The sequence below is a fragment of the Thalassophryne amazonica genome, chromosome 3, assembly GCF_902500255.1.
Source record: "Thalassophryne amazonica chromosome 3, fThaAma1.1, whole genome shotgun sequence".
NCBI lineage: Eukaryota > Metazoa > Chordata > Actinopteri > Batrachoidiformes > Batrachoididae > Thalassophryne > Thalassophryne amazonica.
The window spans coordinates 132,088,683-132,156,554 of record NC_047105.1 but is presented as its reverse complement, the minus strand read 5'-3'; the positions used below and the strand labels follow the sequence as shown (position 1 = coordinate 132,156,554).

General features: G+C 41.8%; 1 protein-coding gene across 1 annotated transcript; it reads right to left on the bottom strand.

Annotated features, from left to right (window-relative positions):
• Positions 1–8,671: 8,671 nt before the first annotated feature.
• On the bottom strand, positions 8,672–53,046 carry lrrn1 (leucine rich repeat neuronal 1). Its single transcript, XM_034167444.1, has 2 exons — positions 52,685–53,046; positions 8,672–11,381 (listed from the first exon to the last, which is right to left on the bottom strand). The coding sequence occupies exon 2, from the start codon at positions 11,284–11,286 to the stop codon at positions 9,079–9,081; it is 2,208 nt and encodes a 735-aa protein (XP_034023335.1). The 5' UTR covers positions 11,287–11,381; positions 52,685–53,046; the 3' UTR covers positions 8,672–9,078.
• Positions 53,047–67,872: the final 14,826 nt, after the last annotated feature.

Here is a 67,872-nt window from a genome sequence, read left to right as displayed (position 1 = left end):
TTCTGAGTGCGCATGCGCAGCAGTGCGTATTGCACACACAGAGAGAAACTGACTCATTTGCTACTCACACATGGACAGAGACTGAAAGCATGCTCCCACCCCATCCCAGCCCCCGCTCACGCCACTCCCTTCCCCCTCCAGTCCGGGGTGCTGCGCAATTTTAGCTGCTGTAGCCCCCCAGCTGGCAGTGGCGCGACCACATGTTGCTGCCCCCCCCCACACACACACACACTCTCACATCGCCTCAATTTGGAAAACAGACTGTTTCAAAGTTTACTGCACATAAACAATATCAAATGTATATGTGTTGTCTTTAATTCTGATGTGTGCCATTATTACAGTAAACAAGTAATAACTGTGGATTCATTGCTGTATCTTGTCTGTGGTAATTGGAGTGTGGACGTAATCTCGTTGTTGTTGCACTTGTGTAATGACAATGACAATAAATCTCATCCATTCATCCATCCATATGTCACGGGACTAAGCATGAACTCCAAAATCTGTTGCTGATGTGCAGGGCAAAGCATTAATTACATATTCATCTAAAACATGTCCAAAGGATGGTTCTCTGTGGTGGCTTAGGACCACCTGATGCCATCTACAACATGGCTACTCAATGAGTCAGGCCAGGCCAGACTGATCACGTCAGCACAGTGCACAGCTACTTAAAAATCCTTTTGTGTGTGTGTGTCGGTATATCGTTAATGAGATTTATTTTTGTCATGAGCAGGAAGCTAAATGACAGATCGATGTGAAATCATTTAAATATATCAAATCAAATCAATCAATTTTATTTATATAGCGCCAAATCACAACAAACAGTTGCCCCAAGGCGCTTTATATTGTAAGGCAAGGCCATACAATAATTACGGAAAAACCCCAACGGTCAAAACGACCCCCTGTGAGCAAGCACTTGGCAACAGTGGGAAGGAAAAACTCCCTTTTAACAGGAAGAAACCTCCAGCAGAACCAGGCTCAGGGAGGGGCAGTCTTCTGCTGGGACTGGTTGGGGCTGAGGGAGAGAACCAGGAAAAAGACATGCTGTGGAGGGGAGCAGAGATCAATCACTAATGATTAAATGCAGAGTGGTGCATACAGAGCAAAAAGAGAAAGAAACACTCAGTGCATCATGGGAACCCCCCAGCAGTCTAAGTCTATAGCAGCATAACTAAGGATGGTTCAGGGTCACCTGATCCAGCCCTAACTATAAGCTTTAGCAAAAAGGAAAGTTTTAAGCCTAATCTTAAAAGTAGAGAGGGTGTCTGTCTCCCTGATCTGAATTGGGAGCTGGTTCCACAGGAGAGGAGCCTGAAAGCTGAAGGCTCTGCCTCCCATTCTACTCTTACAAACCCTAGGAACTACAAGTAAGCCTGCAGTCTGAGAGCGAAGCTCTCTATTGGGGTGATATGGTACTATGAGGTCTCTAAGATAAGATGGGACCTGATTATTCAAAACCTTATAAGTAAGAAGAAGAATTTTAAATTCTATTCTAGAATTAACAGGAAGCCAATGAAGAGAGGCCAATATGGGTGAGATATGCTCTCTCCTTCTAGTCCCCGTTAGCACTCTAGCTGCAGCATTTTGAATTAACTGAAGGCTTTTCAGGGAACTTTTAGGACAACCTGATAATAATGAATTACAATAGTCCAGCCTAGAGGAAATAAATGCATGAATTAGTTTTTCAGCATCACTCTGAGACAAGACCTTTCTAATTTTAGAGATATTGCGCAAATGCAAAAAAGCAGTCCTACATATTTGTTTAATATGTGCATTGAATGACATATCCTGATAAAAAATGACTCCAAGATTTCTCACAGTATTACTAGAGGTCAGGGTAATGCCATCCAGAGTAAGGATCTGGTTAGACACCATGTTTCTAAGATTTGTGGGGCCAAGTACAATAACTTCAGTTTTTATCTGAGTTTAAAAGCAGGAAATTCGAGGTCATCCATGTCTTTATGTCTGTAAGACAATCCTGCAGTTTAACTAATTGGTGTGTGTCCTCTGGCTTCATGGATAGATAAAGCTGGGTATCATCTGCGTAACAATGAAAATTTAAGCAATGCCGTCTAATAATACTGCCTAAGGGAAACATGTATAAAGTGAATAAAATTGGTCCGAGCACAGAACCTTGTGGAACTCCATAATTAACCTGAGTCTGTGAAGAAGATTCCCCATTTACATTAACAAATTGTAATCTATTAGATAAATATGATTCAAACCACCGCAGCGCAGTGCCTTTAATACCTATGGCATGCTCTAATCTCTGTAATAAAATTTTATGGTCAACAGTATCAAAAGCAGCACTGAGGTCTAACAGAACAAGCACAGAGATGAGTCCACTGTCTGAGGCCATAAGAAGATCATTTGTAACCTTCACTAATGCTTTTTCTGTACTATGATGAATTCTAAAACCTGACTGAAACTCTTCAAATAGACCATTCCTCTGCAGATGATCAGTTAGCTGTTTTACAACTACCCTTTCAAGAATTTTGAGAGAAAAGGAAGGTTGGAGATTGGCCTATAATTCGCTAAGCTAGCTGGGTCAAGTGATGGCTTTTTAAGTAATGGTTTAATTACTGCCACCTTAAAAGCCTGTGGTACATAGCCAACTAATAAAGATAGATTGATCATATTTAAGATCGAAGCATTAATTAATGGTAGGGCTTCCTTGAGCAGCCTGGCAGGAATGGGGTCTAACAGACATGTTGAGGGTTTGGAGGAAGTAACTAATGAAAATAACTCAGACAGAACAATTGGAGAGAAAGAGTCTAACTAAATACCGGCATCACTGAAAGCAGCCAAAGATAACGATACGTCTTTGGGATGGTTATGAGTAATTTTTTCTCTAATAGTTAAAATTTTATTAGCAAAGAAAGTCATGAAGTCATTACTAGTTAAAGTTAAAGGAATACTCAGCTCAATAGAGCTCTGACTCTTTGTCAGCCTGGCTACAGTGCTGAAAAGAAACCTGGGGTTGTTCTTATTTTCTTCAATTAGTGATGAGTAGTAAGATGTCCTAGTTTTACGGAGGGCTTTTTTTATAGAGCAACAGACTCTTTTTCCAGGCTAAGTGAAGATCTTCTAAATTAGTGACACGCCATTTCCTCTCCAACTTACGGGTTATCTGCTTTAAGCTGCGAGTTTCTGAGTTTTACCACGGAGTCAGGCACTTCTGATTTAAAGCTCTCTTTTTCAGAGGAGCTACAGCATCCAAAGTTGTCTTCAATGAGGATGTAAAACTATTGACGAGATACTCTATCTCACTTACAGAGTTTAGGTAGCTACTCTGCACTGTGTTGGTATATGGCATTAGAGAACATAAAGAAGGAATCATATCCTTAAACCTAGTTACAGCGTTTTCTGAAAGACTTCTAGTGTAATGAAACTTATTCCCCACTGCTGGGTAGTCCATCAGAGTAATGTAAATGTTATTAAGAAATGATCAGACAGAAGGGAGTTTTCAGGGAATACTGTTAAGTCTTCAATTTCCATACCGTAAGTCAGAACACGATCTAAGATATGATTAAAGTGGTGGGTAGACTAATTTACATTTTGAGCAAAGCCAGTTGAGTCTAATAATAGATTAAATGCAGTGTTGAGGCTGTCATTCTCAGCATCTGTGTGGATGTTAAAATTGCCCACTATAATTATCTTATCTGAGCTAAGCACTAAGTCAGACAAAGGTCTCAAAATTCACAGAGAAACGACCAGGTGGACGATAGATAATAACAAATAAAACTGGTTTTTGGGACTTCCAATTTGGATGGACAAGACTAACAGTCAAGCTTTCAAATGAATTAAAGCTCTGTCTGGGTTTTGTTAATTAATAAGCTGGAATGGAAGATTGCTGCTAATCCTCCGCCTCGGCCCGTGCTACGAGCATTCTGGCAGTTAGTGTGACTCGGGGATGTTGACTCATTTAAACTAACATATTCATCCTGCTGTAACCAGGTTTCTGTAAGGCAGAATAAATCAATATGTTGATCAATTATTATATCATTTACTAACAGGGACTTAGAAGAGAGAGACCTAATGTTTAATAGACCACATTTAACTGTTTTAGTCTGTGGTGCAGTTGAAGGTGCTATATTATTTTTTCTTTTTGAATTTTTATGCTTAAATAGATTTTTGCTGGTTATTGGTGGTCTGGGAGCAGGCACCGTCTCTACGGGGATGGGGTAATGAGGGGATGGCAGGGGGAGAGAAGCTGCAGAGAGGTGTGTAAGACTACAACTCTGCTTCCTGGTCCCAACCCTGGATAGTCACAGTTTGGAGGATTTAAGAAAATTGGCCAGATTTCTAGAAATGAGAGCTGCTCCATCCAAAGTGGGATGGATGCCGTCTCTCCTAACAAGACCAGGTTTTCCCCAGAAGCTTTGCCAATTATCTATGAAGCCCACCTCATTTTTTGGACACCACTCAGACAGCCAGCAATTCAAGGAGAACATGTGGCTAAACATGTCACTCTCGGTCCGATTGGGGAGGGGCCCAGAAAACTACAGAGTCCGACATTGTTTTTGCAAAGTTACACACCGATTCAATGTTAATTTTAGTGACCTCCGATTGGCGTAACCGGGTGTCATTACTGCCGACGTGAATTACAATCTTACCAAATTTACGCTTAGCCTTAGCCAGCAGTTTCAAATTTCCTTCAATGTCGCCTGCTCTGGCCCCCGGAAGACAATTGACTATGGTTGCTGGTGTCGCTAACTTCACATTTCTCAAAACAGAGTCACCAATAACCAGAGTTTGATCCTCGGCGGGTGTGTCGCTGAGTGGGGAAAAACGGTTAGAAATGTGAACGGGTTGGCGGTGTACACAGGGCTTCTGTTTAGGGCTACGCTTCCTCCTCACAGTCACCCAGTCGGCCTGCTTTCCCGGCTGCTCGGGATCTGCTGGAAGGGAACTAACGGCGGCTAAGCTACCTTGGTCCACACCGACTACAGGGGCCTGGCTAGCTGTAGAATTTTCCACGGTGCAGAGCCGAGTCTCCAATTCGCCCAGCCTGGCCTCCAAAGCTACGAATAAGCTACACTTATTACAAGTACCATTACTGCTAAAGGAGGCCAAGGAATAACTAAACATTTCACACCCAGAGCAGAAAAGTGCAGGAGAGACAGGAGAAGCCACCATGCTAAATCGGCTAAGAGCTAGTAGCTGCGCTAAGCTAGCGGATTCCTAAAAACACACAAAGTGAATAATGTGTAAATAATTTAGAGGTGATTCAGCAGAGGGAGTGCTTTAGTTAAGGCACGTGAAGATTACACTGTGAAACAAATCGTTATCTAGGTAACTAGATCAATCTAACTGCGCAGATTAAACAGATACAGCAAAACACCGCTGTGCTCCGGAACAGGAAGTGATACAATACCGCAGTGAGAGCCAACCACCAGATGTGAACACTGACCGTGAATAAATGGAGCACTGTGATGCTAATAAAGCTTTTTCAGCTTTAAAATGAATTATTTTTTTCGTTTTTGTCAGTCGCTGGACAAAGCACCAGCAGGACAAAAAACACACCCGGAGCACCATATTACACCAAGGGACTTCCTCAAAAATGTTACATTTATTTACAGTTAGGAATAATAAGCAACAACAATATGCTCTGATGCGATCTGACTGTTCACATTGTACGTTCAAAAACCACACGTCGGGGTTGCATTTCTTTAAAAAAAAAAAATAAATAAATTATTTCATGCTTATCAGCGCGCACAGTGAGTGAAATCAGGTGGGGGAAGACTGAACATACATGCACGAGCGCACACAGCAACATGATTCATGAGAGGACGTTAAAAAAAAGAAAAACATTCATAACAGGTGTTGGTACTTATACTGTTGTATAAATTATATTTCATACGGAGTGTTACAGCTGCGCAAGGTGTAGCAACTATTCCCTCATCTGTCGTAAATCCTGTTTTGTGTGTGTGTGCACATGCGCGCATGCATATACGTTCAGTCTGCCCCCCACCTGATTCCACTCACTGTGCGCGCTGATAGGCATGAACTTTAATATATTAGGTTATTCTGAGGGAACGCAATTAAAAAAAAGACTTTACATGAGATCACTGTTTGCTCTCTCCGGTGTTTGCACATGCACAGTGCGCGACGTAATCAGCGCATAGACCAGGGGTGGGCAACGAGGGCCGAGACACTGCAGGTTTTCCTTGCAACCAATCACCTCACCTGGTGGGTTGCTGATGAGCTTCTCCCCTGCATATAAACACCTGGTCATCAATGAAATCACCTGCTGAGACACCTGAACATTAATGAAATCACCTGCGAAGGTGAGTGGTAGCAAGGAAAACCTGCAATGTCTCAGCCCTTTATGGCACATGATTGCCCACCCCTGGCGTAGACGCTTCTACCGCTGCTTCAACAGCGCGGAACCCTCACGAGTCACGACGGCCGACCATAATATCAAACAGGTTTGATTTTTATCCGACCATATGATTCCCCATCGGGAGGTGGTCGTGAGATGTTAAACGCAGCTCGTTACTCCATGTAGACTGCACGATGCAGGACGCACTGAAACTCGGCGCGATCCCAGAAATTCTTGCACAAGTGAAAAATCGGCTGAAAAGGCCAAAAATCGCACAGTGTAAGCCCAGGTGGTGCACTGGTGAGTTAACAATACCGTTCTTGTTTTAACTAACTTTTTCTTTCTATTATAAGCCACCCAATTTTCACAGTCAGTCAGCACATAAATGCTGGATTTTAATGCCACAGCAGAACTCTTATTATCTCTGTGCGCAGGCGGTTTGTGGGTCGGTTGGATATGAAACTCCCGGGCTGAAAAATGTTCCCAGCACGCCCCTGGTTTGGAGTCTGTTTGAGGCTGTGGACAGGTGTCTTTTATACAGATAACGAGTTCTAACAGGTGCCATTAATGGGTGATTCTTTAACTACGGGCACTATTGGCCTTGTAAATGTAATTTCCACCACACCATTGCCTTACAATATAAAGCGCCTTGGGGCAACTGTTTGTTGTGATTTGGCGCTATATACATGTGCTCTGATGTCACTGTTTATCTCCATAGAAACTACCCAAACAATCTTTCATAGAAACTGGGGCAAAGGGACATTACAGTGTTGTGGTGGAAATTACGGCAATAGTGTGGGACAACTACATTTTGTTTAAAAAAAAATCACAACAGTTGTATGACATTGAATACCCCAATTGTTTTGATAATTTACTGATATTTTATTCAGAGATATCTTAAAACATTAGAAAAAACGTTTCTTTACCATTCATTTTTATCATTGAAGATCAAAAGTCTGGGTGTGGGACAAGCACAAAACGGCAATATTTGCATATAATGATGCTGAAAAAAGGTGAAAAAGTCGTCATAGACTACTAGAACAAATTTCTTAACACACTTTCATTGTAAAGATAACTATAAAAGTGTGAAATTCCCCCTTTTTTCTGTTGTTCATACAATATGACCAAAGGACATAAGTGCCCGTAGTCTAAGAATCACCCTAATACAGGTAACAGGTGGACAGAAGAGCTTCTTAAAGAAGTTAGAGGTCTGTGAGAGCCAGGAATCCTGCTTGTTTGTGGGCGACCAAATACTTATTTTCCACTATAATTTACAAATAAATTCTTTAAAAATCATACAATGTGATTTCCTGGATTTTTTTTCTCATTTTGTCTCTCATAATTTAAGTGTACCTATGATGAAAATTACAGACCTCTCTCATCTTTCTAAGTAGGAGAACTTGCACAATCAGGGACTGACTAAATACTTTTTACCCCACTGTATCTGTGGTACAAATTTCATAATCTGTGCAGTAGTTTTGATGTAATCCTTCAAAGCCTATATAAAGTGAAATCTTGATCCAGAATCCAGATCCAAATCTGGATCGCCTCCAAAATCCAGTAGTCTTCCATGCCCTATCTGCGGTGCACATTTGGTGAGAATCCATGAAGTAATTTTGATGTAATCCTTCAAAGCCTACAGAAAGTGAAATCTTGATCCAAAATCCAGATCCAGATCATCCCCAAAATGGAGTCTTCCGTGCCTTAATATTTATCTGTGGTGAAAATTGTCAAAATTTGTACAGTAGTTTTAACATAATCTTGCTAATACAAACAGAAATAAATACATAAACAAACGCTGATGATTTTATTACGTCATTAGCGGACGTAAAATAAGAATCAAAGCAACACTGTATCCATTCTGACATAATGACAACATGATGTCTCGCTTATCTTACTGCTTTATCTTAGTTTTTAGAAATATGTCTGTAGATTTCCCATGGAAGACGGTAGTTTTCCATATTGTCATGCAGATAAACGTCTGTACTTTCTTGCACAGACACAAGAGTCCCACACAGGTTGTATGAACCTCAAACAATGGTTTCTAGTCCCAATCCAGCCACCCTTTTACCAGTTTGACAACCCCAGTGTGTGGTCTGTTTAAAAATGAAGCTTGCATTTGAAAATTTGTATAAAAGATGAGTAAAGTAGTATTTATTTTACTTGATCCTCCATAAACATGTTTGTGTGTTTACACTACAACAAATCCAATAATTGTGGACACATTTTAGTTAAAAAATAAAAAAAATAAAAAATCAGAAATTTAAGAAGTCTCATCTATTTGCCTTGTTAATAACATTCATATTTCTATTGCTGGTTTACGGTGCCCGAGTTCTAAATTAAACAGTCTTTAATATACAGAAACAATCATTTGAATCACAGCTGATACAACATTACAGAAGAATTGCTACATTATTCAAGAGACAGTATGTCAAGTCTATATTAACTGTCAGCTTATAGTGTGGTGATAACAAATTCAGTGCACAATAGTCAACAGTGAAACTGTTTATACAAGAGGGGAAACAAAGCGTCTCAAACAGTTCTGCCAGAGGAACGAGTCCAAATGAGTTGGACTGCAGCATACTGGATCTATGACAACGCACATGCTGTGTTCATCAAACGAGTAGTAAAAATAATGCACGCTCTCTACTCTGTCCAGGAAAGGTTTGTGTAAGAAAAACACAGAAAATCACAAAAAGCAGTTTTACTTTAACATAAAGAAGCAAAACTGTATTTGTGCTCCAGAAACAAACGTCTCACCACATGTAATAGCTACGTGTTGTGTCCACCTGGCTGGGCTTGGTCTCAGAGGAACCTTCTTTGTCCTTCTCGCCGTCAGCCTCCCAAAGGTTTATAAGTGGAGGGTACAGCTCATTTAGTGGGATGGATGACGTCTTCTGCATGTACTTTTTCAGGGAATGATGGTAATTTTTCCTCTTCCACCTCTTACTGAGGTATACACCCAGAGAGGCCAGACTGATGAATGCACACATCGTTCCCATAACTGCTGCAAGAGCAGTGTTGGTACTTTGGTCAGACACTTCCACAGCAAATGTCACGTGCTTTGTTGTCACATTTACACATGACCTTTGTGTTTGTAGTTGAATGTTTGACACTGTGAGACACACCTCATACTCGGTTGCTGGTTGTAAATGTGTAAGATTGTACTCGTGGATGTCCACGGGTACCTTGGCAGTGTAGCTAATATGTGGGTTGTCAATTTTCATGGTTGCTGATGACCACTTGAGGTTAGAAGTCATTACATTCAAGTTTATTTTCCAGGAGACCAAGATGGAGTGAGATTCTATCTGTACAACAGAGATCTTCATCAGCTGAGTGCCATCTAAAAGTGTGCCATTCACTCTTATGACTGTCACTCGTGTGTCAGCTCCCTCTGAATTCTGGGCAACACAAGTGTATCTGCCAGAGTCTTCAACCTGAATATGAAAAATTCTCAAGGTTCCTTCACTGTTGAGGCTGTACTTGTCTGATACAATGTCTAACATTACCTTTGTACCCACTGGGGTAACCCAGTAGATTTCCGGTGCAGGCTTGGACATGGCTCTACAATCTAAGTCCACAGTCATGCCAATGTCCACGTTGAGGTGGCTATCGAAGGTATTATGGGAGATCATGGGCAAACACTGGTCTGCTAAGTTTTTTTGTAGAACTTCCCTGACACGCTCCCCCCTGAGCTCTGTTGGTGTGGCACAATACATCGACAGAGGTTCCATGAAACGGATGGTGGTTTTATTGGCACTCATCCACTGGATAACACAGTCACATCGAAGAGGGTTGCTGTGGATGCTGATCTCACGTAGGTTAGGCAGCGATTCCACTGTGGATTGATAGAGCGCATTCAGGGCGTTGTTATTCAACATTAGACTCTCCAAAGCTGGAACATCATGAAAAGCCCGGTGGTGGATGTAGGAGAACTTGGGGTTGTTTGTAGCCTCCAGCTTAGTGAGCTCAGGAAGGTTGACCAAAGCGTACTGATCAATGGAGACCAGTTCCGCCATGTTATTTATACCCAGCTCCTTCAGTCTCAGCATATTCTTGAAATCTCCTTTCAAAATCTTATGCACTGGGTTTTTGTTCAAATCTAAGAACTTGAGGTTAGGTAATTTCTGAAGTGCTCTCTGAGGAACTCTGATTAGCTTATTGTCATAAAACGAGAGGCTTTCAAGATTGTCAAGTCCTGCAAACGCATTTGCAGGGATACCTATTAAATCCATACCAGCCAAAACCAGGCTTCTTAGGTTACCCAGGGACTTGAAATTAAAATCCATTATTCCAAAAATAGGGTTCTCCCCAATCATCAGGATCTCCAGATTGGGTGTAGAGTCAAACCACTGGCTATTGATGACCTTGAGCTTATTGGAGTTGAGGTGAAGCCTGAGCAGGTTATGAAGACCACTAAAGGCATTTGCAGATATGGTGTTGATTTGATTGTGGTTTATGTAGAGCTCTTGCAAGTTGCTGAGGTCCTGTAGACAGAAATCTGGCATTTGTGTGATCTGGTTCTCTTCCAGATGAAGTGTGGTGAGCTGAGACATGTTATTCAGGCCTACATCCTGAATGGTGCTAAAGTTGTTCTGGGACAAGTCCAACTCTGTCAGGTTAAATAGCTGCTCCAGCTCTTCATTGGTCCTTGAAATGTAGTTACTCTGCAGGAGGAGAACCTGAGTGTCACTGGACAAGTTCCCTGGAATGTGTGTTAGACGCAAGTCGTTGCAGTCGACTGTAATGGCTTCTCGGTAGGTGGACTGTGGGGTAAACCAGGGTCTGATCTCGCACACACAGAGCTGGGGGCACTCATTGTTCTGGAATGAGGATAGTCCTGCTGATAACAAGATTTGGGCAACAAACATCTGGCCCAAGAAAGAGCTGTCTGACCTCTGTCTTGCCATCATGGGGAAGGTCAGGTGAAGCCAGATGAATTTGTGAGAGTTTGTTACAGTCATCAGCCAGACTATCCGGACTAACTAGTTCTTTCAGTCCAGGCGAGTGGTCAGGAGATGTTTGGTATTATGCAGCCGCATCTCAGAGTAGGTAGGATCTGCAAATGAAAGCAAAAACATACATAAGTGATCAAAAGAAAATATTACTTAAGTGTATTTATGAGTTCCTCCTCTCAATGTAAAGTCCTGATCATCTGTGAAATCACCTGCTGAGGTTATCAGTAATGACGACTAAGGATGAATTCCTGAATGGGCCTACTGGGCCAAGGCCCCAGGAGCCCAAGACTCTTGTGCAAGAAACAGGAAGTATTGTGTGGCAATGTGGCTAGCTTTGCCACAGTATTTGAACTTTTTTTCTCACCTGGTTTGAATAAAATATTTGAGGTGTACTTTCTTAATAATAACAGTAACAACAACGCCTGATTAGAAGGACATTTACATAGTGGTAGGCTTAGAAAAACAGTGAAATTCCTTACATGACAACTAAAATCTTTAGAGTAATTTACATGGGCTCAGCACTTGCAAAAATTTTAAGGGTGCTGTAATTATTGTAAATACAGGCCTAAATGGTAGCTGGCAGGTTAACTGGGTGCAGGCACGTGTGTACAAAAGGTAGCCTATGTTATATTCATCATGACTGTAGACTGGTCAATAGAGGGCACTGTTAAAGTTACAGAAAGCATTCATTCATGATTAAGTCAATGCAAGATGGAGCCACAGAGCCGTATATGAGTAGTAGAGTAAATAGTCGCACTGAGATGTGTGCCGGCCACACTGCCCCAGCTTCTGACTGTGGCAGGTCATCACTGCAATGTCAGCTTATGGGAAGGCTGCTGGACTACTTTTGAGGTTTCTCCGATGTAAACAAGAAGGCATCCAACATGATGCAAAGCCACACACATGCATCAGTGAGAGGGTAATTAATTATGATTTAGTTGAAATTTTTGCCATTCATGTGACATAAAACATTGTCAAATTAATACATGCACACATTAAGTCATGCGTTGTTTTGCATCACAGTTATTCATTTCTGTGGGACTACTTTAGGTGTAGTGATTGCTTCTTGGTGATGAGTCCAGAGCGCGGATGTGCACAGAATATTCAAAATCTTAATAGTGGTTCAGCCCAACAGAGCAGCAGAGGATGGTGTCTCGGCAAGGAGGCGCGGTGGCCATTTTATATCAGGGTAGCTCAGTGGGCAGCGTGCACATACACTCAAAGAATCTCAACAAGAAACAAGTGAAAATGCCAGAAACCTGCACGTTGGCAAAGCCACTGACGGAGGAAGAATAGAGACAACATTTCCTTCCATTAAGTAAGCAGTTTTGGTTATTCTTGTTACTTATTAATAAACTGGTGTAAAGCATCTGGCCTGTGTACCAAATCTGAGGATTTTGTAACCACCTAGAATTTTATTCAAAGCTGAATTTATTCAGTATGAAACAAAAATGGATTTAATTAATGTGGACCATGTGGAATTAATTAATGCACTCTGTGTGCCCATCTGGATTGTGTGATATTGTGCCTTCCTGTCTGCAAATTTAACTCCAAAAATAAGCATCTTTTCACTTTAAAAAAAAAAGGTAAAGATTTGCATGTACATGCTGTCTTTGAAGCAGACACACTGTCAATCGCTGCGGCAATGCATTATGGGAGTTCGGGTTTGGGTCTTATGTTAATTATTATTGTAGTACATGTTGGTTTAGCAGTGTTGTTAGTGTTAGATTTGTTGTGTTTTGATAGTTCAGGTTGTGTTGTTAGTGCCTTGTGTTTGATCTCTTCTGCCACATCTGTCTTGTGTGTAATTTTTCGTTTTTGCAGCAGCAGCAGCAGTCAGCAGCCACCCCGCCCCATTCTGCCGGGGGATGGCTGAGCTCATCACAGCAGCCTGACTGTTGCAAAACACACATCTGACAGGAGTTAATATGTATGATTTTATGGTTTACAGATGTTTTTGACCATTAAGCTTTACACACTATGCCAGCAAAAAAAAAAAAAAAAAAAAAAAAAAATGTTAGCGGACTGAAAGTTATCAGAACTACATTTAGTAGAATCTAATTGGACCGCTGATGATTTTCAAAGTTAGCTGAAAATGAAAAAGTTAGCTTCGCTAATTAGTGGTTAGGGGATTAGTGGAACTGTGCCCACCACTGACAGACCAGAGTGAATGAGGAGAATTTCCGGAATGTTTTGCCAGAAAATCCTGCGTCTTTGTCCCCTCTGAAATGTTAGAAGCCTGCCAGCTGCAGCACAGAGTCTGGAATCAAGCAACAGAGCCACATCTCCATGAAGCACAAAACAGCAGATGTGGTGAAATCTCTGCTTTTCCCCAACAGTAGCTGGAGTTCATCCCTTTTTATTTTGCAGAGAGCGCACATTGGAGAGGAATATTCCTGGTAGTGGTGTACAGTGACCGTGGAGCCATGCGAGCGCGTCGGCGTGTCCCCCCCTCCTCTGGCGTTTCACTGCATGGGCCAAGGTGAGAGGACCTTTGGCCAACATGCCCAATAAATCCTCTGAAGGCTCGAAAAAACTGGGAAACAAATCTGATGGCATTATTCCCCTGATCTTCAAGAGCTCTGTGCAGGTGAAAGAGATCCCGGAAACGTTGCATATCACAAGAGTAATGCACAATAACGAACAAAGAAATGCACACCAAAACACAGAGGCGACCGTAGGCGGCAGCATGTTTTTTGGGAGGGGTTGTAAGTTTTTTTTGTAGCTAGATTTTACTGCAATCATTTCCCGAATAAACCCATACAGCCAGTGCAGCAATATTTAAGAGACCACATTAACGAGTTAAGTATGTTTCCTGAGGGAGGCACCGAGCCCATGACAAAGCCTTACAGCACCGTGACCTTCATCCACCCAGATTTATGATCACTGCCAGCTTAGCAAAACAACTCTTAAGAGGATTTTAAAGAAGAGAGCTGACTATTTAATCTGAAAGCAAACTATCTGGCAAACGGTAGTGGTGATACAACAAGGCAGTGCCCCTCCTGTGCTGGGGGGGGGGGGGGGGGGGGATGCAGGACAGGGTGGAGTTTTGGTGAAACACTGACCACAGTGCATCTCCTTTTAAAATATAGCACTGTATAGCAGGTCTACATTGGATGGAGACAAACAGGAATTTTTGCATATTAATTAAAACAACAACATGCAAATCTGAAATGATACAGTCCACACTTAGGGAAGCAATATTATATTATTTTGCCTGAAATCTAAATGTATTATCACTGCATCAACAGTGTTGAAAAGGATACATCAGTGGTTCCCAAACTCAGCCCTTGCGTACATGTCCTGCACGTTTACAGTTTATAGTAGCAGTACACACCTGTACAAGACGGTGTGATTGGGTTGTCCCTAGCATGATCATGTGTTGGTAGAACAGGGACAAATAGAACTTTGACAAGGTACAGGAGTGAGTGCAAAGCCTAGTGCCTTCTTCAATCATCGTGGTGATGTTTCCATAATGGCAGCATCAGCTATGTGGGTGATTCTTTAACTAGGGGCACTATTGGCCTTGTAAATGTAATTTCCACCATACCATTGCCTTACAATATAAAGCGCCTTGGGGCAACTGTTTGTTGTGATTTGGCGCTATATACATGTGCTCTGATGTCACTGTTTATCTCCATAGAAACTACCCAAACAATCTTTCATACACACTGTTTAAAGGGACATTACAGTGTTGTGGTGGAAATTACGGCAAGTGTGGGACAACTACATTTTGTTTAAAAAAAATCACAACAGTTGTATGACATTGAATACCCCATTTATGTTTTGATTATTTTACTGATATTTTATTCAGAGATATTTTAAAACATTAGAAAAACGTTTACCATTCATTTTTATCATTGAAGATCAAAAGTCTGGGTGTGGGACAAGCACAAAACGGCAATATTTGCATATAATGATGCTGAAAAAAGGTGAAAAAGTCATCATAGACTACTAGAACAAATTTCTTAAAACACTTTCATTGTAAAGATAACTATAAAAGTGTGAAATTTCCCCTTTTTTCTGTTTTTCATACAATATGATCAAAGGACATAAGTGCCTGTAGTCTAAGAATCACCCATGTATAGGCCTTGCAAATACAAGCCATTTTAAGTGACATTTGAGTGACACTGATTTCAAACTTATTGAATGTTTGGTCACGTTATACTTAGGTTGTGTTTTGAGTGCTCCTTTAGTTTACACTTCAGTTTTATGTAGTAGTTATGCCACTGTTATCCTAACAACACACCATGGGTAATGTGGGAAGTCCAAGTTGTCCTCAACAGGAAGAAGGCCACCTTTAGAAGCAGAGACATGGAGGCAATGAAGGTAGCATAGCGGGAGGTAAAACACTGTGTGAGAGAAGCAAAGGACAGCTAGAGGAGAAAGGTGGAACAGACGCTTGAGAGAAAACATGAGTGAGGTCTGGGAAGGCATGAAATCCATAACAGGCCATAAAACAAAGACCAGAGTCATAGGAAGGACAATGGAGAAGGCAAACAAACTTAATGACTTCCTCAACTGGTTCAAACAGTCCACCACCCCCACCTCTCCCTCACTACAGCCATCTCTCCTTCTTCCCAGGAAAGCAGCAGGCCCAGACAAGGTGTGTCCCTGACTAATGAAAACCTGTGCAGCTGAACTGAGAGAACTGCTACAACATATCTTCTACCTTAGCCTGCAGCTAGGGAGAGTATCCACCCTCTGGAAGACATCATGCATCATTACAGCTGCTAAGAAAAACTGGCCCAGCGAGCTGAATGACTTCCAACCAGTGGCAATCACTTCACACCTGATGAAGACATTGGAGTGGCTCTTCCTTAGCCTCCTCCAACCCCAGCTGCAACATGCCTAGGATAGTCTGCAGTTTGCACATCAGGAAGGTGTTGGTGTGGAGATGCCATCCTCTACCTGCTACACCAAGCCCAATCACACCTGGATAACGGAAGTGGCACAGTGAGGATTCTCTTGCTGGACTTCTTGAGCACCTTCAACACCGTTCAGCCCTTTGTGCTTTAGGACAAATTAAATAGGATGCGAGTAGACTCCTGTCTGGTCACTTGGATCTCCAGCTACCTCACTGACAGGCTGCAGTATGTCAGGCTGAGGGACACCATGTCTGACACTGATCAGCAGCACTGGAGCGCCACAGATAACAGTGCTGGCCCCTCTTCACCCAGTATACCTCAGACTTCTGCTACAACTCTGAGCTGTGTCACACCCATAAGTTCTAAGAGGAACCCCAATAGGTTATAGCTGGCACTGTAACCTATTGGAGCAACTGTGGCACAAACTGCCGGTGTCACAGAGGGACTTTTCTTCAGCCAGGACAAGGAATTAAATTATTTTCAAACGTTGTTTTCCGAAATCAGGCTTTATGTGGATACGTTTTCGTCAGACTGTGAAGATGACCTTACTAAAATGAACAGGTAAGACTTTATATTTACTCCTTCTGTGAATGGTTTTAATATTTATTAATAGCATGTTTGTCACACTACTAACGTATAATACACTAACTGTATTCAAGGAGGAAACAAGATTTATTTTAAAAATAGCTGATATTTTCAGTCCCTGGCAGGTGCTGTATCATTTTTCAGATCTGAAATGTATGTACCTGTTTCTAAGAAGAAAAAAAAAACAACAAAAAAAACAAATTAAAAAATCTGCACGTCACTTTTTTCTGATGTCAAGGATGGTAAAACAAACTATTTTTTAAAATCAGTCGATTATGACCAAAGAGCTGGCAAAAACAACAACAACAAAAAAAAAACAAAACAGTTTATCATCTCCACCGCATGCCGAAATCGCCTGCATTAAATTTTTTTTTTTTTGAATAATCACCATTCTGTGTTCTGAACTCTGCCAATATCATCACTTAAACCTGAGAAAGACCTTAAACCTGTGTTGACTGCTTTATTCATTCACACACACCCACGTCGCTTACACTGGTGGCAGCGGTGGGATGATCTCGCTGTGGAAAATTGCCTATTAGGATTGTTCTCAACTTTGTGAGTCTCTGACACCAGAAGCTAACGTTAGCCGCGCTAGCCGCTATCTTTGATTAAGCTTCAGTACAGTGAGCTAGCGCGCCATATCGTCCACCTTTTATTGTTTTGTTAGCTTCAAAGAGTTTAGAAACAGTGTTCCAGTTGTCTATCTCTGCCAGAAAAGAAAAAAAGGAAAGAAAAGTCTGAGGAGGAACACCCTGCTGGAGAGCAGCAGCCAGCCAGCACAAGCTCACTTGGAGCTTCAGTGGCAGCTTTACCGCAGTCCAGCCGTGCACAGGGAGTGCCGCAGGGCATTCTTTTGCCGCCACCCTTTCTCAATGATGGTCGTGAGTCTTTTCAGCTGTGGGCTCGCCGCTACAAAGTACAAAAAACTTGGGTTAAAGTGATCTGGGTGAAACTTGGGTTTCATGACGTTGCATCAGAATTTTGGCTCTCTGTTGGAACTGTTTACACAGAGACTGCTACCTGCTGCTTTGGACTTTGAACTAACAGTCTTTTTCAAGACTTTTTTACTTTTTTACTTTTTCACCGTGCTCCAACGCCTAAAGAAGACCTCTAACGGTCGAAACGTCGCGACGGGGCACTTTTATCAGCTAACTTTCGTTAGCGTTTGCAAGCTAACTAGCTTGCTAACGCTTTCGTTTTTATTTTATTTTTTAGCACTGTTGTCGTGCGTTACCTGTGCTGCTCCACAGCGTGTCTGGTGGATTTTTATTTTATTTTAGCACCGTTGTCGTGTGTTACCTGTGCTGTTCCATGGCCTGTCTGGTGGATTTTTATTTTATTTTTTAGCACTGTTGCCGTGTGTTACCTGTGCTGTTCCATGGCCTGTCTGGTGGATTTTATTTTGTTTTTTAGCACTGTTGCCGTGCGTCACCTGTGCTGCTCCACAGCCTGTCTGGTGGATTTTTATTTTATTTTATTTTTTAGCACTCTTGCCCTGCGTTACCTGTGTTGCTTCATGGCCTGTCTGGTGGATTTTTATTTTATTTTCTAGCACTGCTGCCGTGCGTTGCCTGTGCTGCTCCACGGCCTGTCTGGTGGATTTTTATTTTATTTTATTTTTTAGCACTCTTGCCCTGCATTACCTGTGTTGCTTCATGGCCTGTCTGGTGGATTTTTATTTTATTTTGTTTTTTGGCGCTGTTGCCGTGCGTTACCTGTGCTGCTTTATGGTCTGTCTGGTGCCTTAACTAAAGCACTCCTTCTGCTGAATCACCTCTAAATTATTTACACATTATTCACTTTGCGTGTTTTAGGAATCCGCTAGGTTAGCATAGCTACTAGCTCTTAGCCGATTTAGCATGGCGGCTTCTCCCGTCTCTCCCGTACTTTTCTGCTCTGGGTGTGAAATGTTTAGTTATTCCTCGGCCTCCTTTAGTAGTAACGGTACTTGTAATAAGTGTAGCTTATTCGTAGCTTTGGAGGCCAGGCTGGGCGAATTGGAGACTCGGCTCCGCACCGTGGAAAATTCTACAATTAGCCAGGCCCCTGTAGTCGGTGCGGACCACGGTTGCTTAGCCGCCGTTAGTTCCCCCCTGGCAGATCCCGAGCAGTTGGGAAAGCAGGCTGACTGGGTGACTGTGAGGAGGAAGCGTAGCCCTAAACAGAAGCCCCGTGTACACCGTCAACCCGTTCACATCCGTAGCCCTAAACAGAAGCCCCGTGTACACCGTCAACCCGTTCACATCTCTAACCGTTTTTCCCCACTCGACGATACACTCGCCGAGGATCAAACTCTGGTTATTGGCGACTCTGTTTTGAGAAATGTGAAGTTAGCGACACCAGCAACCATTGTCAATTGTCTTCCGGGGGCCAGAGCAGGCGACATTGAAGGAAATTTGAAATTGCTGGCTAAGGCTAAGCGTAAATTTGGTAAGATTGTAATTCACGTCGGCAGTAATGACACTCGGTTACGCCAATCGGAGGTCACTAAAATTAACATTAAATCGGTGTGTAACTTTGCAAAAACAATGTCGGACTCTGTTGTTTTCTCTGGGCCCCTCCCCAATCGGACCGGGAGTGACATGTTTAGCCGCATGTTCTCCTTGAATTGCTGGCTGTCTGAGTGGTGTCCAAAAAATGAGGTGGGCATCATAGATAATTGGCAAAGCTTCTGGGGAAAACCTGGTCTTGTTAGGAGAGACGGCATCCATCCCACTTTGGATGGAGCAGCTCTCATTTCTAGAAATCTGGCCAATTTTCTTGGATCCTCCAAACTGTGACTGTCCAGCGTTGGGACCAGGAGGCAGAGCTGTGGTCTTATACACCTCTCTGCAGCTTCTCTCCCCCTGCCATCCCCTCATTACCCCATCCCTGTAGGATGGGGTAATGAGTGGGTTATTGGTGGTCTGGGTGGCCTGCTCCCAGACCACCAATAACCAGCAAAAATCTATTTAAGCATAAAAATTAAAAAGAAAAAATAATATAGCACCTTCAACTGTACCACAGACTAAACAGTTAAATGTGGTCTATTAAACATTAGGTCTCTCTCTTCTAAGTCCCTGTTGGTAAATGATATAATAATTGATCAACGTATTGATTTATTCTGCCTAACAGAAACCTGGTTACAGCAGGATGAATATGTTAGTTTAAATGAGTCAACACCCCCGAGTCACACTAACTGTCAGAATGCTCGTAGCACGGGCCGGGGCGGAGGATTAGCAGCAATCTTCCATTCCAGCTTATTAATTAATTAATCAAAAACCTAGACAGAGCTTTAATTCATTTGAAGGCTTGTCTCTTAGTCTTGTCCATCCAAATTGGAAGTCCCAAAAACCAGTTTTATTTATTATTATCTATCGTCCACCTGGTCGTTACTGTGAGTTTCTCTGTGAATTTTCAGACCTTTTGTCGACTTAGTGCTTAGCTCAGATAAGATAATTATAGTGGGCGATTTTAACATCCACACAGATGCTGAGAATGACAGCCTCAACACTGCATTTAATCTATTATTAGACTCTATTGGCTTTGCTCAAAAAGTAAATGAGTCCACCCACCACTTTAATCATATCTTAGATCTTGTTCTGACTTATGGTATGGAAATAGAAGACCTTAACAGTATTCCCTGAAAACTCCCTTCTGTCTGATCACTTCTTAATAACATTTACATTTACCCTGATGGACTACCCTGCAGTGGGGAATAAGTTTCATTACACTAGATGGTCTTTCAGAAGCGCTGTAACTAGGTTTAAGGATATGATTCCTTCTTTATGTTCTCTAATGTCATATACCAACACAGAGCGAGTAGCTACCTAAACTCTGTAAGGGAGTTAGAGTATCTTGTCAATAGTTTACATCCTCATTGAAGACAACTTTGGATGCTGTAGCTCCTCTGAAAAAGAGAGCTTTAAATCAGAAGTGTCTGACTCCATGGTATAACTCACAACTCGTAGCTTAAAGCAGTAACCCGTAAGTTGGAGAGGAAATGGCGTCTCACTAATTTAGAAGATCTTCACTTAGCCTGGAAAAAGAGTTTGTTGCTCTATAAAAAAGCCCTCCGTAAAGCTAGGACATCTTTTTACTCATCACTAATTGAAAGAAAATAAGAACAACCCCAGGTTTCTTTTCAGCACTGTAGCCAGGCTGACAAAGAGTCAGAGCTCTATTGAGCTGAGTATTCCATTATCTTTAACTAGTAATGACTTCATGACTTTCTTTGCTAACAAAATTTTGACTATTAGAGAAAAAAATTACTCATAACCATCCCAAAGATGTATCGTTATCTTTGGCTGCTCTCAGTGATGCCGGTATTTGGTTAGACTCTTTCTCTCCGATTGTTCTGTCTGAGTTATTTTCATTAGTTACTTCATCCAAACCATCAACATGTTTATTAGACCCCATTCCTGCCAGGCTGCTCAAGGAAGCCCTACCATTATTTAATGCTTCAATCTTAAATATGATCAATCTATCTTTGTTAGTTGGCTATGTACCACAGGCTTTTAAGGTGGCAGTAATTAAACCATTACTTAAAAAGCCATCACTTGACCCAGCTATCTTAGCCAATTACAGGCCAATCTCCAACCTTCCGTTTCTCTCAAAGATTCTTGAGAGGGTAGTTGTAAAACAGCTAACTGATCATCTGCAGAGGAATGGTCTATTTGAAGAGTTTCAGTCAGGTTTTAGAATTCATCATAGTACAGAAACAGCATTAGTGAAGGTTACAAATTATCTTCTTATGGCTTCGGACAGTGGACTCATCTCTGTGCTTGTTCTGTTGGACCTCAGTGCTGCTTTTGATACTGTTGACCATAAAATTTTATTACAGAGATTAGAGCATGTCATAGGTATTAAAGGCACTGCGCTGCGGTGGTTTGAATCATATTTGTCTAATAGATTACAGTTTGTTCATGTAAATGGGGAATCTTCTTCACAGACTAAAGTTAATTATGGAGTTCCACAAGGTTCTGTGCTAGGACCAATTTTATTCACTTTATACATGCTTCCCTTAGGCAGTATTATTAGCCGGTATTGCTTAAGTTTTCATTGTTACGCAGATGATACCCAGCTTTATCTATCCATGAAGCCAGAGGACACACACCAATTAGCTAAACTGCAGGATTGTCTTACAGACATAAAGACATGGATGACCTCTAATTTCCTGCTTTTAAACTCAGATAAAACTGAAGTTATTGTACTTGGCCCCACAAATCTTAGAAACATGGTGTCTAACCAGATCCTTACTCTGGATGGCATTACCCTGACCTCTAGTAATACTGTGAGAAATCTTGGAGTCATTTTTGATCAGGATATGTCATTCAAAGCGCATATTAAACAAATATGTAGGACTGCCTTTTTGCATTTACGCAATATCTCTAAAATCAGAAAGGTCTTGTCTCAGAGTGATGCTGAAAAAACTAATTCATGCATTTGTTTCCTCTAGGCTGGACTATTGTAATTCATTATTATCAGGTTGTCCTAAAAGTTCCCTAAAAAGCCTTCAGTTAATTCAAAATGCTGCAGCTAGAGTACTGACGGGGACTAGCAGGAGAGAGCATATCTCACCCGTGTTGGCCTCTCTTCATTGGCTTCCTGTTAATTCTAGAATAGAATTTAAAATTCTTCTTCTTACTTATAAGGTTTTGAATAATCAGGTCCCATCTTATCTTAGGGACCTCGTAGTACCATATTACCCCATTAGAGCGCTTCGCTCTTAGACTGCAGGCTTACTCGTAGTTCCTAGGGTTTGCAAGAGTAGAATGGGAGGCAGAGCCTTCAGCTTTCAGGCTCCTCTCCTGTGGAACCCAGCTCCAATTCAGATCAGGGAGACAGATACCCTCTCTACTTTAAGATTAGGCTTAAAACTTTCCTTTTTGCTAAGGCTTATAGTTAGGGCTGGATCAGGTGACCCTGGACCATCCCTTGGTTATGCTGCTTTAGACGTAGACTGTGGGGGGGTTCCCATGATGCACTGTTTCTTTCTCTTTTTGCTTTGTATGCATCACTCTGCATTTAATCATTAGTGATCGATCTCTGCCCCCCTCCACAGCATGTCTTTTTCCTGGTTCTCTCCCTCAGCCCCAACCAGTCTCAGCAGAAGACTGCCCCTCCCTGAGCCTGGTTCTGCTGGAGGTTTCTTCCTGTTAAAGGGGAGTTTTTCCTTCCCACTGTAGCCAAGTGCTTGCTCACAGGGGGTCGTTTTGACCGTTGGAGTTTTTCATAATTATTGTATGGCCTTGCCTTACAATATAGAGCGCCTTGGGGCAACTGTCTGTTGTGATCTGGCGCTATATAAAAAAAAGTTGATTGATTGATTGATCACTGTTGTCAGACTGAAGGTCTTCTTCCAAAGTTCCATTGTTACAACTAAATTTTGCGGTGGAGTGCGCTCTCGCAAGCAGCACGTCTGACAGTAGCTCCGGATGTTTTATAGTTTTGTTTTTTGTTCGTTGTCATGTGTGGAATTGTCTACAGCAAAGAAGCGCTTCTTTCATTGCGCCGATCCAGGCATGGAATTAAACATACTATTCCTCTGGATGTTAAGAAACCCTTCAGAGGCTGCCGTGCGGGTGCTAAGCTAAAGGCTAGGAATCGGAGGTTTAAGCCCACGGTGCCTTCGATCATGATGGGTAATGTTAACTCCTACCTGAACAAATATGATGAGCTGTTGGCGCTTGTCAAGCATGAACGAGCCTTCCGAGAAAGCTGCCTGATCGGACTTACAGAGACTTGGCTCACGGACAATATACTTGATAGTGCTGTGGAGCTTCCGGGCTTTACCCTGGTACGAGCGGACAGAGATGTGAAATCAAGCGGGAAAAGTAACGGCGGGGGTCTTGCACTTTATGTGAACAAGCAATGGTGTCATCCCAGTCATATTTCTGTTAAGCAGCAACTGTGTTGTAGAGACACTGAGCTCCTGGCAGTTGGATTGAGACCTTATGTCCCGAGAGAATTTAACAGCATCGTCGCCATGATTGTTTACATCCCCCCCGAGAGTCGAGGCGCAAGTTGCGTGTGACGTCATTCACAAAACTGTCGCGAGATTGCAGACATTACATCCAGAAGCTCTGTTTGTTATTTCTGGCGACTTTAATCATGTAAATATTGCCCCCCATCTGACTGGATTTTCGCAACATGTGGATTGCCCCACAAGGGAGCAGAAAAGTCTTGACTTGTGTTATGTTAATGTCAAAGAGGCTTATGCTGTTTCTGCACTCCCACCTTTAGGTAAATCTGATCACAACATGATTTATCTAAGACCTGTATATAAGCCTCGTGTACTCGCACAGCCAATAACAACACGGATTTTCAGGAAGTGGACTTCTGCGGCCACTGAATCCCTGCGAGAATGCTTTGAGCGCACAGACTGGAGGGTTGTGCAGAATTTAGAGGGTAACAACTGCAGTACTGAAACTGATATTAACATCGACAGAATGGTGGAAAGCACAACAGACTACATACATTTTTGCATGGATGTCGTCCTGCCTTTTACAACTGTCAGATGCTTTCCCAATAATAAACCTTGGATCACAGCTGACATGAAGCATCTTCTAAACAAAAAGAAGAGGGCATTTAAAGCTGGTGATTGGGATAAGCGGAAGGAGATACAGCGGAGGTGAAAAGGAGTCTGAGGAAGTCCAAGTTCAATCAATCAATCAACTTTTTTTTTATATAGCGCCAGATCACAACAGACAGTTGCCCCAAGGCACTCTATATTGTAAGGCAAGGCCATACAATAATTATGAAAAACCCCAACGGTCAAAACGACCCCCTGTGAGCAAGCACTTGGCTACAGTGGGAAGGAAAAACTCCCCTTTAACAGGAAGAAACCTCCAGCAGAACCAGGCTCAGGGAGGGGCAGTCTTCTGCTGGGACTGGTTGGGGCTGAGGGAGAGAACCAGGAAAAAGACATGCTGTGGAGGGGGGCAGAGATCGATCACTAATATTAAATGCAGAGTGATGCATACAAAGCAAAGAGGAAAGAAACAGTGCATCATGGAACCCCCCCCACAGTCTACGTCTAAAAGCAGCATAACCAAGGGATGGTCCAGGGTCACCTGATCCAGCCCTAACTATAAGACTTAGCAAAAAGGAAAGTTTTAAGCCGAATCTTAAAAGTAGAGAGGGTATCTGTCTCCCTGATCTGAATTGGAGCTGGTTCCACAGGAGAGGAGCCTGAAAGCTGAAGGCTCTGCCTCCCATTCTACTCTTGCAAACCCTAGGAATTACAAAACAGAAGCTGGAGAGTAGGTTGAAAGTAATAACATCAAGGAAGTGTGGAGAAGAATGCAAATCATCACAGGCATGAAGGAAGACAGTTTCTGCCAGCAGGGGATAGGGACCGTGCAAAATGAGTTTAATCTGTTTTATAACAGATTTAACACAACATTCTCTTCAGGCCCATCTCCTGCCCCTCCTCCACTCTCACCTTCGCCACCCTCATCTTCACTATCATCTGACTATCACATCCTCTTGACTCCTCCTCTGCCTCCATTACTTCCAATTTTACAACTGATGAAGTGAGAGCTGAACTGAGGAAATTACAGCCGTGTAAAGGTCCTGGCCCTGATGGTGTGAGCCCTCGTCTGTGAAAGATTGTGCGGAGCAGGCTTGCCATTCCCCTCAAGACACTTTACAACTTCAGTCTTCACACTGGTAGAGTTCCTGCTCTGTGGAAAACATCTTGTCTCGTCCCGGTGCCTAAAGAAGCACATGCTACTGAGATAAAAAAAAACTACAGACCAGTGGCTCTCACATCTTACATCATGAAGACTCTGGAGAGGCTAGTCCTGCACCTTCTCACACCGCAGGTACAGCATGCACAAGATCTACTGCAGTTTGCCTATCAGGATGCAATAGGTGTGGACGACGCCATTTTGTTCCTCTTACATCGCATCTACTCCTTTCTGAATGAACCCGGTGGATATGTGAGGATTATGTTCTTTGATTTCTCAAGTGCATTCGACTCCCTCCAACCGGTCCTTCTTAAACAAAAGCTGGAGGGATTAGGGGTGGATTCAATCTGTACAGCATGGATCCACAGCTTCCTGACGGATTGGCCTCAGTTCGTGAGGCTGGGCAGTACCATCTCGGACTCGCACCTTTCCTGTTCGCCATCTACACGTCTGACTTCCAATATCACTCTGACACTTGTCACATTCAGACGTATTCAGACAACACAGCCATTGTGGCTTGTGTTAAAAACAACCAGGAGGGTGAGTACAGAGACCTAATCACTGCTTTTCATGACTGGAGTGACAAAAATTCACTCATTCTGAACACAAAAAAGACTAAAGAAATGATTATCAACTTTGGCAAGAAAAAGACTTTTATGCAGCCAATAAACATCCATGGACAGGACATTGAGTGTGTGCACACATACAAATATCTTGGTGTCCATCTAGACAATAATCTGGATTGGAACTTTAACACTGACAGCCTCTATAAAAAGGGTCTCAACAGGCTCTTTTTTCTGAGGAGGCTTAAGTCATTTGATGTGTGTAACCAGTTGTTGTCTATGTTCTATCACTCTGTTGTCACTGCTGTCCTTTTCTTTGCTGTGGTGTGTTGGGGCGATAGTATCTCTGCCAGAAACTGCAAGAAGCTGGATAAGCTGGTTAAGAGGGCCCAGTCAGTGATCGGGGGATCACTGGACACTGTGGGGGCAGCTGCGGAGAGGTGTATGAGGCGGAAGGTGCAGGCAATCCTCAATAACAACAGATAACCTCTGCATGAGACTCTGTCCGTCCAGAGGAGTAATAGATCTGAGCGCTTCCTGTCCGTTCGCTTCAGGAGATCCTTCATTCCTGCTGCTAGTATTCGAGCCCACAATGACTATCACCGATTTAGCTGTGTGTGTGTGTGTGTGTGGGGGGGGGGGGGGGGGGGATGTTACTTTTTTTTTTAAACTACTTTTATATATTTATTGTCTTTTTGTCTTTTAAAACCAGATTTGCTACTGTACGACAACTGAATTTCTCCGTGAGGGGATTAATAAAGTATTTATCTATCTAACTGTAATTTTTTGATGCTTTTCATCATGTTAATAAGAGACTGCTGCATAACACCCTGAAAACTTGCTAAAACAAATATTCCAAATACTCCGTGTCTGCTACGTTTAATCTGCTTGGAATTTAATAAAGGCAAACCGAATTTCAGATATTTTATATATATTACTCTGGAACAAACTGGACAAACAATGCTGTAAAGGACAATAAGCAGGGTGTTAAAGAGCAAATGTCAGTTCCCCCCAGAATGAGATGAACAGGAAGTGATCGCGGCTCACACCTGTGCGTCTCACGTTTACATAAAACAAACAATAGCAACATCTAAAATCCCAGATCACATATTCACAACAGTTTTAGGCACAATATACAATTTCAATTTATTTTCAAGTTATTTTCCTTTATATAGCGCCAAATCAATCAATCAATCAATCAATCAATTTTTTTTATATAGCGCCAAATCACAACAAACAGTTGCCCCAAGGCGCTTTATATTGTAAGGCAAGGCCATACAATAATTATGTAAAATCACAACCGAGTTGCCTCAAGGCACTTCACACAGGTAAGGTTTAACCTTACCAACCCCCAGAGCAACAGTGGTAAGGAAAAACTCCCTCTGAGGAAGAAACCTCAAGCAGACCAGACTCAAAGGGATGACCCTCTGCTTGGGCCATGCTACAAACATAAATTACCGAAATAATTCACACAACAATTCACAGACAAAAATACAAGAATTGCTGTTGGTGCACAGGACAGGAGGGTCGCCAACACAAACAACTCCCATCTCTGGATGGAGCTGCACCTTAAACAGAGGAAAAAACAGAATCAGGCATCAGAAAGACAAAAAATACTGTATAATTTGCCAGCATTAATCAACAAGAAAAACAGAAGAAATACTAAGGTATTCCCACTGAAAATAACGGTGGAACAACCTGTGCTTCTCACATGTTTACATAGTATACGTTTACATCATATACGACGGCTAAGACCAAGCTTTAATAAATTATAAGTAACTTTTTAATGATATGAGATAGAAACGTTTTTTTTTTTTTGCTGAAAAGTTAACTTCGCGGACTTTCGAGCCAGCCATCGGCCATCTTTGTACTCTTCATAGAAGCTGTGTGATCAATCAATCAACCCTTTCTTTATATAGCGCCAAATCACAACAAACAGTTGCCCCAAGGCGCTTCACATTGTAAGGCAAGGCCATACAACAATCATGAAAAACCCCAACGGTCAAAACGACCCCCTGTGAGCAAGCACTTGGCAACAGTGGGAAGGAAAAACTCCCTCTTAACAGGAAGAAACCTCCAGCAGAACCAGGCTCAGGGAGGGGCAGTCTTCTGCTGAGACTGGTTGGGGCTGAGGGAAAGAACCAGGAAAAAGACATGCTGTGGAGGGGGGCAGAGATCGATCACTAATGATTAAATGCGGAGTGATGCATACAGAGCAAAAAGAGAAAGCAACAGTGCATCATGGGAACCCCCCCACAGTCTACGTCTAAAGCAGCATACAAAGGGATAGTCCAGGGTCACCCGATCCAGCCCTAACTATAGCCTTAGCGAAAAGGAAAGTTTTAAGCCTAATCTTAAAAGTAGAGAGGGTATCTGTCTCCCTGATCTGAATTGGGAGCTGGTTCCACAGGAGAGGAGCCTGAAAGCTGAAGGCTCTGCCTCCCATTCTACTCTTACAAACCCTAGGAACTACAAGTAAGCCTGCAGTCTGAGAGCGAAGCGCTCTATTAGGGTGATATGGTACTACGAGGTCCCTGAGATAAGATGGGACCTGATTATTCAAAACTTATAAGTAAGAAGAAGAATTTTAAATTCTATTCTAGAATTAACAGGAAGCCAATGAAGAGAGGCCAACACGGGTGAGATATGCTCTCTCCTGCTAGTCCCCGTCAGTACTCTAGCTGCAGCATTTTGAATTAACTGAAGGCTTTTTAGGGAACTTTTAGGACAACCTGATAATAAAGAATTACAATAGTCCAGCCTAGAGGAAATAAATGCATGAATAGTTTTTCAGCATCACTCTGAGACAAGACCTTTCTGATTTTAGAGATATGTGTGATGACGTACGCAATGTGAGTGTCCAATCGGAATTGGTTCACCGTCACATGGTTTTCCAAAATCCAATTGTAGGGCAGATTCACATCACGTGAAAAGCCAAAGATCATTTTCAGGAGTGATATGTTACTAGTTGGCCTGTTTGAATAGCCCCCTGGGTGCTCCAATGAATACATACTCCAAATGCGCCCTGCGCCATTACACACAGCGATCACTGAAAGCAGACGGAGAGCCTCTGATGACAATCTCACCTGCTCAAACAAAGAGTGTGTAACTACCAGGATTGCTCCACTAGTTTGCATGTGAATGTTACTGGATAACTCTGTTGCTTTTACCATGAAGACAAAAAAAAAAACAAAAAAAACAAAAAACAAACGCATAGACCATTTTGTATATATTGTTCAAAATGTGCATTTGTGTTTATTGTTTGAACCTTTTTGTTGTACATTCTTTCACACAAGACCTCAAATTACCTTTATAAAGTGTCAAAACAGTTGTTATAGTTTGTTGTGTGTTTTGAATAAATGTGTGTGGAAAATTATCCGCTTTACTTTTTCCTTCCTTATTTTTGATTGTAAACCTTTATTACATTTATAAAACACAACAAAAGCATATGTATTATGAAAGCACAGGTTGTCCTGAAAAAAAAAAAGACATAAACCTGATTATGGGATGCAGGGAGAGCTGTTAACAGCAACAATAAATCATTTATGCCAGGCGAGTGAACTGTCAAAAAAAATGCCCTCGGACCCCAGAGGGTTAAAGTAACTTCTTCAGTCACTAGTAGCCCAAAGCCACGTTCACAAGCATATCTGAACGAATCAGAACTTCCTGTTGTGGGAATATTGTAAGCAGTGGTGGGCACAGTTCCACTAATGCACTAACCGCTAATTAGTGAAGCTAATTTTTTTGTTAGCGGATTAGCTTTTCACCTAACTTTGAAAACCATCAACGGACCAATTAGCTTGCGCTAAATTTAGTTTTAGTCCGCTAATGTTTCTTTGCTGGCATAGTTAGTAAAGCCGATCGGTCAAAAATGTTTGTAAACCCTAAAATCATGCATGTTAGTTCATATCTGTCATGTGTTTTGCAGCAGTCAAGCAGCTGTGCGGAGCTGAGCTCAACCCCACCCCAGCAGAAGGGACCTGGCTGCCAAGCTGCTCAAAAAAAAAAAAAAAAAAGCAATTTGCATTCAATATACAGTGCCCCAGACGTGTGGCAGAAGGCATAAAAAGCAAAGTAGGTTTGATGAGGTTAAACAATGCCAACAAAAGTCCAGATATGTTGTTTTGTTTTGGGCTTTGTTAAGTGCCGTGTGACCGGGCCTTAAGCACCCCATTCATAGATGATCTCATAAATACAGCAACACAACAATATTTGTTTTAGAATACATACATATAGCGAAAAAACCATCAGTCAGTCTGTGTGATCTTTTTGTTTCCTCATGCTGAAGCTGATCAGTGTCTCAATTTTTTTCCTTCCCTCTCACAAAAATCTCTAACTTCGCACACAAAGCCTTTAAAGGTGACACATCACGTCTGAACCAGAAGTAAGCTCTACACTGGCCCTGAAGTGTGTTGGTGCTGGTGTTTATTTTCATATTCCTTAGCATCAAGCGGATGAGAGTGTACAACATCCCCTGGATGAGACGTCAGTCCAACACAAGTTACTTCCCCAGCCGATGAGATACCCATTTACAGCTGGGTGGCCTGAGACAATGTAGATTAAGTGTCTTGTCCAAAAACCCAGACAGGTAGCATAAAGCAGGATTCAAGCCAAGTTCCATATGTTGGCAAGTCAGCTCCTTATCCACCTGCTCTATGTGTCTGAATCAGACTTACTTTGAATTCTTCTAATGTCTCATCAACCTTGCCATCTGACAGTTTTTTCTATTTTCAGCAGCGAAACAGCGGACATGCAGCAATGAACAGTCAAGTATTGCAGGTTTTTTTATGAAAAATTTTCCATTTCACAGAAAAAAAAATTATGATGGATGCACTTTGAATCACAACCAATTCTATTTATATCATGTCTTTATGTCTATTATTAACTTCTTAATTTCTATTTATATTGTTCTTTCTTATGTTCCACTGAGTTGTTCCTGTTCAGGAACAGGTACTCAGAGTGTACATGTGAATGGGGCTGAATTTGCACAAAGGAACAGGCATCAATTTAACTGGATCAGAGGCGGTCCTGGTCATGCTGGTCATGGGGTTCCACAGGTCAAATGTCTTCATCACGATTGTTGCACACAAAAACTACACTTCAGTTCAAACACTATCAGGTTGATTCAGGTCACACAGCATGCCCTGAAGTTGCACAACCATGGGGAACAATCTCCCCAAAGTAACGGTCTTTCTGGTCTCTCCAGGTAATATGGGGCGTTCACCACTTGCTGTGTTCCTCAGTACTGAATCTTGGTCAGAGAAACATGCCACATGGCAGCAGTGTTATAGCTGCTCCCAAAGAATACATGTACACCTCATCTGAGTCTGGCTAAGCAACTGCTCATTTTGGAAAATGTCATTCCAGCAGTATTGAAGGATTCTCTGTGGAGACCTATAGCACAGGCAGCCATTTGTCTTCTTAGGTCATTGTTTATTGCTGAACTCTCACATGCATATAGTAAGACTAGAAGCCCCACAACTCAAGATTTGGACCGTCATCCTTCTGGGATTAGCATCATACACCTGTGCTCAGTGTTTCTGTGGGAAACTCTGTTTCCAACTTTGGGCTCCGAAGCCATCAAAGCAGTGCTTCGATCATTGCTTCATTGATTAATTTTTTTTCTTTCGCTTTCCCCCACTAAAACCCCAAAGAGCATATGGTTGTGAGTATTATTTACCTTTTTTATGTTAAGCCGACCTGTTATGGTCTTCTGAAACAGTTGATAGATGTTTTTTATAACAAAAATGGGACCGATGCTAACATGTTAGCATGTCGATGGCATTTTCAATGTTAAAATTAGCATTAAGCAGTTGTAGCTGTCAAGCGTTTGTTGTCGTAAAAGAGTCAAATGTATTACAAATTGTAATATTTTTTAAATTTATTTTTATTTATATATTAATAATAATAGCAAGCACAACAATAATAGTAATAATAACTAATCTAATGACTATATACAATTTTAGAGAAAGAGAAAAAGAACCTGAATAAAAACAACAAAATACAAAACCAACTAGGACTGCAAGCAGTCATATACAGGCCCTCGTTCCGCGCGACCGCCTACCCAGGCCAGTGGGTGCTATTGTGACTACATGTGGGTATGTGCATGCAGGGGCAACCACTCATCACACAGTTACAATTTTAAACAAATCACACAATGCATCAAGGAGTTATGACATGTTGATTGTTCATCCACTAGGGGGTGCTCAATGTACAAACAGAGGGGCTGGGTGTGTTCAGGGGCCAACCGTCATCATACATGTGAAGTTTCAAGTCAATCAGGCAAAGCATGAAGGAGTTATCATGACTTGATGTTCCATGGCAAAGGGTCAAAATGGCGGCACCATAGCGGCCACACCCTTCAACATAGAGAAAAGCTTTCGATAACTTTTGGTCAGTATCATCTTTGGATGTTGTCAAAGAAATTTGAAGTGCATTGGACAAAATCCCTAGGAGGAGTTCGTTCAAATACAACATGTGGAAATTATTTCAAAATGAGAAGAAAATTCAAAATGGCCGACTTCCTGTTTGGAGTAGACTCATGGTGCAAGAGACTTTTTTGTACGTCTATGCAAGTCACACGTGTACCAATTTTCATCTCCCTACTCCAAAAAAACCCCTATGGGGAGGGGTTTTTGAAATTTTCAAGGGGGCGCTATTGAGGCACTTTGACCCGCCCATGGGCGGGGCCCCTATGAATTGTAGGAGGTTGTCATGCTTGACCTGTTTATCAATTTTCATGATGATATGACAAAATTAAAGCCGTCAAAAGGAAGAACGTAATTTCATGGCGAAGGGGCGATATTCGGTACGCCACCACACAGAAGCCGTTACTTGTAAGTTCACGGCGATCATTGCCTATGTTCACCAAGTTGTTCTGCATGTTTTAGAAGTGGAAAGAAGTTGATGGTGTTAAGTATTTGAAATCAGTACCTCTTAAAGTAAAAATATGATATTTCCCGCCACCACCGGGGGGCGCTATGGCGGAGGTGGGAACGTAAGATATGTAGACGTTCAGGGCGGAGGCCTCATGTCCAGCAAGTTTGAAGGATCTACGATGAAGTATGTGGGCGTGACAGCTGTTCGAAGTGAAATGGTGTGCTCCGAAAAGCTCGCCAAAGTTTGACGACCCCTAGCAGCCACGCCTTTTGAGTTAATTAGAATCTTTTGACAACTTTTGATCACCATTGTGTTGTGATGATGTTGACCAAATTTGAAGACGATCGGATGAAATCCCTAGGATGAGTTCGTTCAAATGTAAGTAGTGGAAATGGGCAAAAATTTGCTCAAAATCGAAACTTAAAATCAAAATGGCCAACTTCCTGTCGATATTTCACCATGACAGTAAGAGACTTTTTCGTGCGTCCTGGCATGGTAAATGTGTACCGAATTTCGTGAGGCTAGGACGAAAAAAGCCCAATGCGGAGGGGTTTTTGAAAATTTCTAGGGGGCGCTATTTCGCGATTTTTCTGCGACCACGTGCAACGCCCCCAAAATATCGAATTTCGGATCCGGCCGGACAACTTTGGAAAGTTTGGTGAGTTTTTGAGCATGGGAAGAGGCCGAAATTTCGATTTCAAGAGTGAGAATAATAATAATAATGTTGTGTGGGCCGCCAGAAGAGGAGGTACTGCTGGCCCACCACCAAAGGGCGCCCTGCCTGAAGTGCAGGCTTCAGGCACGAGAGGGCGCTGCCGCCACGGACACAGCCAGGAGTGACAGCTGTCACTCATTAATTCCTGACAGCTGTCACACATTCTTCATCATCGCACTCCATAAAACCCAGACGTCATCTCCACCTCATCGCCGAGATATCGTACTTCATTGGAGGTAATATCCTCAGCTGTTTGTTTTGCAATATATCTGTATATTGTGAGTGTTTGCAGGAGTACCGGTTCCTCTTTCTGTGGAAGCTGAGTGAGTGCAGGACGGCACTCTTTTCCCCTGAGGAATCACTGCGGTACTCTACAGAATACTGAGTGAGAGGTGGAGGTGGCATTCCCACCGTTGTTGTTACTGGGTGTGCACACACCCACACTTGACTGTCTTTGTTCTGGCCAGCAGTACCAGATCCAACAGTCGGGGACGGTGATCACCTGGGAATTCGGGACTTGGCAGCTCCAGTATTCACCAGGTTCTGTGGCGGCGGAAATCGTGTGGTTCCGGCTCTTCTCAGGACAGACGTCTTCTATCCTCGAGCCTGCCCACACGTCACCTTTGTAATTTGACTGTAATTATATTCTGAGATTGTCTGTATGTTCATTGTGCACATTTCACAACATTAAATTGTTACTTTTTGGCTCATCTATTGGCCGTTCATTTGCGCCCCCTGTTGTGGGTCCGTGTCACTACACTTTCACAACAAATAAATAATAATAATAATAATAATAATAATAATAAACAGCGCAATTACAATAGGGTCCTCGTAGGACATTGCCTACTCGGGCCCTAATAACTAGGACTGCAAGCAGTCATATACGGGCCCTCGTTCCGCGTGACCGCCTACCCAGGGCAGTGTGTTCTCTTGTGACCAGATGTGGGCATGTGCGTACAGGGGCAACCACTCATCCCACAGTTCAAATTTCAAGCAAATCACACAATGCATGAAGGAGTTATGACATGTTGATGGTTCATCCACTAGGAGGCGCTCAGTGTAGAAACAGAGGGGCCAGGTGTGTTGAGGGGCCAACCGTCATCATACATGTGAAGTTTCAAGTCAATCAGGCAAAGCATGAAGGAGTTATGACTTGATGTTCTATGGCGAAGTGTCAAAATGGCGGCACCACAGCGGCCACACCCTTCAACATAGAGAAAAACTTTCGAAAACTGTTGGTTAGTATCATCTGTGGATGCTGTTAAATAAATTTGAAATGCATTGGACAAAATCCCTGGGAGGAGTTCGTTCAAATACAAGATGTGGAAATCACGCCAAAATGAGAACAAAATTCAAAATGGCTGACTTCCTGTTTGGAGTAGACCCATGGTGCAAGAGACTTTTTTGTACGTCTATGCAAGTCACACGTGTACCAATTTTCATCTCCCTACTCCAAAAAAACCCCTATGTGGAGGGGTTTTTGAAAGTTTCAAGGGGGCGCTATTGAGGCATTTAGCCCCGCCCAAGGGCAACGCCCCTATGAATTGTAAGAGGTTGTCATGCTTGACCTGTGTATCAATTTTCATGATGATATGACAAAATTAAAGCCGTCAAAAGGAAGAACGTAATTTCATGGCGTGTGGTATGCCACCACACAGAAGCCGTTACTCGTAAGTTCATGGCAATCATCGCTTATGTTCACCAAGTTGTTCAGCATGTTTTAGAAGTGGAAGGAAGTTGATGGTATTAAGTATAACGTTCCATGGCGAAGGGTCAAAATGGCGGCGCCATACCGGCCACACCCTTCGACATAAAGAAAAGCTTTCGATAACTTTTGGTCAGTATCGTCTGTGGGTGATGTGGAAGAAATTTGAAGTGCATTGGACAAAATCCCTAGGAGGAGTTCGTTCAAATACAACATGTGTAAATCACGCCAAAATGAGAAGAAAATTCAAAATGGCCGACTTCCTGTTTAGAGTAGACCCATGGTGCAAGAGACTTTTTTGTACGTCTATGCAAGTCACACATGTGTACCAATTTTCATCTCCCTACTCCAAAAAAACCCCTATGGGGAGAGGTTTTTGAAAGTTTCAAGGGGGCGCTATTGAGGCATTTTACAATGCCCATGGGCGACGCCCCTATGAATTGTAGGAGGTTGTCGTGCTCGACCTGTGTATCAATTTTCATGATGATGTGACAAAATTAAAGCCGTCAAAAGGAAGAACGTAATTTCATGGCGAATGGGCAATATTTGGCACGCCGCCACACGGGCGCCGTTACTCGTAACTTCACGGCGTTCATCGCCTACGTTCACCAATTTGTTCTGCATGTTTTAGAAGTGGAATGAAGTTGATTGGGTTAAGCATGTGACATCAGGACCTCTTAAAGTAAAAATAGGACATTTCCCGCCACCACCGGAGGGTGCTATGGCACAGGTGGGAACCTAAGATATGTAGACGTTCAGGGCGGAGCCCTCATGTTCAGCAAGTTTGAAGGATCTACGATGAAGTATGTGGGCGTGACAGCCGTTCGAAGTGAAATGGCGTGCTCCGAAAAGCTCGCCAAAGTTTGACGACCCCTAGCAGCCACGCTTTTTGACTTAATTAGAATCTTTTGATACCTTTTGATCACCATTGTGTTGTGATGATTTTGACCAAATTTGAAGACAATCGGATGAAATCCCTAGGACGAGTTCGTTCAAATGTAAGTAGTGGAAATGGCCAAAAATTGCAAAAATTTGCTCAAAATCGAAACTTAAAATCAAAATGGCTGACTTCCTGTCGATATTTCACCATGACAGTAAGAGACTTTTTCGTGCGTCCTGGCATGGTAAATATGTGTACCGAATTTCGATTTTTCTGCGACCATGTGCGATGCTCCCAAAATATCGAATTTCGGATCCGGCCGGACAACTTTGGAAAGCTTGGTGAGTTTCTGAGCATGGAAGAGGCCGAAATTTCGATTTCAAAAGTGAGAATAATAATACTAATAATAATAATAATAATAATAATAACAACTAGGACCGCAAGCAGTCATATACGGGCCCTCGTTCCGCGCAACCGCCTACCCAGGCCAGTGGGTGCCCTTGTGACCACATGTGGGCATGTGCATGCAGGGGCAACCACTCATCACACAGTTAAAAGTTTAAACAAATCACACAATGCATCAAGGAGTTATGACATGTTGATTGTTCATCCACTAGGGGGCGCTCAGTGTACAAACAGAGGGGCTGGGTGTGTTCAGGGGCCAACCGTCATCATACATGTGAAGTTTCAAGTCAATCAGGCAAAGCATGAAGGAGTTATCATGACTTGATGTTCCATGGCAAAGGGTCAAAATGGCGGCACCATAGCAGCCACACCCTTCAACATAGAGAAAAGCTTTGGATAACTTTTGGTCAGTATCATCTTCGGATGCTGTCAAAGAAATTTGAAGTGCATTGGCCAAAATTCCTAGGAGGAGTTCGTTCAAATACAACATGTGGAAATCATTTCAAAATGAGAATAAAATTCAAAATGGCTGACTTCCTGTTTGGAGTAGACTCATAGTGCAAGAGACTTTTTTGTACGTCTATGAAAGTCACACATGTGTACCAATTTTCATCTCCCTACTCCAAAAAAAACCCCTATGTGGAGGGGTTTTTGAAAGTTTCAAGGGGGCGCTATTGAGGCATTTTGCCCCGCCCATGGGCGACGCCCCTATGAATTGTAAGAGGTTGTCATGCTCGACCTGTGTGTCAATTTTCATGATGATGTGACAAAATTAAAACCGTCAAAATTAAGAACGTAATTTCATGACAAATGGGCAATATTCGACACGCGTTCATCGCCTACATTCATATGTGTACCGAATTTCGTGAGGCTACGACGAAAAAAGCCCAAATCGGAGGGGTTTTTGAAAATTTCTAGGGGGCGCTATTTTGCGATTTTTCTGCGACCATGTGCGACGCCCCCAAAATATCGAATTTCGGATCCGGCCGGACGACTTTGGAAAGTTTGGTGAGTTTTTGAGCATGGGAAGAGGCCGAAATTTCGATTTCAAGAGTGAGAATAATAATAATAAATAATAATAAACAGTGCAATTACAATAGGGTCCTCGTAGGATGTTGCCTACTCGGGCCCTAATAATAATAATAATAATAAATAAGTGGTTAATGCGCTTGGTTTCAGTTCAGAAGGTTCCGGGTTCAAATCTCACCCCTGCCACATTTCTCCATGTAATGTGGAGTTGCGTCAGGAAGGGCATCTGGCGTAAAACTTGTGCCAATTCAACATGCAGATCCACCTTGGATTTGCTGTGGCGACCCCAAGTGCAAACAAGGGAGCAGCCGAAGGGACTTACTTTAATAATAATAATAAACAGCGCAATTACAATAGGGTCCTCGTAGGACGTTGCCTACTCGGGCCCTAACTAACAATGAACATACATACATACAGAAATAAATAAGTGTTTCCTGTGAACACCTAGTGACTCTTACACCTCCATTTCATCCCTGTCTTATTTAAGTGTAATGACAATTTGTTTCAGTCAAACCATATTTTCAATGTGTTAATTTCTTCAGTGATTTCTTCCAGAACTATCTGCCAAACTAGAAAACTGCTGCATCCTAGTAAGAGCAGAATTCTACTGGAATGAATTTAATTAAGGAAAGTTGGGGGGGGGGGGGGGGTTTCCTCACTAAATGGATGCTGCACTCACTACAGTTTATTGTCTGGAATAGTCCCAGATTGCATATCAGAGCTTCTAGAATTCAAACATTTTCGTGCACGTGGTGTTGGGAGGTAATTTTGGGTTTCAGCTTTTTTTGTTTTTCATCACTTTCATCCCTGAATATGTGAAATCTTGAGTCACTTTTGTGCGGATTAAAAGTTACTAACTGGGACTCTTACTTAGAAACGAGAATCGTCCTCCGTTCTGTTCACACAGCTCCAAACGCTGCGCGGCTCTCTGCCGAGTCAAGTTAGAACGATAGAATCCAGTCAGAATTAATAACTTCAAAGGGAAACACTGTTTTGTTTATTTTTATTTATGTCCAGAGATCAAGGATACAGTGACCAATTTCATATTTATTTACTTTAAGACTCAATGAAATACATAGAAAACCTGTAAAGCCTACTTTTAGTACAAAATTCACAAGAGGTATCGATAAGGGAATCGATAATGGCATCGATAGATAAAATCTTATCAATACCCATCCCTAGTCAAGAACAAGGTTCACTGTCCTTGACGTTACACAGTCAAGGACAGCGACAAAGGCACCCAGCTCACTGTAATCTATGACATTATCCAACATTCAGTCTATGCAACCATTCAACAGAGATGAATACATCCCTGAAGAACCCCAGAATTTACTGAGAAGAGCTCAGAGACTTGGCCTGCACTTTGCACTGCAATCACAGTGCATGCATATAGGCTGGTCATGATGTCAAGTAAATTAGTGAGGAGCTCATGAATTCTCAATGTCAGCCAAAGCTGCACACCAGCAACACCTTCATTAAGTATGCGGATGACACCACAGTGGTAGGCTGTATCACTGGAGGAGATGAGTCCGCTTATTAGGAGGAGGTGGGACAGCTGATGGTGTGTAGAGAAAATAACCTGCTCCTGAACACATCTAACACCAAGGAACTAATCATAGACATTCAGCCCATTATCACCCACCCACCGTTTCCTGGAGGTCCACATAGAGGAGAAACTGACCTGGGACAGGAACACCACACATTTGGTAAAGAAAGCACAGCAAAGTCTCCACTTTCTGAAAATCCTCAGGAAAAATAACATAAACCAGAGTTTGCTTGTGTCTTTTTACCGCTCTATCATGGAGAGCATCATCACATACTGCCTCTGTACATGGTTTGCCAGCTGCACAGTGGCAAACAGGAAAGAGCTCCAGAGGATTATGAAAATGGCAGAGAAGCTCAATGGGTGCCCTCGACCCACACTGGGGAACCTTCACGACTCTTAATGTTTCAGCGCCACTGTCTCAACGTCATCCTAAATAACCCACCCCACCCTGGCCCCTAGCTCTGTTTGAGCTACTGCCATCAGGCAGATGGTACAGGGCCATTAAAACAAGTACAAATAGACTGAAAAACAGTTTTTACACAATGCTGTTAGAGCTATGAATGCTACTGGAACCAAACAGCCATATTACATGCCACACTTGAAATGAGTGCAATATTTGTGAATGTGCAATATCCACTGCCACTGAAATATCCACAGTTTGGTACGTTTTTCTCTTTTTTATATAAACAATCTCTTTTTTGCCATTACGTATTTATAATTTTTTTTAATTTGTGCTTTGAACACACTTTTTTCTGTACATGTGCGTGAAGTGTTGTGAGTCCATTTATCTATGCTGTAATGCAGTCTGCCAGTCTATATTTATCAATATTTAAAATCTAATTTACCTTCATATCTGTACAAAAAGGTGTTCTTGCAAATAGCAACAACAATGAAAGAAATATGCTCTTTTAGGTTCACAAAAAGGTCAGAGGTGATTGGGCAATGGACTGAGTTGAATACTTTTTTAAATATGGCAATCACAATATCAGTCACATAAGGGTGCTTCTTCTGAATAGGGTTTAACCTGACCCAAACCATGAGTAAATACATTGGGAAGTGTTGAGAAAAAAAAAAAAAACTTCCTCATGAATTTTGATTATAGCAAGGAACTTCAAGCACACCAGACTCAGTGTGGTGACTGTCCTTGCACATATCTTGCACTTCTCTCATATACAACCCCTGGCAAAAATTATGGAATCACCGGCCTCGGAGGATGTTCATTCAGTTGTTTAATTTTGTAGAAAAAAGCAGATCACAGACATGACACAAAACTAAAGTCATTTCAAATGACAACTTTCTGGCTTTAAGAAACACTATAAGAAATTAGGAAAAAAAAAATTGTGGCAGTCAGTAACGGTTACTTTTTTAGACCAAGCAGAGGGAAAAAAAAAATATGGAATCACTCAATTCTGAGGAATAAATTATGGAATCACCCTGTAAATTTTCATCCTCAAAACTAACACCTGCATCAAATCAGATCTGCTCGTTAGTGTGCAACTAAAAAGGAGTGATCACACCTTGGAGAGCTGTTGCACCAAGTGGACTGACATGAATCATGGCTCCAACACGAAAGGTATCAATTGAAACAAACTCTTAAAAGAGGGTAAATCATCACGCAATGTTGCAAAAGATGTGTTCACAGTCAGCTGTGTCTAAACTCTGGACCAAATACAAACAACATGGGAAGGTTGTTAAAGGCAAACATACTGGTAGACCAAGGAAGACATCAAAGCGTCAAGACAGAAAACTTAAAGCAATGTCTCAAAAATCGAAAATGCACAACAAAACAAATGAGGAATGAATGGGAGGAAACTGGAGTCAACGTCTGTGACTGAACTGTAAGAAACAGCCTAAAGGAAATGGGATTTACATACAGAAAAGCTAAACGAAAGCCATCATTAACATCTAAACAGAAAAAAACAAGGTTACAATGGGCTAAGGAAAAGCAATCGTGGACTGTGGCTGACTGGATGAAAGTCATATTCAGTGATGAATCTCAAATCTGCATTGGGCAAGGTGATGATGCTGGAACTTTTGTTTGGTGCCGTTCCAATGACATTTATAAAGATGACTGTCTGAAGAGAAAATGTAAATTTCCACAGTCTTTGATGATATGGGGCTGCATGTCAGGTAAAGGCACTGGGGAGATGGCTATCATTACATCATCAATAAATGCACAACTTTACGTTGATATTTTGGACACTTTTCTTATCCCATCAATTGAAAGGATGTTTGGGGATGGTGAAATAATTTTTCAAGATGATAATGCATCTTGCCATAGAGCAAAAACTGTGAAAACATTCGTTGCAAAAAGACACATAGGGTCAATGTCATGGCCTGCAAATAGTCCGGATCTTAATCCAACTGAAAATCTTTGGTGGAAGTTGAAGAAAATGGTCCATGACAAGGCTCCAACCTGCAAAGCTGATCTGGCAACAGCAATCAGAGAACGTTGGAGCCAGATTGATGAAGAGTACTGTTTGTCACTCATTAAGTCCATACCTCAGAGACTGCAAGCTGTTATAAAAGCCAGAGATGGTGCAACAAAATACTAGTGATGTGTTGGAGCGTTCTTTTGTTTTTCATTCCATAATTTTTTCCTCAGAATTGAGTGATTCCATGTTTTTTTTTCCCTCTGCTTGGTCTAAAAAAGTAACCGTTACTGACTGACACAATTATTTTTCCTGATTTCTTATAGTGTTTCTTAAAGCCAGAAAGTTGCCATTTGAAATGACTTTAGTTTTGTGTCATGTCTGTGATCTGCTTTTTCTACAAAATTAGACAACTGAATGAACATCCTCCGAGGCTGGTGATTCCATAATTTTTGCCAGGGGTTGTACTTCTCTGCCACATCCTCATACATTAATTACCACACCCTTTTCTCTGGGCACGCTCATAAGTTCTCTTTAAGTCCACAAACAAATAATGCAACGCCTTCTGGCCTTCTTTACACTTCTCCAAGAGCACTCACTGTCAAATATTGCATCTGCAGTGCCCAGTCTGTGCAATTTAAAGCTATTCACACTAAAAAATTATGAAAAATTCTTCATTGAGCGATGCTGGTCTTTGTTAGATGCGATATGAATTGTTGCAATATAAATGTCATGCTTTTCTGTACATCTAATTTCAGATTATTACTTCCCCACATGTGGCAACAGCTTGTGACCGACGACTACAAATTTTGGCAGGCAGCTTTTTGTTCATTTTTCTGTTTCACTGGACCACGTTCATGTTTACTGGACTTAAACACGCAAGTGTCCACTGAATGTATGTGTAGGTTGTGGTACATACACAAACCGCCTCCTGAGACCCTGCGAGGCCCACGTGGCGCCCTACGTTTCATATGTTGGGATGTGGGCCTGACCCACAGATCCACATAGGCAATGGCACTATCATTCCAAGTTTAACACCAAGAGGACAAACTTCAACCAAGATGGCCTTTCTTTTTCAACGCATCCAATGAACAGCAGCTGTGACTCCCACGGTCCACCATGCCAGCATCCTGTTGTGGGTCCTTCTTTCTGCCCCTCTTGTGAGACCCTCCAGTTTAGTGTCAACAGCACAACCCATCTTCCTCACAAGGCTGTCCACTCATCCAGTGTCACTTTTCTTTAGGCCATTTTTCCCCCCCACACACAACAGCATAAAAGAGGGGTGTCATATGCGTAATGAGGCACACCCATTTAAATACAGTCATCACCAAACTGTTGGATTCAACTCAATCCACAACTGTATGAATTTTGATTGTGTGATGAACCATTTTGGAGTTCTGGTCAAAAAAGTTAAGAAAATACATTTTTCTTCATTACAGCACCACCTGGAGACACAAAAATGCCAATTTTGCTGTGACCTTACTGTGTGCTGGTCTGTATCAGCCCTAAAAATTTCAACTTGATAGGTTGAATCATGTGAGCCACACCCACTAATTAAAAAGCCAACAGGCCATGCCCTCTTTCCACAATCATGATGTATGTATGCATTTCAAGTAAGACCTGTCCCCAAATTATCCATGTCAAATTTGGTACAATTCTGATTAACCAGTTTTGAGATTTAAAAAAAGGCTGGTGGCACCCCCTAGTGTCCACTCTCATCACTCACTCATCTTCAATCACTTATCTGGGATCGGGTCGCAGGGACAACAGCTCCAGCAGAGGCCCCTAAACTTCCCTTTCCCGGGCCACATTAACCACATCTGACTGGGGGATACTGAGGTATTCCCAGGCCACCCATCAGAGGAAACCCATTTGGCTGCTTGTACCCGCAATCTAGTTCTTTTGGTCATGACCCAACCCTTGTGACCATAGGTGAGAGTAGAAATGAAGACTGACCAGTGGATCAAGAGCTTGCCCTTTTGGCTCTGCTCCCTTGTCATCACAACAGTATGGTACCGCCCCTGCTGCCCCAATTCTCCAGCCAATCTCACACTCCATTGTCCCCTCCCACATGAACAAGACCCTGAGGTACTTGAACTCCTTCACTTGAGGGAAAACCTCATTCTATACTCTGGGCAGGCAGGCCATTGGTTTCCTGCTGAGAACCATGGCCTCAAATTTAACGGTGCTAATCCTCATCCCAGCCGCTTCACACTTGGCTGCGAACTGATCCAGTGAGTGTTGGAGGTCACAGGCTGATGAAGCCAACAGGACCACATCATCTGCAAAAAGCAGTGATGAGACCCTGAGCCCACCAAACTGAAAACTACGCCTCGATATCCTGTCCATGAATATCACAAACAGGATTGTGACAAGGCGCAGCCCTGGCGGAGGCCAACCTCCACCGGAAACGAGTCCGACTTACTGCAGAGCACCCGAACACAGCTCTCGCTTTGTGAGTACAGAGATTGGATAGCCCTGAGAAGGAATCCCCTCATTCCATACTCCTGCAGCACGTCCCACAGTATCTCCCAGGGTACCTGATCATACGAGGTCTATTAGATAATAAACCGACCCTTTTATATTTTTTTTTAACTATATGGATTTGAATGACGTGCGATTACACAATCATGCTTGAACCCTCGTGCGCATGCGTGAGTTTTTTCACGCGTGTCGGTGACGTCATTTCCCTGTGGACAGGCCTTGAGTGAGATGTGGTCCCACCCTCTCTGCTGAATTCCTTTCTTTCACACGCTGCTCGAGACGGCGCGCGTTGCTTTATCAAAATTTTTTCTGGACCTGTGAGGAATATCCGAGTGGACACTATTCGAGAAATTAAGCTGGTTTTCGGTGAAAAGTTTAACGGCTGATGAGAGATTATGGGGTGTTTCTGTCGCTGTAAGGACTTCCCACGGAGCGGGAACATCCTAATTTAAGGCTTATTAATTCACCCAGGACGTCGTGAGAGAACAGAGAAGATTCAGAAGAGGCCGGCATGAGGACTTTATGCGGACATTCCACTGTTTAAGGACATTTTGTAATGAAAGACGTGCGCGTAAATTCGCCGAGTCATTTCCGTGATGCCTCTGCAAATCTGTGTGCGCCGCAACAGGAAAAACACCTCCGTGTTGAAAACCATTTGTAAAATTCAGGCGGCTTTTGATGGCTTTCAACAAGTGAGTAACTGAGAAATTGTTTAACAGTTTGGGCATGTTCCAACTTGCCCGTTAAGGTTTCCAACGGAGGTGTTTTTCCTGTCGCGACCCCCCGCGGTCGGGTCTGGCCCGACATGCGACTCTGCCCGCACGTTCTTTCATTACAAAATGTCCGTTAACAATGGAATGTCCGAATAAACTCCTCATGCCGACTTCTTCTGAAAGTTCTCTGTTCTCTGACGACTTACTGGGTCAACAGAGCCTGAAATGTGGAAGTTTTCAACTTGAAACGGCGAGACGCTGCCGCCTCGAAGCGCAGATCGCCGTCAGGCGCCGTGGGCCGTCCTTACGGCGACACTACCAGACCAAAATCTCTCATCAGCTGTTAAAATTTTTACCGAAAACCAGCTGAATTTATCGAATGGTGTCCACTCAGTTGTGCCTTACAGTTTTGAAAAAAATTTGATCAAACAAAGCAGCAGTCTGAGCCATTCCTAAACAATGAAAAAAAAAAGAAAAAAAAAAAAATCGACGAGAGGGTGGGCCACTCCTCACTCAAAGACTGCCCACAGGCGAATGACGTAACCGACAGGTGTGAACAAACTCTCGCATGCCCACGAGGGTTCAAGCATGTCTGATGTAATCACACGTGAGTCAAATCCATATGGTTTTTGAAAAAAATAAGGTCGGATACTTTTCTAATAGACCTCGTACACCTTCTCCAAGTCCACAAAACACATGTATACTTGATGGGCATACTCCCAGGCCCCCTCCAGAATCCTTGCAGTAGTGAGGAGCTGGTTGGTTGTTCCACGACCAGGACGGAACCCACATTGTTCCTCTTCAATCCGAGGTTTAACTATTGCCTGAGCAATTGCTCCTTTCCAGCACGCTAGAGAAGACTTTACCGGGGAGGCTGAGTAGTGTGATGCCCCTGTAATTGGCACACACTCTCTGGTCCCCTTTTTTCAAAATGGGGACCACCACCCCAGTTTGCCACTCCTTAGGCACTGCCCCAGACCTCAACGCAGTGTTGAAGACGTCTCATCCAAGATAGTCCCTTCACACCCAGAGCCTTCGGCATTTCTGGACAGAGCTCATCAACCCCCGGGGCCTTGCCACTGCAGAGTTGTTTGACTACCTCAGTGACTTCCACCAGGAAAATTGTAGATGATCCCCCATCAACTTCCAGCTCTGCTCCTACTATAGAGAATGCTCCAATCTGATGCAGGAGTTCCTCAAAATGGTCCTTTCAGTGCCGGATTACATCGTCAGCTGAGATCAACAGAGTCCCATCCTTACTGTAGACAGCTTGGATGGTTCCTCAGTTTTCCTCTCCCGAGGCACCTCACGGTCCGCCAGAAGTACCTTGGTGCCAACTGAAAGTCCTTCTCCATGATTACTCCAAGCTCCTCCCACATGAGCCACTTTACCTCCCTTACAGCAGAAGATGTCGCCCTTTGGACCTATCGGTATCTTGCAACTGCCTCCGGAGTACTCTGAAGGCAGCTGCAAGCCACATAGTGTCCAATCAAAACTATTTGAAGACTCCCTCTCTGTACTATTCTACATCAGCCACATGTGTTTTGTGCAGATCAGAGTTATCATTACAAAGGGAAGTCCAACCTCCTATGTCATATGTTTCTAACAGGAAGTTCATGCTTTATTTCTCAGGTAGGTTAAGGCCCATCAAGCTAATTTTAATAACTTAAGCTTCTGAGGGCCAGTGCACTCTGTGTGCAATGTTTGGTGCTGATCAGAGCAAAGGTCTGGGCTGCGTCTGAAAAAAAAAAAAAAAAAAGTAGCTTTTGTATATTTTGCAAACTGTGAAAAAACTACCTTGATGCAAATTGGGTGGGGCCTATTTCAGGAGATTCAGCACAAACCAGTGAAAGCTTCCATATCAGGCACTTCAATGTGTGATGTACAGTTTCGAAGTTATAAGCCAAAGTGCAAATGTGTTGCTGTAGTGCCCCCTATAGGCAGCTTAGTTTCAAGTTTTTGTGTCTGAGTTACTTGCAGGATTTTGTATCAGTTGTATCAAAATGTCACCTCCACAGCTTTTATGGTCTGGGCTGCAGTTTTGCATTCAATGGAGGAAAAAAATTAAAATCGGACCGTAAACAACAGGGATTCCAGTCCTACTGGACTGGAAACAGCAGTTGCAAAGGAACGCCGTTTCTAGTCCATTCGGGCTTGGACCCCTAACAATAACTGTGCTGTGACATCATCACTTTAGAGCTCTATTTTGGTTGTCACTTAATCCCACAGACACAAGTCTGACAAAGTTGTGAAGTGTTTTTGTTGAATATTTCGAAATACACTTCTAGTGATACAAGTGGATAAAACTGGGGAAAACAAAAAATGATTGGCAGCATCATGTTACTTTAGCCAAGTTGTCTTTACATCCTGACACATCCACAGGAGACCTGGAAACAGACAGCAGGTGGAAAAAACATCAAAACACCAAAAGGAAGGAAGGCAACACCCACCCCGAGCAAACCAATCCCAGCCACCGCTGAACCTAAAAACATATTTGAAATCAAGGTCAGCTACAAACTGGAAACAGCAGCATCCGGATATTTATCACAGCCTTGTTTGGATGTCATATTATTCACTTTAATAACCTCTCTTCAGTTTCAGAGCTGCTGTGCATCGCTTCAAGTGATCTCAGTTGTTGCAAAAACCTTCACCTGACCAACCGCCGTCTGCACCTCCACAGGTTTTACATTATAGACGTTATTCATTCTGTCTCCACCTTCGCCTTGACCTCTGTCAGATTTCTTTTTCCCCTTTGCTTTGTTTGTAATCCAGCCCCTACTTCCCCATTAGACCCTTCTATCTGCACATCAGTCAACAGTGGTCGACTCTGCCTGTTTAAAGTGCAGGGGAGAAATTAATAAAAAAAAAAAAAGAATGGTAGTTTGCACGACAATGACCCACCAGTGCACAAAAACCTTATGGTGCATCACCTTTGACAAACTGAACTTCATCCTTGATTAAACCTGCATGAAATGTCCTCTGAGATGGGCCTATACTCTTAAAAGTGAGAAAACATGACCAAGTGTCTTCCAAACCCTTGAATCCAGTAAAGAAAAAAGAAAAACATAGTATAGTGTCCTACAGTCCCCAACTGCCAACATGTCCTCTAGTGACAAAAACTCTAGGGTTGGAAAAGATCTCTCAAACACTGGTTACATTCAGAATACAGTTTATGGCCACAAACAAACCTTTCAATCATTTTTGTAAGGACCACCCCTTACGAGATATCTAATATCTCATATGTTGATATAATCTCATCTGCAGCCTCCACCCGCACCCTCCCATTCAAGTTAAAGTATGTAAAGTTACATAGTCAGCCGTTATAACACTTAAGTACTTGGGCCGACTAGCAGCAATTTCATATTCACTAGTGGAGATGATGTTTAAATGTTCAGTTAAGATATATTGTTAAACAAATGCAACATGTTACAACACATTTTCCTTGTGGATTTATGCCTGGTTGTTGGGGGGCTGGGGGGGCACAGGTGAGCGCCTGGTGGCCCGGTCTGTAACCTTGGGGCTCGGTCGGCCTTCACCCAGCTGAACAACATCACCTCCATGTGGACCCACCAACCACAAAGACACAAAGAAGGATCACATGCTCTGCTTGAAGGCTATTGGACAGCACAGACTCACACTCTACTAAAAGAAAACATCTTCATATCTCTGTTAAGATATACAGAGGCAAAAGTACAAATAATGATGATAAAATCACTGTCCAAATACCTATTGGACTATTAGTCCCTCCATCCTTGATTCACACAAAACACTAGAATATAATGTGACCAGAGGAGACAGTTTCAGTGTGACGGTGGGTGACGGGGGCTAAATCATATTTGTGCTGGTGTGACATTTTTAAGTTTGTGTTTTGGAAATGTCATCTTTTGTGGATATGCCATCACTCAACATGCCAATTAAGAAATTGGATTCAAATCATCAAACAACAGTTTCTCAAATGGCATTGACATGCGCCATAAAATGAATTGGAGCATTTCCACACCTGTCACATACAGTCAGATTTAAACTTCTTGTGTGTTTGTACAGTATAACCTGGAGCAGCTCATCATAACAGAGTGCTCAGCCATGCACTTGGAAACTAAACTGGATCATTAAATTAGAATCAACTATTTGTCCAAAAACAAACAAACAAAAAAAAAAAACAATTGTTTATATTAGAATAAACTCAGAGGCCTTAAAAAGGAAAATCCAGGAATACTCACGACTTGCTTGCCTTTTGTGCAATTTTGTCATCTTCAAATTGTCCATGTGTTTAACATACACTTCTGCCAGAAACACTTCATTTTAGATTATGTCACCATGACAACTCGCTATGGTTAATACAGAGCCACATGCATGAGACAAATATTCAGAGATGTTTACATTAGGAAGATTATTGATAATAAGCTATGAGACTGTGTGAGAACAGCCTCAAATTCAAGGCTTTGACTGACACCGACAAAGCCCCGTATTTGGATAAGGCATCACTGTAGTGCCCTCCAGACTGGTGGAAGGAAGAGGCATTGCTGCCTTACATGGTAATGAAAGGACAGAGTGCCCCTACGGAGCCCAGTCAACAATAAGGTATGATGATATGACCTCTACACCAAGGAAATATAACTCGTCTTGGTGTGTGCCCTTCGAGAGTAAAATGTTAATTTAGGAAGTAGCTTAAACTCTGCACTACATCTGCTACACATCATCTTGAGATATATAGGAATACATAGTAAAAAAATATAAATATGATGCTCAATTATCCTCACTGCCATCTGGGGTGCAGAAAATTAGTATATTTTGAAGATTGTTCAAAGTTAGCATATTTCCAACAACTATAGATTTTGCTCCGAACAACCTGATTTATGATTTGACTGTATAGATATGCGCTAACACACCATAAATCATACCGCAAAAAAATTTGACTGCCATATCTTGTATATTTCTTTAATTTTTGAGCAATCGGAAATATGAACAATATGTCAAAAGTTGAGCAAAATTTGGGTTTGCTACCATTTTCATTAGGAGATCACACAAGTGAGTTATTAATATCAAAAGTTGGTACAAAAGACCGTTTTCGCAAAATGTGAAAAATTCACCAAAATTTCCTAGGGGTGTAAGAAAGCTTAGACTCAACACCACATTTCCTACACATCATCTTGAGATATGTAAGAATACATTGTAAAAATATTAATATGATGCTCAAATACCCACATTTCCATCTGGGATGCAGAAAAAGGGCATATTCTGAAGCTCATTCAAAATTAGCAAACTTTTTTTCTCAATGTAGTGTTAAAACATGCAAGCCTTTTGATACATTTTATGTTGCATACTGGAGGTTTGCTTTGAATTGTACAATCTATATTATAATAGCCAAGTGGCCTGTGTGTGTGGCTTCAATCATGCAGAAACCGGTGCAGACCAATTTCTAGGTGGGGACTGTTCGGTCTGCGACACCGGTACCATGAGTGAGAAGTATACTGCTTTTGATGTCTTCCGCCCCATCTCTGTTTTGGTCTGTCTATAATTAGAAGCACGTGCTTGAGAGACAAAAACCTCTCCATGCATGCCTGCCTGTGTGAGTGTAAATTCGACTACGGAGAAACTGGAGAGAACTGACATTTGCCGTTTGGCATGCTTATGTCTTTTGGGTCAAAGATGAACGCTGTCAAAATGGAACATTGATAAGACTAATATTTTTGGAGACGCTACAGATAATAGCTAACATTGCTAACTACACTCTGGACTCATAAATCATCTTTATATTAAAAGTGTGAGTGCATGCGTGCATGCCTGATTTTATTTAGTAAGTTCAATGTATGTACATATATGTATAACTAAATACATTAAAAATACATGGATGACACAAGAAAGTGAAAACACTTATTTCCACTGTGGTCCATTTAAAAATCAAATGACAAAATAGAAGTAATAATCAAATAAAATAATAATAATACCGATGATGATGATAATAATAATAATAATAATAATAATAATAATGTGTGTATATAACAAGAACCTAAACAATTTATAAATACATTAAAACAGTAACATTAAAAAAATTACACAATTAACAGCATATAAAAGGGTTGAGTTCCTCTTCTAAATATTTTGAGGTCTAATGTTCTAAAACATTCTGGACTTAAACACCATTCCAACTCATGATACAAGCTTTGCTTAATTTATTACCACCCTTGAAAAATGTCAGCTACCTATTTTATAAACACAACCCAATCTAGAGCCCGTGGATCCCCACAGGCAACACACTATTGTTTTTCTGTGCAAATATCTGTACAAATATCTCAAATATCCTGAAATTGTTAGGGGAGGTGATGGTCCAGTGGTTAAGTGTTGGGCTTTAGACCAGAGGATCCTTGGTTCAAATCCCAGCCTGACCGGAAAATCACTATGGGCCCTTGGGCAAGGTCCTTATTCCCCTAGTTGCTCCCACTGTGTAGTGAGCACCTTGTATGGCAGCACCCTAATATCTGTGTGAATGTGAGGCATTATTGTAAAGCACTGAGTGACTGATGCAGATGGAAAAGCACTATATAAATACAGTCCATTTACCCGCACATTAATCTTGATATTCTGTACGTATGTTTTTAAGGACTTATGAATACTTTCATTAACCTTGCTGGTTGAGGTTTTAGTTTTCATAACATTTTTAGTAGTATTTATCTGCCTTTTTAATTACGTTTTTTATCTTCAAACTACGACGGCATATTAGGGCCATTCAAAGATGGGGGAAAAAAATGGAGATTACATTTTCGAGTTTAAAGTCACAAATATACAAGAATAAACATGCACATTTATGAGAAATAACACGCAAATTTGCGAGATTTAAACATGCAAATTTGTGAGATTATAAACCTGTATATTTGCAAGAAAAAGACAATGCGAGATTAGAACACGAAAAATTACAGGTACATAAATGCACATGCAAATGCAGCCTATTGGCGCCTTAGGTGATGGAATGAGATGTGACAACGGCTTCGTCATGTACATTTTTACAGTCAAAAAGAATTAATATATGGACAGCGGTTTCAATATTTAATGTCTGAGAGATAAGAGAAATAATGCTATAATGCTTTTGCTTGCAGTTAATGCAAATGCAGGTAATTTGGCTATCAAATTACTAAATTAATGTAGCTATAGCGTTAAATGTGCTACTTTTTTCCTCACAGATTTGCATGTTTATAATCTCGAAAATGTGCGCGTTTAATGTGGCAAATTTGCTATATTTTTCTTGCATATTGGCTGCTTTTTTTCCACATATCTGCATGTTTTTCATCTCGCAAATTTGCGTGTTTAACTGTGGCAAATTTGCTGCTTTTTTCTTGAAGATTTGCATGTTTTTAATCTTGCAAATTTGCGTGTTTAATTGTGGCAAATTTGCTACTTTTTCCTTGCAGATTTGCATGTTTTTAATCTCGCAAATTTGCTTGTTATTTCTCGTAAAGCTGCATGTTTATTCTTGTATATTTGTGACTTTAAACTCAAAAATGTAATTTTTTTTTTCCTGTCTTTGAATGGCCCTGATACGCCGTCGTATCTAACACTTTGAGATTTCTTGCAAATAAAATGTAGTTTTATCATTATTATAAGTGAGGAAGGCTGTATTTGTGGATCTTTAGGCTTCAGAATCTCATCACAAAAGCGCAACAGCTGCAGCGCCAGAAGCAGCGCATCACAAAGCCCCCCCGCTCACACAGGGCCCACATAAGACTCCGCATTTGTCCTGATAATGGAGGACATCTGCTGACACGCTTCAGCATTAATATGCAAATCACGCATGCGCGACGACGCACACGCACCTTCTTCAGCAAAAACCACAACCAGATCAGTTTTCTGCGGAATATCTGCGCGTGCACTGTCTTTTGTCACATAACGTAAAACCAGGTAAAGTTCGGAAGCTCAGACTATATATATATATTTCTCCTCGAACATTCACAAAAGCAGACAGTCTGCAGCGCCTCCTGATATTCTTCTCTCACCTTCTGTTCCCAGACGCGCGCGTCCTGACGTGAAGACGATAAATGATCACATAAACTCGCACATTCTCCTGCCGGAGTTCAGTCCCACACAGGAGGCGCCGACAGCTCCGACCTGGATCCGACCGCTCGGACCTTCACCGTCGCAGCTCCTCGTCAGGATGGAAGACAAAAACGATCCAAACACCTGGCGCGAGGCGAGCTGTCAGATGATTTTCCGGCAGCTGATTGGCTGAGAGCGGCTGTCCGTCACAGCGCCATCTGCTCGGGCCTGTTGTGATCAGAACAAAGGAGCGCGTCTGGGGGCGGTTCAGGGATTTTACTGCCTGGAAACGTGCACATGCTCCACCCACCAGCCAAAATTTTAACAGCTGATGAGAGATTTTGGTCTGGTAGTGTCACTTTAAGGACGGTCCACGGCGCCTGACGGCAATCTGCGCTTCGAGGCGGCAGCTTCTCGCCGTTTCAAGTTGAAAACTTCCACATTTCAGGTTCTGTTGATCCAGGAAGTCGTCAGAGAACAGAGAACTTTCAGAAGAAGTCGGCATGAGGAGTTTATTCGGACATTCCATTGTTAACGGACATTTTGTAATGAAAGAACGTGCGGGCAGAGTCGCATGTCGGGCTGGACCCGACCGCGGGGGGTCGCGACAGGAAAAACACCTCCGTTGGAAACCTTAACGGACAAGTTGGAACATGCCCAACCTGTTAAACAATTTCTCAGTTACTCACTTGTTGAAAGCCATCAAAAGCCGCCTGAATTTTACAAATGGTTTTCAACACGGAGGTGTTTTTCCTGTCGCGGCGCACACAGATGAATTTGCCTGCACGTCTTTCATTACAAAATGTCCTTAAACAGTGGAATGTCCGCATAAAGTCCTCATGCCGGCCTCTTCTGAATCTTCTCTGTTCTGTCACGACGTCCTGGGTGAATTAAGCCTTAAATTAGGATGTTCCCGCTCCGTGGGAAGTCCTTACAGCGACAGAAACACCCCCATAATCTCTCATCAGCCGTTAAACTTTTCACCGAAAACCAGCTTAATTTCTCGAATAGTGTCCACTCGGATATTCCTCACAGGTCCAGAAAAAATTTTGATAAAGCAACGAGCAGCGTGTGAAAGAAAGGAATTCAGCCGAGAGGGCGGGACCGCATCTCACTCGAGGCCTGTCCACAGGGAAATGACGTCACCGACACGCGTGAAAAAATACGCATGCGCACGAGGGTTCAAGCATGATTGGTGTAATCGCACGTCATTCAAATCCATATAGTTAAAAAAAACAATAAAAGGATCGGTTTATTGTCTAATAGACCTCGTATTTCTTATTGTTACATGGGAAACAAGGTACCAGTAGATTCTCACAAATCCAGCAAGACCAAGCATTCATGATATGCACACTCTTAAGGCTATGGAATTGGGCTATTAGTAAAAAAAAAAAAAAAAAAAAAAAGTAGAAAAGGGAGTGTTCACAATAATAGTAGCATCTGCTGTTGATGCTACAAACTCAAAACTATTATGTTCAAACTGCTTTTTTTTAGCAATCCTGTGAATCACTAAACTAGTATTTAGTTGTATAACCACAGTTTTTCATGATTTCTTCACATCTGTGAGGTATTAATTTTGTTGGTTTGGAACCAAGATTTTGCTCGTTAACTAGTGTGCTTGGGGTCATTGAAATACCCATTTCAAGGGCATGACCTCTTCAGCATAAGGCAACATGACCTCTTCAAGTATGACCTCTTCCTCACCACAGACTAAAACAGTTAAATGTGGTCTATTAAACATTAGGTCTCTCTCTTCTAAGTCCCTGTTAGTAAATGATATAATAATTGATCAACATATTGATTTATTCTGCCTTACAGAAACCTGGTTACAGCAGGATGAATATGTTAGTTTAAATGAGTCAACACCCCCGAGTCACACTAACTGCCAGAACGCTCGTAGCACGGGCCGAGGCGGAGGATTAGCAGCAATCTTCCATTCCAGCTTATTAATTAATCAAAAACCCAGATAGAGCTTTAATTCATTTGAAAGCTTGACTCTTAGTCTTGTCCATCCAAATTGGAAGTCCCAAAAACCAGTTTTATTTGTTGTTATCTATTGTCCTCCTGGTCGTTACTGTGAGTTTCTCTGTGAATTTTCAGAACTTTTGTCTGACTTAGTGCTTAGCTCAGATAAGATAATTATATTGGGCGATTTTAACATCCACACAGATGCTGAGAATGACAGCCTCAACACTGCATTTAATCTATTATTAGACTCAATTGGCTTTGCTCAAAATGTAAATGAGTCCACCCACCACTTTAATCATATCTTAGATCTTGTTCTGACTTATGGTATGGAAATTGAAGACTTAACAGTATTCCCTGAAAACTCCCTTCTGTCTGATCATTTCTTAATAACATTTACATTTACTCTGATGGACTACCCAGCAGTGGGGAATAAGTTTCATTACACTAGAAGTCTTTCAGAAAGCGCTGTAACTAGGTTTAAGGATATGATTCCTTCTTTATGTTCTCTAATGCCATATACCAACACAGTGCAGAGTAGCTACCTAAACTCTGTAAGTGAGATAGAGTATCTCGTCAATAGTTTTACATCCTCATTGAAGACAACTTTGGATGCTGTAGCTCCTCTGAAAAAGAGAGCTTTAAATCAGAAGTGCTTGACTCCGTGGTATAACTCACAAACTCGCAGCTTAAAGCAGATAACCCGTAGGTTGGAGAGGAAATGGCGTCTCACTAATTTAGAAGATCTTCACTTAGCCTGGAAAAAGAGTCTGTTGCTCTATAAAAAAGCCCTCCGTAAAGCTAGGACATCTTACTATTCATCACTAATTGAAGAAAATAAGAACAACCCCAGGTTTCTTTTCAGCACTGTAGCCAGGCTGACAAAGAGTCAGAGCTCTATTGAGCCGAGTATTCCTTTAACTTTAACTAGTAATGACTTCATGACTTTCTTTGCTAATAAAATTTTAACTATTAGAGAAAAAATTACTCATAACCATCCCAAAGACGTATCGTTATCTTTGGCTGCTTTCAGTGATGCCGGTATTTGGTTAGACTCTTTCTCTCAGATTGTTCTGTCTGAGTTATTTTCATTAGTTACTTCATCCAAACCATCAACATGTCTATTAGACCCCATTCCTACCAGGCTGCTCAAGGAAGCCCTACCATTATTTAATGCTTCGATCTTAAATATGATCAATCTATCTTTATTAGTTGGCTATGTACCACAGGCTTTTAAGGTGGCAGTAATTAAACCATTACTTAAAAAGCCATCACTTGACCCAGCTATCTTAGCTAATTATAGGCCAATCTCCAACCTTCCTTTTCTCTCAAAAATTATTGAAAGGGTAGTTGTAAAACAGCTAACTGATCATCTGCAGAGGAATGGTCTATTTGAAGAGTTTCAGTCAGGTTTTAGAATTCATCATAGTACAGAAACAGCATTAGTGAAGATTACAAATGATCTTCTTATGGCCTCAGACAGTGGACTCATCTCTGTGCTTGTTCTGTTAGACCTCAGTGCTGCTTTTGATACTGTTGACCATAAAATTTTATTACAGAGATTAGAGCATGCCATAGGTATTAAAGGCACTGCGCTGCGGTGGTTTGAATCATATTTATCTAATAGATTACAATTTGTTCATGTAAATGGGGAATCTTCTTCACAGACTAAGGTTAATTATGGAGTTCCACAAGGTTCTGTGCTAGGACCAATTTTATTCACTTTATACATGCTTCCCTTAGGCAGTATTATTAGACGGCATTGCTTAAATTTTCATTGTTACGCAGATGATACCCAGCTTTATCTATCCATGAAGCCAGAGGACACACACCAATTAGCTAAACTGCAGGATTGTCTTACAGACATAAGGACATGGATGACCTCTAATTTCCTGCTTTTAAACTCAGATAAAACTGAAGTTATTGTACTTGGCCCCACAAATCTTAGAAACATGGTGTCTAACCAGATCCTTACTCTGGATGGCATTACCCTGACCTCTAGTAATACTGTGAGAAATCTTGGAGTCATTTTTGATCAGGATATGTCATTCAAAGCGCATATTAAACAAATATGTAACACTGCTTTTTTGCATTTACGCAATATCTCTAAAATTAGAAAGGTCTTGTCTCAGAGTGATGCTGAAAAACTAATTCATGCATTTATTTCCTCTAGGCTGGACTATTATAATTCATTATTATCAGGTTGTCCTAAAAGTTCCCTGAAAAGCCTTCAGTTAATTCAAAATGCTGCAGCTAGAGTACTGACGGGGACTAGAAGGAGAGAGCATATCTCACCCATATTGGCCTCTCTTCATTGGCTTCCTGTTAATTCTAGAATAGAATTTAAAATTCTTCTTCTTACTTATAAGGTTTTGAATAATCAGGTCCCATCTTATCTTAGGGACCTCATAGTACCATATCACCCCAATAGAGCGCTTCGCTCTCAGACTGCAGGCTTACTTGTAGTTCCTAGGGTTTGTAAGAGTAGAATGGGAGGCAGAGCCTTCAGCTTTCAGGCTCCTCTCCTGTGGAACCAGCTCCCAATTCGGATCAGGGAGACAGACACCCTCTCTACTTTTAAGATTAGGCTTAAAACTTTCCTTTTTGCTAAAGCTTATAGTTAGGGCTGGATCGGGTGACCCTGAACCATCCCTTAGTTATGCTGCTATAGACTTAGACTGCTGGGGGGTTCCCATGATGCACTGAGTGTTTCTTTCTCTTTTTGCTCTGTATGCACCACTCTGCATTTAATCATTAGTGATTGATCTCTGCTCCCCTCCACAGCATGTCTTTTTCCTGGTTCTCTCCCTCAGCCCCAACCAGTCCCAGCAGAAGACTGCCCCTCCCTGAGCCTGGTTCTGCTGGAGGTTTCTTCCTGTTAAAAGGGAGTTTTTCCTTCCCACTGTCGCCAAGTGCTTGCTCACAGGGGGTCGTTTTGACCATTGGGGTTTTTACGTAATTATTGTATGGCCTTGCCTTACAATATAAAGCGCCTTGGGGCAACTGTTTGTTGTGATTTGGCGCTATATAAATAAAATTGATTGATTGATCGATTGATTGACAGTGTAATATATGTAATTCACTCAGAGAATGGTCCTCTTCGTTGCTCATGATTTCTTTGTTCGCTTTTTCTTTTGTTTTATTTTAAATTGTAAACAAAGTTGCAAATCTGCTACACAATGTGGACTGACTGTCATGGTAACGGTCTGATATAGGAAAATATTCCACCAGAAATCAGCCAATCAGAGCACACGTACGTCGTAGCCATATATCACAGGGGGTCGTTTTGACCATTGGGGTTTTTACGTAATTATTGTATGGCCTTGCCTTACAATATAAAGGGCCTTGGGGCAACTGTTTGTTGTGATTTGGCGCTATATAAAAAATTGATTGATTGATTGATTGATAATAATCAGTTTTATTGCCAGTTTTCTTCAGACAAGTCAGAGGATGGATACATGTACATTTCCAAGTCCCTGAGTATGTCTTGGACTTTATTTACATCAATTATGAAGAAATACAAACAGTATGGCACTCTATGGTAAATCTGTGTGGAGTAGACAGTTCTCAAAAACTGAGTGACTGTGCAAGGAGGAGAAGAGTGAGGAAAGCCACCCAGAAGAAGTTACAGGTTTCTGTGGCTGTGATTGGAGAAATCGTGCACAGTGCATGTTTTGCATTTTGTATCCAGAGTTATAACAGCTTCATGATGAAGTGGTACAGAGGTGGATTTTCTTAAAAAGAAGACCTGAAAGTTCAGCTACAATTTGTCAGAACTTACATCTGAGCTGCAAGCCAAGATTTGATGTTTTGGTAAAAGAAATTCCAATGATGATAAAGGAAATTGTTATTATTAGGTGCTTCTGCAAGTACAGACCCTGGACTGAGTTTATCCTTTAATAACAGCAGGCTCCTCCTCCACCTTGCTGGTGTCTGACTGGAAGTGATGCTGTGTGTCAACTAGTGATCCAGCCATGGGTCCATCCATCAAGACTCACTCATTTCATCATCTGTCCATAAAACCTGTCTTCAGATATTTCTTGGCCCAATCTTGACATTTCAATCTGTGAGTCTTGGTATATATCCGGCAAATATCAGGGTCCCTTTTTCTGGCACTAGAACCTTTGTGAAAACACTTTTGTGTCAGTATAATTTGTTTGGGTTGAGTTTTAATCCTGCCCAGTTTGAACTAATTCTTCATGTTAATCATTATACATTTGGCCCGACAGTAGAAGTGGAAAGTGCATCACAGTGAGATCTGCTGAAATATGAAATTCCTAAAAAAAAAAAGAAGAAGAAGAAGAATTAAGATTCAGTGGTGCATTCAGGGTAAAGCGCCTTAGTTCAGATGTCTGTGGAGATTCTTGCTTCAAATGTTCAGCTCAAACAGCAAGTTTTGCATTTTTTTTCTCCCTGGAGTGAGAATGTGTAGAGCAGTAGATGATTAACAATCCATCACTGTGGCTGTTGTGTCAGAATGTGGAGCAATAAGATCCATTATGCAGATTTAACTTTCAGCGATGATAGTAAATGTTATCAGAAAGGATAAATAAGAAGCAGCTGTGGTGGAGCTGCAGTGTACTTTGGGGCCTTTGCAAGGCATGACTTGAATTTCTAGTATGGTTTTGCATAAATCAGCACTGTGCAGCCCAACAAGTGGAACTGATGCTGTGTAAGGTCTGGTAGGTTTGTCCTTTGAGTCAGATAAGAGAGCAGAGAAAAAAAGCTGGTGCATTTACATTTTGCAGTGGAGCAGATGGAGCGTCTGACATCCATATGCATGAGGTAGGTGGTTTCCAGCGTATCTCCTTGACCTTTGCTACACAGCTGTAACCTTGAACTGAATGGACGAAAAAGGGTCCAGTCAGGGTACTGGCACTGAGCCTTTGCACTGAGGCTGGGATCCTGGCCTGAGCTGTCATTCTGTGAAGGAATGCTGAGCTGAGCTCCAACACCTGCCCACTCACACAAAATTCCAGTTAGGAAAAGATGGATGGAGGAACAAGACACATGAGAACCTGTCACAAAGACACAGTGGGTAGTATGAGAAACGGCACCCTCAGATCGACTGTCATAAGGTCATTCTTATGAAAACTGAATGAAATGTTGATTCCATGGAACACGTAATGTGCTGATGTTCCAGAAACAGATTTTTATATTTATGAGTTCTTCAACATTGTGAGATTTAATTATTTTTGTTTCAGATTTGGTGACCCACATTGATAAAATCTTAATTGTTGGGGACTTTAACATCCATAGTAATAAGATTTTAAATCCCATAAGCAGACAAGTTCTGGATGTTTTGTGCAGGGACCTTTGCACTATGGTGGCATCACTTTAGGCTTTGTCCTGGGTTGGAGAATTTCCATTCAAACATCAGTATATCCTCCCTGTAGATCAGCTACTTCAGATTACTCATTCATTAAATTGGAAGTGTCTTTTTCCTGCCTGAAGAGTGCTGATGTCATTAAGTCATCTGCAGTTGCACCTCAAAAAATTTGAATATTGTGAAAAAATTCCATAATCTTCTAGTCAGATATTTCAGAAAATGAAAATGAAATGAAATGAAAATGAAAATATTATAATATATTCTTGACCCATTTTTACTCCACTCTCATGAACAAGCCCCCTGAGATACTTGAACTGGTCCACCTGAGGCAGTAACTCTCCCCTGACCCAGAGGGGACAATCCACCCTTTTCCCACAGAGGACCATGGTCTCAGAATTGGACGTGCTGATTTTCATCCCAGTCACTTCACACTTGGCCTCAAACCTGCTCGGAGGTTTGAGGCCCGATGAAGCCAACAGAACCACATCATCTGCAAAAAGCAGAGATGCAACTCTGATGTCACTAAACAAGACACCCTCTGGTCCCCGACTTTGCCTTGAAATCTCATCCGTGAAGATTACAAACATGATTGATGACAAGGGGTAGCCCTGGCGGAGTCCAACACTCACCAAAAACAGGTCCGATGTAATGCCAAGATGTGAACACAGGTCCTACTTTGGTCACATAGAGACCAGGTCATGTGTTGCAGTGGTTCAAGTACCCCATACTCCCACATAAAACAGTCAGATTCTGTAGAGACTTTCAAGTCCAGACTTAAGATGCACTTATTTTCCCCTTCGTATGGCTAGCATACTGGCATAGTATGTTACTATGCTTTTTACTCTTTTAAATTCATTTTATTAGGAAACGGAGCGTGCCGCAGGCTCAACTTTATCTAAATTCTGGGTCTTTTAGTGAAGTTTAGGGCTAGTGGCCGGCGATCACCTTAGTATATTTTTCCTTACTGCTGTCACCTGTGTGCTTGCTCTGGGGGTTGTAAGGTTAGACCAGGGGTAGGCAACCTGTTCCAGAAAGAGCCATGAGGGTGCAGGTTTTCTTTGCAGCCACTGACTCCACCAGGTGATTTCACTGATTAACTGATTCCATCTGCTCAAAGTGATATTAATCAGTAAAATCACCTGGTGGAGTCAGTGGCTGCAAAGAAAACCTGCACCCTCATTGTTCTTTCTGGAACAGGTTGCCTACCCCTGGGTTAGACCTTACTTGTGTGAAGCACCTTGAGGCAAGGCTTGTTGTGATTTGGAGCTATATAAATGAAATAAATTGAATAAATAAATTGAATCAGAGGAGCGTCTTCAGCCACTGACTGCTCCTTCCCAAATGCAGGACCAACAGACTGAAAAACTCCTTTGTCCCATAGGCCATCGGACTGTACAGCTATTCACTCGGGGAGGAGGAATAACAGGAAGACAGAGGACCAGAAGGAGAGGAACAGTAGTAGCTGTTAACCAGTATTGATCAGTATTTATATTTTTTATTTGCAAACTTTTTTTTTACTTTCACTTTTGATACTCTGTGTGCTTCTTACTGTCATGATTTTGGCCTGATCAGGGTGTTGATCCCATTTTTCCCCCCTTTCTGTTGTTCTCTTTCTGCCCCAGCTTTGATTTATTTGTTGTTTATTTTCATCCTAGTTTATTCTCTGTTTTACGTTGTCACTTTTCTTTGTTACTTTTTATGTTAGCCATTGTCCAGTTCTGTTCTTGTTTTGTTCAGCCAGCTTGTGTTGTCATTGTTTATCACTTGTTTATTTTGTTCTCATTTGTTGTATTATCTGTTGCACTTTTGTGTCGGGTTTTGTTAATCACTGAGAAACTGTTTTTGTTATAGTTTGTTTAACCTCATTGTCTTCTTAGTCTTTTCCTATTTAGTTTAGCTTTAGTATTTGTTTTCCATTTATTCTCTGATTGGTTTTCATGCTTATGTCCGGTTCATTGTATATTTTATTCTGTCCTCGGTTTCTGTTTTAGCTCAGTTCATAGTTCCCTGTTTTCCTCACACCCATCCGGTTATGTTCTCACTCCACTTCAGTGCACCGGCCCCGTGTCTTTCACTTTGTTTCTGTCTGCATTGTGTTTTCATTCACTCACGCTCTTGGCACCTGTTCACTTATCTTTGTCTTTTCTTCACTCCACCTTGTGTTGTCGTCCCTCACTGTCTTGCACCATGCATTATCTTTGTTCACTAGCCACGCCCCCTTTTCTAGATTGTTCCTGGCACTTTGTTAACTCCTGTCCTATTTAATCTCCTCCCAGTCACCACACCAGCACCAATTTGTTGTCTCGTACACATTCCAGCTCTCTTTTTCAGTCCTGATTTTTGCCTTGGTGTGTATTGTATTTTTGCTCTGTTTTCCTCGACCATGCCTCTTGCCTCATCCCGGATGTCTGTTTGCTCGTGCCTCTGACCCCTGCTCAACCATGACTGCATTTTTGCGTGATCCTGATTGTGCCTCTGCTCCACTGCTTGATCACATGTGTACCGAACCAGAGCCTGGAATAAAGACCATGTTTTCTCCTACACCTAAGCCTAGTCTGGGAGTTTGCATTGCGGATCCAGCTGCTACGGTTGCCGGGCAGCTGCCTGCCGTGACACTTACCCTGTGTGCTGCTGTACAATGCTGCTGGAACCTCAATTTCCCTGAGGGAGTCTTCTCAAGGGATCAGTAAAGTTCTGTCTAATCTAATCTAATCTAAAACCTGTGCCAAATCAACATGCGGATACATATCAGCTGTGGTGACCCCAAGGAAAGAGCCGATTAAACTTTTTATGTCGTTGTTTGGTTGTGAGAAGGTTGCGTAATGATCCCAACACGACGTCACTGCTTGACGTAGCTGCAGTGTAGCTGGGAGTCTACACAACTACATCACAGTGACCAAAAACTTGTTTTCACACCTTTATACCAATCTGAAGTTTTCATGTCACTTGTATGTCATCTGAACTACACACAGCGTTCTCTTCCTACATCACATATGGAGCTAAATGGCCATAAATGCATTTTATGTGAACATTTAATGTGCAAAGTACACAACACTGTGCAAAGACACTGTGTCTGCATGTTCTGGAGAGTGACTGCTGATCAAAGTGAGACCAATCGGGTTCCGGCTCACCAGTGCTGTTTCTCAGATGTGCTTTCAATATGGTTCCTTCACCTTTTTGCATTTATTTAGGGACATTTTACAAATCTGAGATTTGTTTTGCACAACGGAAGTAATAAAATCGAAATAACAGCACAGTTAAAAACGAGATAACCATGTGTCGGCTGTTGATGAGGTACCAGAGGCTTTGTGGCAGGAATCGAGTTCTGTCAAGTTGGGTGTCTTCTACAAGCTGCATTCTTCACCTTTCATGTTACATCAACCAGCAGCCCGTTCATTTGGGATGAATCATGCTGGAAGGGCACTTTCTTGTCAACAGCACCTTCAATCTGCCGACAGAGGTCGTGTGCTCTGCCAGTCCTTTGAAATTCAAATGATTTCTTCCACTTTTTATCTCAATGGCAGCTTTGAAATTTCTCATGAGAGGAGCAACACAGATGAGACTGACAGGAGATGAAGAACAGGCAGGAAATTCACTTCATCTCAAAATAGATAGCAACATTCAACTAGATTTGCAAAACATTTCGTAAAAATATATAATGAATATTTTTCTGTATTTCCATTATTAGCAATATGATTTGATGACTCCCTCTTTCCTTGTAAAGAACTGCAGTTAAAAATATTCATCCATCAATCCATCCATTTTCTAAACCCAGTCACTGCAGTTAAGGGGGGGTGCAAGCGCTGGAGCCTGTAATGAGGTGACAGGCGGTGGGGGAGACCCTGGCCCTCTGCTGCAGGGCTGACACGCACAGACGGACGAACACATTCACACCTACAGTCAGTTTAAAGTTTCCAATTCACACAACTACATGTTTTTGGAAGTGGAAGTAATTCAGAGCACCGAGAGAGAACCCACATCAACACAGGAGGAACCAAGTGGGACATGAACCCACAACCTTCAAAGCAACAGTGCTAACCAATAAGCCACCATGCAGCCGCCGCCGCCACCACCACCAACAACAACAACAACGTGGAGTTGCGTCATGCAGGCCATCCTGTGCCAAATCAATCTACAGACCCATATCGTACCCACTGTGGAAACCCAGAGCAAAAAAAAAAAAAAAAAAAGAAGCTGAGTACAGAAGTGATGATGTCACATCCCCTTGGAAAACGCTCATGTGGTTCTACACAAACAGTTGCTGTAGTTAAAATTAATACCCGCTGACAGGTGAAACAATGACTTCAACGTTATACCCCTAAACATTAAAATTGTATGTAGCTAACAGCTTTTTTTAAGAAAAGTGCTTCTCAGAAGTATTGATACCAAATTTGGTGCTTGTATCATCAGTGGAATGATGATGATACAACATCATTCCGTAAGTAAAGGCACATCCAGTGTAAAACTTGAGTGTCAAAGATGAAGACAGTTAACTGGACAAAATTCACAATCTCATATTAATCAGAATAAAGTAAAAAAAAAATCACAACATCCAAAAGCCAGACTTTCTGTGGTGTGGATCAGACAAACACACAGATGGAATCTGACTTCATACTGTGCTCCAGACAATATTACTCTCTTATATATTTATAAGCAAATATTGACATCTACATACCTTTTAATATGAACAAACCACACGTGTCTTGTGCTATGAACTTATATTTTCCTTTTGTCTTCTGTTTTGGATGGAGGAAAAAGTTTGATGTGGTGGACATCCTTAAATAAAACAAGTTTTCAATGTAGCTGCAGTTTATGTATGTTTATAGTTTAACATACAGATTAAGCAAAAACTTTTGTAAAGTAAAGGTACCCGAACACTTGCACGACTTTGATCCACACACTTGCACGCACTTCATCGTAACGATCCCACCCACTGTGTTCCCAGCTGGATGCTGTGCTTTGTGCCACTGGACGCTAAAGGCCTCTAATCACTTCCGGAATCACAGAGGACTGTTTCATCTGCTGCTTTTTTCACTCTCTCTTGTGCACTTCATGAGGCAGAGAACGCATTGGAACAGTCTAAAAGGTAATTGTTTGTAATGTTTATATTGTATTGGCTTGGTAAAACAGTTGCATGTTCTTTCCTTGTTGTGAGCAGCTGTAAAAGTATGTTTATGATAGATTTAACATATTATAATCATTCAGATGAGCTGCGCTGTGATGCAGTGCACTGACGCAATCACTCGTATTCACACGCAGTGTTTTTGAATTGTTTACGCAATGTTCATGTGACGTTCACGTAATTAATGTGTGTTGGAGATTTTGAACATTTCAAAATTGTCTTTGCACACTTGCACAAAGTCAAGTTTACATCAGTTTGCAAGGAGTGTGAGACGAGTTTACTCTCCTGCACAGCAGAGTGTCTGCAAATGTGCAGATCAAAGCTGTGCACCTTTAGCTTCCAGTACTGTATATGTGGTGTGAAATGGCCTAAAAATTAAATATTAGAAGCTGCACAAATAGCCAGTCATAAATCCAGTTTCACTAACGACCAAACAGCACACACAAATGTGTGGTGACGAGGGCTTGAGGCATTTTGATTAATAACACTGGTTAAAAATAAATTCTTGCATGGACTTTGAGAACTGATTTAGGGTCATTTTGGGGTGCTAAATCTGAATCTGAGCTCAGACGTCCTCTATCACATCACATTTTTTGCAGTCTGCATTTTCACTATTGATGGATTGCACAAAAGTTGCTCATTCACTCACAAATTTGACGCCACTAATCATGCACAAAACCAGCTTCAAAAGCACAGTTTTTAAACCAGGTTTGCCAAATGTGAACAAGAGCCATTATATCATTTAAGGGTCCACACTGTAGCTTTTGCTTCAATGCTTGATACAAGAAATATGTTTCTTATCACAGCTCTGTATTCATGCCATTTTATGTGAAACATTAAATGCATTGAAAAGACGTCTTTTTGTAAGTCAGATTTCACCGACCAGTGAAAAATGAATTTGGAGAAATTTCATCACAATAATCTGTATCACCTCTGTTTAAAGTTTCAGCTGAACAAATGAGACAAATTTGCATTTTGTGACACGTTGATAATGTAATCACATTTTCGCAGGTTTAAAAGTGGATGAAATGACATGTTCAGATGGATATCACCCAGTTTTCAACCAAAAATCAATGTTGAAATTATGTCTTGTGACATCTAAAGAGAGTTTTGTACTTTTCCTGCACCTGATGGTTCATTCTGGGCTTCTGAAAGGTCCGGTGTCAGTTCAGTACAAGCGGACATGCAGCTTGACTGTCACCGAAAGCGCTCCATGTCAGACAAGTAATCTGCATCCTGATTACTGTTATGATGACAAAACAAGCTAAATATTAAAGGTATAGTGCCACTGGGTTTTTAAAGATTTAACTCATAAAAATATTTTTTTTCTTCTTTTCAACACTATAATTTTATTCCTTAGCATTTAGATAAGGGATTCATAATATGATATTGCCAATATGATCAAAATTCATGTTTTCTGGAAACAATTTAGAAATTCAACCCCTGAAGGGGAGATATTCGGGGGATCAGATACTATGACCAACATTTGGTAGATTTAAACTTGATTTACAAGAAATCTTATGGATGTTAATGTAACATGGGTAACAGGTAATCATAAAACTTCATGCAGGTACACACGCACTTCCTCCTGTAGTTAGTCTGCATGACGGTGATGAAGAAAGACAATATTCACTATGGAATTTGCACCCCAGATAAATATATCTTCTTGCTTAAAATGAGCTGTAATTTTGCAACATGTTACAAAAATAAACCTACATTACAATGCTGGGATTTCAGTAGAAAATCCCTGTAGCTTTAAATTAACCCTTTTTCCGCATTTCTGTACGAGCACATTCAGTTTGGTTTATGCGTGTCTGTGCGGGGTTTGTTCCACGGCCATGCTCCTGACAGCACCTGCCTGAAACACCTCGCATGGAACGTTTTTATATACGTATATAATGTGACCGTAGGACCTTTGTGGCTGGGACGGCGGTGGGAATCGAACCCTGGACTGCTCGCACTAAAGAACAGAGCTCTACCAGGTCAGCCACAGGGAAATTCCTCCTTAGCCAAGCTAGCAGGAACGTCTTTTCAATCCAGACTTCATCTTGCTACAAGTAGACACATTAAGTTCATTGTGGCCTCAGTTTTGTCATTTTTTTTCCCATGAGTTTGACTCACAGAGTGCATGTGGAGCTCCAGTCAAAAGACTTTTTTTTAGCCTCTGCCATGTGTTTTTTGTTTTTGTTTTTTTTTTCATGTGGTTTTATTTTTCCTGGCTGTCAGCTGTCCAGTGATGTCACTTTTTTCTGCAGATTTATTTGATATGCTGCCTGTGAATGACGGGGAAACGCACATGTGCACCCACACAAGATAGAGCCAAACTGACGGGCGTGAAAAATTAACCGTTTATAATTCAGCAAGATCACTATGTAAATGTGACATCATTTGTAGCACACAAATATGGCGTCAGATCAGTGACAAAACCCCACTCACATAAAAAAATGCGTTCAAAATGCGTAAATATTTAACTGCGTGCAAAATAATCACTCCGCACGCACAAATGATCTCTGTGCGCGAGGACCAAGATTTTGGAAAGGAGGAAATACAAAAGATTAGATGTAAATATTTAACATTTACAGTCTCACCAAAGACAAAAGCTCACCAACTGAAAATTACTAACAAGATTTATCCAACTGAGGAGTTTTTAAAACAGAGATTCCAAATGTATGTCGGTAACTGACTGGACCTGAAGACCTGCTGGACCATCTTTTCTTTTTGTGTGAAGCAGT

Excerpts from the sequence above, each read along its gene's own strand:
- lrrn1 (XM_034167444.1), bottom strand. The coding sequence starts at position 11,286 with ATGACTGTAACAAACTCTCACAAATTCATCTGGCTTCACCTGACCTTC.